The sequence below is a fragment of the Triticum aestivum genome, chromosome 6A (assembly GCF_018294505.1).
Source record: "Triticum aestivum cultivar Chinese Spring chromosome 6A, IWGSC CS RefSeq v2.1, whole genome shotgun sequence".
NCBI lineage: Eukaryota > Viridiplantae > Streptophyta > Magnoliopsida > Poales > Poaceae > Triticum > Triticum aestivum.
In genome coordinates, this window is record NC_057809.1 from 442,377,466 (window position 1) to 442,449,554 (window position 72,089).

The window sequence follows — 72,089 nt, forward strand, 5'->3', positions numbered from 1 at the left end:
ATATTTGAATTTGGGCATTTAAAATAATATAAAATATTTAAATGCTCAAATATCTCCAAACTAAAATGTTTCATGTTGGAAATAATCCAACTATGGGCCAGGAATAGTTTGGTGATTTTTGAAGTTGCCTAGGTATTTTATTTAATTCAACAAAGTTGCAGATATATTAAATAAAAACAGAAACAGAAAATAAGGGGAAAGACCTACCTGGCGCCACCGCAGGCCCACCAGCCAGCCCACCTGGCCGGCCCAGCCCGGCCACCGCTCCAGCGAGCTGCTTGGCTCGCCAGGCAGGCAGCCAAGGTGCTCGGCGGCGGCACCGCAGCTCGCCACGCAGCTGCTCGCCGCCTCGCCGCCTCCCTCGCCCGGCTAACGCCGTGGATCGGCCTCTCTCTCTCCCCCGAACCCCCAGACACCCCCTCTCCTCTCCAGCTCCTCCCCCTCGCACGCCCCAGCCATGGCCGACGCCATCGCCGCCACCCCCTCGCCGTAGCCACGCCCTCCGACCACCCCACGCCGTCTCACCGTGTCCAGGAGCTCCGCCGCCGTCCACTTCATCGAGCAGCCGAGCCCCGAGCGCTCGCAACGCCCGAGACCACCGCACCGACCTCGCCTGAGCTCACCGTCGCCGGAGATCCCCTTCAACGCCATCGTCGCTCCGGTCCATCTCCGGCCGCACCAGGGACTCCGTCGCACTCACTGTGAGCTTAGCCATCTTCCCCTCCCTTCCGTTCTTGCTCCCGAGCCGTGTAGCAACCTCCCGGAGCTCAACCGCACCCACCGCCGTGGACCTCGTCGCCGACGTGCTCCTGGTCATCCTCCGGCCACAAGATGGTGTCCATCTTGCTCACCGCGTCCCACAGCACCTAGCTAGCCACTCCACGAGCCTCACCGAACCCTCTAGCACCAAGTTCACCTCCGACCGAACCTCGGTGGCCGCCAAAGTCGTCGCCGGCGTCGACTCCGGCCACCCCGACCCCAACGGACTCCGCCAAGAGCTGCGGGTTGCCCTCAGCTCCACTCCGGTGGTCTCCGCCGTCCATTTGGTTGCCGAAATGACCAAAACCACTTCCACCGCCGCGTCGGGCTCGCCGGCGACTAAACGCCGGCAGCCGACATTGACTTTGACCACGGGTGGGCCCTGGTTGACTCCCCTGAGTCAATGACAGGTGGGGCCCAGCCCTGTTAATTAAACAGGATTAGTTTTAATTAAGTTTTAATTAAAATAATCACCCTGACATGCGGGACCCACTGTCAGGTTTGACCCAGACCTGTTCTGTTGACCTGCTGACGTCACACTGACGTCAGGCTGACGCAGTAATCGATTTTCTGGATTTAAATTAAATCAGGAAATTCCAGAATATTATTTAAACTTCAAAAATTCATAACTTTTATTCTGTAACTCCAAATTGGACAAATTATATATGAAAAATGATCAGAAAAATCCAATCTATCCATCTGCACTATTTTCATGCATGATCAAAACAAGTTAAATTGATGTTTTAAGCAGAACAAGGAAAAGCACTTTAAAAGGCCATATTTGAATTTGAAATTTGAATCCTTGATTCAAATTTGTTCAAACTCTTCTGGTCTTAGTTGCATTAGCCCAACACACTCATATTGCCATGTTTCATGCATGCATCATATTGTTGCACATTGTTTGGTGATGCTTGTGTACCGATGTCCTTTGCGACAGGTTCTGTCTCCGAGGAGTACCGTGATTACCCTAACGAAGAATCATATCCGAGCATCGAACCATCAGGCAAGCAACCAACCATTTGATCATATCGATACAATCCCATGTTCTCGCTCCTGCTCTCTTTTACTGCATTAAGACAACGCGATTCAAACTGCTGTGTGCTACGGTAGTTGAACCCATTTCCTCTGCATGACCTGTCATTGCCACAGTAACTAGATGAAACCCACTAGCATGTGTAGGAGTTGATTGAGCCATATGTATGTGTTGTTCCTACCTTGCTATGCCTGCTATGCTTAGAGTCGTGTCAGGTCTGGTTCATCTGGGTGATGGCTAGAGTGAAATGATTATGTCGGTAATAAGAGTGGTGTGGTGAACACGATTTGGTAAAGGTATCGATGAGAGGCCATGTAGGAGTACATGGTGGGTTGTTTCATTGAAGCCGACCTTAAGCACTGAGATCTGTATGTGTGATTTAAGATTCAGCTACTACCATGCATTGGGCCCTGAAATATGACCCCGCTCGACTTCTTATTCACCCTAGCTCTCTGTCCAGGAGTTGCAAGTAGTTTCTGGTGTTTGTAGCCTACTGGAGGCCGTGGACAGCGCTGACCGTAGGGGTGGGCTGTGATGCGGTAGGTACGTGGCACGGTGTACTGAATACCCGTTAGGTATCTCGGGAACCCTGTTCACATCGTTCGGGGCCGTATGGGAAACCTCGGCCGGACTCCCTGCGGATGGAACCTGAATAGGCGATAAACCTGGACTAGAGGCTTAAGTGTTTAGGTAGGTCGTGGTCTACACCCACGTCGGCTTTCGCTTGAAGTCTGCCGAGCACATGTCGTGTGCAGACGCTAAGTGGTGGAAACATGTATGAAGAAGTACACCCCTGCAGGGTTAACATGATCTATTCGAATAGCCGCGTCCGCGGTAAAGGACTACTTGGTTGCCTATACAGTTCATAGACAAGTAAATGGAAACTACTAAAAGCCTCAAGATAAGTGTGAGTGCCGAGGATGGCTCTTCCGTAGGAAGACGGAGGTGGATCCTCGGTAGTGTATTGAAGTGGTGAGTAGTGGACTCGTGTGCGCAAAACATTTCAAATTGGAGTATCGTAGGATAGTCTAGCCAAGAGTCAAAGCTGGCTTGCTGCAATAACTCCACCAACCCTTCTTGATACTATGCATGTATGTAGGATCTGATGTAAGTCTTGCTGAGTACCTTTGTACTCATGTTGCTATAATTTACATTTTTACAGAAGACGCTGCAACCCCTTCTGATGGGTTCTATGTAGATGTTGACATCAACGAGTAGGCTAAAGACCCAGGTGGTGACCCTGAGCTTGTGATGGACCACGTAGTATAGCCAGGCTTTCCAAGCCTCTTTTATTTTACTAGTTGTCTGTACTCAGACAAGTTACTTCCGCTGTTGGCTTGTATGACTGTATGACTTGTATGTTGGGTCTTGAGACCCGTACCTTTGTGTATGATATGTATGGCTCCCTGAGCCTTAAATAAAGTACTTGTGTCATAGAGTCATGTTGTGATGCTTCGTTGTATTTGCACATATCGAGCATATTGTGTGTATGATTGAAATGCTTGGTATGTGTGGGATCTGACCATCTAGTTGTTTATCTTTAGTAGCCTCTCTTACTGGGAAATGTCTCCTAGTGTTACCGCTGAGCCATGGTAGCTTGCTACTGCTCTGGAACACTTAGGCTGGCCGGCATGTGTCCTTCTTCGTTCCTGTGTCTGTCCCTTCGGGGAAATGTCACGCTTTGAGTACCGGAGTCCTGTTAGCCCGCTACAGCCCGGTTTACCGGAGTCCTGCTAGCCCAGTGCTACAGCCCGGACCCACTTGCTGATGACCGACACGTTCGAAGCTGGGTCATGGATGCCTGTCCCTGTAAGTCTGTGCCACTTTGGGTTTACGACTAGTCATGTCAGCCCGGGCTCTTTATCATATGGATGCTAGCGACACTATCATATACGTGAGCCAAAAGGCGCAAACGGTCCCGGGAAAAGGTAAGACGACACCCGTGGGGATACCGTGCGTGAGGCCGCAAAGTGATATGAGGTGTTACCAGCTAGATCGATGTGACATCGAGTCGGGGTCTTGACACGAGGGGGTGGCTCTGGCGTCGTCTACGGCGAACGGCGGCGAGGAACGCGCTCGGGCATCGCGGAAGAGAGTTAGGGAGATGAGGGGGAGAGTGAGCGAGGATGAGAGGGGGGACGTGGGGGTCGCGTGGCATCCCTGGACGTCTCCAGGACGTCGGCAGAAGCAGGAGGTGGCCGGCGTGTGGCCGCGGGCGCCGGCCACGCGCTCCGCGTCCTTCTGGCGCGAGGAGGACGACGACTGGCAGCCAGTAGGCTGGGCCGAGCCAGGTGGGCTGGGCCAGCACAGGTAAGGCCCAGGTAGCTTCCCTCTCTCTCTTTTTTTCTAATTGTTTCTGTTTTTCTATTAACTGCAACTGTTGGGCTTTAATTAAAATACTAAAACGTTTCCAAAAATCTTGAAAATAAATGTGGGCTCTGTTTAGAATATTTCCAACAGCAAACATTTATTTGCAGAATTATTTGAGCATTTAAATTATTTTATAGCATTTAAATGCCCAAATTCAAATACTTATGATTTAACTCAATGACCTTCTGTTGACCTAGGAAAATGTGCACCAATTTTGCTAGAGGTTTTAACCCAAGACAAAGAGGGTGAACTTTTTAGAAGGGCATTTCAGGTTCATTGAAAATAATTTTAGTAAACCCTAGTTGTTTCCAGGGGGGTGTTGGGGGTTTCTGCCTTCCCCATTTCAAATTTAAGAGAAATTTAAACATGATGCACACTCTAATGCTTGAACTAGCTAGGGTGTGACAACTCACCCCCACTCAAAAGAATCTCGTCCTGAGATTTAGGATCCTCCGGGAAGAAGGTGGGGTACTCGAGTCGAAGATGATCCTCCCTTTCCCAAGTGGCTTCTTTCTCGGAATGGTGTGACCATTGAACCTTGAGAAACTTGATATTATGACATCGAGTGGTACGCTCGGCTTGATCAAGGATACGAATGGGATATTCCCGATAGGAGAGGTTATCTTGTAGATCAAGCATTTCGTGGTCCACTCCACGGATAGGATCCGCGAAGCAACGCCTGAGTTGTGAAACGTGGAAGACATCGTGAACTCTGGAAATATGCGGAGGTAGTTCCAATTGGTAGGCAACTTCTCCTCGTTTGGCAAGAATGCAAAAGGGTCCAATGTAACGAGGGGCCAATTTGCCTTTGATACCGAAACGATGGGTTCCCTTTAACGGAGTAACCCGAAGGTAAGCCTTCTCGTCGACTTCATAAGTCATAGGCTTATGTTTATGATCATATTGACTCTTTTGACGAGATTGGGCTGTTTTCAATTTCTCATGAATAACACGAACCTGCTCTTCTGCTTCCTGAATCATATCCGGGCCAAAGAGTTGTCTTTCCCCGGTTTCTGACCAGTTAAGAGGCGTTCGACATTTTCGTCCATAGAGAACTTCGAAAGGAGCCTTGCCTAAGCTGGCTTGATAACTATTGTTATAAGCAAACTCCGCAAATGGAAGGCATTTCTCCCAACTCATTCCGAACGAGATGACAGAAGCTCGGAGCATATCTTCCAGAATTTGATTGACTCGTTCTACCTGACCACTTGATTGAGGATGGAAGGCGGTGCTAAAGGAGAGACGAGTTCCCATAGCATTTTGGAAACTTTCCCAAAATCGAGAGGTGAAGAGACTTCCACGGTCTGAGTTAATTTCCAATGGAACACCATGAAGAGACACTATTCGGGAGATGTATAAATCAGCTAGCTGGCTAGCGATGATACTCTCACGAACAGGTAGGAAATGGGCTACTTTGGAAAGACGGTCGATCACGATGAAGATGGCATTATTCCCTCTCTTGGTCCTAGGAAACCCAGTGATGAAATCCATACTGATTTTATCCCATTTCCACTCAGGAATAGCCAAAGGTTAGGGTGCCAGCAGGCCGTTGATGCTCTTCTTTAACACGACGACAAACGTCGCAATTAGCAATGTATTGCGTGATTTCTCTCTTCATCCTAGTCCACCAAAACCTCTGGCGTAGGTCTTGATACATTTTAGTACTACCGGGATGAATGGTGAGAGGGGATTCATGAGCTTCCTTAAGGATCAGCCGCCTCAGGTTTCGTGCCTTTGGAACCACTAGGTGATTCCCAAAGTATACGACACCTTGATCATCAATGGAGAAACAATTCGCGACTCCTTTCTTAATGTTTCTCTTAATACGGGAGATTCCCGGATCTACCTCCTGTGCCTTGATGATCTAATCCGTAAGGGTAGGTTTCGCCACCAGGGTGGATAGAATCCTCGAGGAACAATGTGAAGATTTAGCTTACGAAATTCCTCATGGAGAAATGGTTGACTTTGTTGTAACATCAGGTTGTTACAATAGGACTTACGGCTTAGCGCATCAGCCATGACATTGGCTTTGCCCGGGGTGTAAGTTATTCCTAAGTCGTAATCCGAGATCAACTCAACCCAACATCTTTGCCTGAGATTCAAATCTGGTTGGGTGAAGATATATTTCAAACTTTGGTGATCGGTGAAGATCTCGCAATGATTACCGAGAAGGTAATGTCGCCAAGTTTTAAGTGCATGGACTACAGCTGCAAGCTCTAGATCATGTGTGGGATAATTTTCCTCATGTGGGTGTAATTGCCGTGAAGCATAGGCAATTACCCGACGATCTTGCATGAGTATGCAACCTAGTCCTTGTCGCGAGGCATCGCAATAGATAATAAAGTCCTTGGAGAAATCTGGTGGTACAAGTACGGGAGCAGATGTCAGGCGTCTTTTTAGTTCCTAAAAACTGAACTCGCATTGTGGAGTCCACTCGAACTTTTTATCTTTCTTGAGGAGTTCAGTCAGAGGTTTAGCAACCTTGGAGAAATTCTCGATGAAGCGGCGGCAATAGATCGCTAAGCCAAGGAAGCTCCGAACTTGCTTAACCGTCTCAGGTGGAGTCCAATCAAGGACGGCTTGAACTCACTCGGGATTGATAGCAATACCCTTACCAGAGATTACATGGCCTAGATAGGTCACTTCTGGCAACCAAAATTCACACTTGGAGAATTTGGCGTAAAGGCGATGCTCTCGAAGTTTCATCAATACCAGCCTTAGATGTTCGGCATGTTCCTCTTCATTCTCGGAGTAGATGAGTATGTCATCGAGGTATACTACGACAAATTTGTCCAAGTACTCCATGAAAACCGAGTTCATTAACCGGGAAAAGGTGGCTCGGGCATTGGTTAAACCGAAGGACATCACGGTGTACTCGTATTGTCCATAATGAGTAACAAAGGCCGTTTTGGGAATGTCCCCGTTTCTGATTTTGATTTGATGGTAGCCCAACCTCAAATCCATCTTGGAAAAGACTGAGGATCCAGCGAGCTGATCATACAGATCGTTGATCCTGGGAAGCGGATATTTGTTCTTGATGGTGACCAAGTTGACAGGTCGGTAATCCACAACCATTCGATCCGTTCCATCCTTCTTCTTAACAAAGAGGACAGGGCAAGCCTAAGGAGAGGAACTAGGACGGATGAAACCCTTTTTCAAGGACTCATCGAGTTGGTTCTTAAGCTCGGCTAGTTCTAAGGGTGCCATCTTGTAGGGTCTTCTAGAAATTGGAACGGTTCCTGGAACAAGGTCTATCACAAACTCAACATCCCTGTCAGGTGGAACACCTGGCAGTTCTTCTGGAAAGACATCCGGAAAGTCTCAGACTACCGGAACATCCCCAAGGTCTGGAAGGGGGTTGGTATTTAAGGAGTAAAACTGGCGCTTGGCCACTCGAGTTAAGACATTGACTGTCTTGCCCGATGGGTGAGTAAGCTGAACGGTTCTAGTGGCACAATCAATCTTAGCGTAATGAGCTAACATCTAGTCCATACCCAAGATGATGTTTATGTCCGTGGACTTGAGAGCTATCAAGGATGCAAGGAAGACAAGTCTATCGACAAGAATTTTGTTCCCATGACTTACTCTAGAAGTTTGCCATTTGGAACCCGGAGTTTGAATTACCATGGAAGTGGGCATGTCACAGAATGTCGTGTTATGCAATCGAGCATAGCTATCGGATATGAATGAATGAGATGCTCCAGTATCGAAAAGAACAGATGCCGGATGGCAGTTAACAAGGAGCGTACCAAGGATGACGTTGGGATCCTCATGAGCCTCCTCGGCTGAAACATAGTTGACATGGCCACGTGCAGTGGTGGCCGGCTTGGCGTAGAATGTTTTTCCCGTGGGCTTACCACGGCCAACAGACGTTCCAGTTTGATTGGGGTTGTTGTTCTGGGGACACTCTCGGCTATAGTGACCCGGCTCTCCACACTTAAAGCATGTCACCACATTGGAGCGTGGAGCAGCATTAGCAGCAGGGCCACCATAGGGCTTGGGCGGTGCAAATTGCTGGTTGGGACGAGGCGCCTCAAAGGATGGCCTCGGGATGAACCTGGGTGGCAGTGCCGTGCTTGGGATCCACACCCGGCGCTTCTGAGCTCCAAAGCCGGATGAAGAGCCAAAGTCACGGGAGTGCTTGCGTGAAGCGTCATAATCAGTCTGGCCTGTCTCAGCACTGATGGCTTTATTGACCAACTTCTAAAAGGAGGTGCACTCGTGCAGATGAAGATCACGGCGAAGCTCAGGGCTAAGTCCCTTGCGGAACCTTGCTTGCTTCTTAGCGTCAGTAGATACCTCTTCGGGAGCATAGCGTGCCAGAATTCCAAATTCACGACTATAAGCATCCACAGTCAGTCTTCCTTGGGTGAAGTTGCAGAACTCCTCCCTCTTGCGATCCATGAGACCTTCCGGAATGTGATGCTCGCGGAAAGCCTCACTGAACTCAGCCCAAGTAGTAACTTGGCCGACCGGGCGCATAGCTTCGAAGTTTTCCCACCAAAGGCTAGCAGGGCCTTCGAGGTGATAGGCAGCATAGGTAACCTTGTCGGCTTCGGCTACGTTGGCAGAACGTAGCTTGTGAGTGATGCTGCGAAGCCAGTCATCCGCGTCGAGGGGTTCGACGGAATGGTTAAACTTTGGTGGGTACAGCTTGATAAAGTCATTGATCGACACCAAGTCATTTCGTGGGTGGCGTGCAGTGTTCTTCTCAATCTGCTCTAGCAGGCGGTTAGTCTCATGCTTGTTTCTTTCCGCCTCCAGCATTACTTCGGCCAGAGAAGGCGGGTGAGGCAGATTTTCACCTCTAGCTGCACTGGTTCCCCCTGCTCCGAGGCAGCAGGTTTGCTGCGGGTGTTGACCATCCTAGGAGAAAACAAGACAATGGTTTAGATAAGGATGGCTCAAACTTAGCAAGGAAGTGCAGTATGTAATGGATAACACGGAATGCAAAGATGTTCATCCGTATGTCATGGTAATATAAAACTGCCATATATATACCAACGGTCATACACATCATACATAGTTTAGTACAAGCCTAGGCTACAGTACAACTATGATGAAAGACATTACATCTCATCGGAGGCATTCCAAGCTCCTATACATTATTTGTCTACACCTCCGAAATTGACTACACAGTAAGTCGTATTCCATAAGTCACGCAGGACAGTGGAGATACAACTACTACAATACTAGTGGTACTACTACTAACTCAGATAGCTCCGTAGTAGTCCTCATAGAAGTCACCTCCGTAGCCTGGAAGTTCAACATGACCATCCGGGAACAGACGGTCCTGAGGAGCCTGTGGACCATAGGGGCTAGGATGAGGTCTTGGACCAACAAACGATGGCCTGCGGGGACCACGGGGTGGGGTGATGCCTCCCACATCACGCGAATCCACCATGTCTGGCAGAGCTGATCTCACAGGATACAGATCCCTTGTATCCATACATCCAGCTTGCACCGCAGGTGCAAACCGAGTCAATGTGGCCCAATGATCAGCACGGGTATTGAAAAGCTCCAGCCTCAAGGCCCAATTCTCTCGGTCCTTATCTTCGAGCATCTCAGCAGTGGTACGAGTTAATGAGTCCTCCTGAGTGGAGTCAGCATAGATAGCCTGAAGATACCCTTGCGCTCCCGGAAGTGAAGCTGGCATGTAACGGAAGTCGGTGTTCCGAAGCAGGCCAGTCCAGATCGCAAGATGGTCATCATGGAATAGGCAGCATCCTGCACAGCCATCTCAACAGTAACCCCGAGTCCATAGGAACAGTGAAGGGGCTCGGTAGATCCAGGATAAGAAGGAAATATCCTGACGGTGCAGAGATATTGGCTTTGATTAAAATCGCGGAACTGCTCTTCGACGGTGTATTCGGGATACCAACGGTAGCCCGTCTCGATCATTACCCGGACTAACATAGCAGTATGACCGGGCACGTCGAGGCACCGGGTCAGGCAAACCACTTGGTTTTGAACATGGTTGGCCATCTGAAAGCACAACCACAATGCAAAGACATCAGAATTTCTAGGAAAAATTGGACAGCATAACAGCTGTAAATGCTCAGAAAAAGATTTGAGACATCCACAACAGTTCACAATACCACTCAACAACATCATATCAAGATTTTGATCCAATTAGCAACATACTAAAATAGTAGAAACTGAACTGGGGCTTGTAGCATCAATCCTATAAGCTACTACGGATTAGTAACACGTGAACCTGATAGAAGGAGAGAGCCTAGTCCTTAACCCACGTTGAATGAGAAGAGAATGACTCAGATCAGAGGCATAGGGTAAAGGAGTAAAAGAGACTTACGTTCCCTCCCACAATCAATTCCCCTACATATAACTAAAGCATTTCTAGACTCGACATCGACCAGTTTGGCTCAACGAACCTACAGGCAGTCCAGCTCTGATGCCAACGCTGTCAGGACCCCGATTCCAAGTCACATCGATCTAGCCGGTAACACCTCATATCACTTTGCGGCCTCACGCACGGTATCCCACGGGTGTCGCCTTACCATGGCCCGGGACCGTTTGCGCCTTTTGGCTCACGTATATGATAGTGTCGCTAGCATCCATATGACAGAGAACCCGGGCCGACATGGCTAGTCATGAACCCAAAGCGGCACAGACCTATGGAGACAGGCATACATGAATCATATCGAGCATGTCGGTCATCAGCGATTGATTCCGGGCTGTAGCACTGGGCTAACAGGACTCCGCGGAACCCGGGTTGTAGCAGGCTAGGCAGGACTCCGGAAGTCACAGCGTGACATTTCCCCGAAGGGACAGACATAGGAATGAAGTGAAACACATGCCGGCCAGTCAAGTGTCCTGAACAGTAGTGCTAGGCTAGCAGGACTCCGGTGAACCGGGCTGTTGCGGACTACTATGGCTCGAGGAACACTGGACTACATTTCCATAAGAAAGGCTGCCAAGGATAAACAACTAGATTGTTGGATCCCACTCATACCAAGCATTTCAATCATACACACAATATGCCCGATATGAGTACATACAACATGGCATCACAACAAAACTCTACAACTCAAGTACTTTATTTAAAGGCTCCGGGGAGCCATACATAATATGTTCATACAGATAGGGTCACATGACCCGACACTCAAGTCATACAATCATACAAGCACATGCGGAAGCAACTAGTCTGAGTACAGACTCTAGAAAGAAAGAAGGCTTCTCGAAGCCTGTCTATCTACATAGGGCCCTCCATGGCCAGGATCACCACCTGGGTGGCTAGTCACTCGTCGACGTCAAGGTCTACGTAGAACCCATCGGAGGGGGCGGTGTTGTCGTCTGAAAACAGTAATTAAGCAAACATGAGTACAATGGTACTCAGCAATTCTTACATCAGAACCTACTAAACATGCTTATTCTCAAGAAGGTGGTGGGGTTAATGCAGCAAGCCAGCTTTGACTCTTGGCTAAGCTATCCTACGGAACTTCACTAGTAAAATAGTTTTCGCACACGAGTCCACTACTCACCAACACAATACTCCACCCGGGATCCTCCCTCATCATCCTACGAGACGGCCATCCTCGGTACTCACACTTATCTTGAGTCTTTTAGTAGTATCCATTAACTTGGCTATGAACTGTATAGGCAACCAAGTAGTCCTTTACCGCGGACGCGGCTATTCGAATAGTTTCATACCCTCCAGGGGTGTACTTCTTCATACACGCTTTCACCACTTACCGCCGTTTACACGACATGTACTCGGCAACCTTCAAGCGGAAGCCCAGCGAGGGTGTCGGCCACGGCCTACCTAAACACTTAAGTCTCTAGTCCAGGTTTATCGCCTATCCAGGTTCCATCCGCAGGGAGTCCGGCCGAGGTTTCCACATACGGCCCCGAACGATGTGAACAGGGATCCCGAGACACCAAACGGGTGACTCGGTACACCGTGCCACGGTGTATCTACCGCAACATAGCCCACCCCTAGGGTCAGCGCTACGCACGGCCACCAACACATAACCTACAAACACCAGAAACTATTTGCAACTCCTGGACAGAGTACTAGGGTGATTAAGAAGCCGAGAGGGTCCATTGGTTTCGGGCCCAATGTATGGTAGTAACTGCATCTTAAATCACACATACAGATCTCAGTTCTTAGGGACGGTCTCAATGAAACAACCCACCATGTACTCCTACATGGCCTCTCATCGATACCTTTACCAAAACATGTTCAACACATCCCTCACATTACTGACATAAGAATTTCACTCTAGCCCATCACCCAGATGAACCAGACCTGACACAACTCTAAGCATAGCAGGCATAGCAAGGTAGGAATCACATACATGGCTCAATCAACTCCTACACATGCTAGTGGGTTTCATCTAGTTACTGTGGCTATGACAGGTCATGCAGAGGATAAGGGTTCAACTACCGTAGCACACAGCAGATTGAAACGCGTTGTCTTAATGCAGTAAACAAGAGCAGAAGCAAGAACATGGGTTGTATCGGAATGATCAATGGTTTCTTACCTGATGGAGTGGTAGTGGGATACTGCCCTTCAGTTGGATACTCGTGAATATCCTCGGAGGCAGAACCTACCACGAAGAACACATCGGAACACAATCAACACCTGACGATATGCAACAATATGATGCATGCTATGACATGGCAATATGAATGTGTCTTGGCCTAATGCAAGCTATAACAGAAAGGAATGAACTCATTTGAATCAAAGATTCAAATATTAGCTCATTAAACATGGCCTTAATAGTGCATTTCCTTATTCTGCTTAAACAGTAAGGTAAACTTGTTTTGTCAGGCATGAAACCATTACAGATGGATAGATTGAATTTTTCTGATCATTTTACATATATAAATCTTTGCATTTGGAGCTATGGTTGATTTTCTATGATTTTTAGAAGTTTTAACTATTTTCTGGAAATTCCTGAATAAAAATAAATCCGGAAAATGCATTACTGCGTCAGCATTGCATCATGCTGACCTCAGCAGGTCAAAGGCGCCAGCCCAGGTCAAACCTGACTGGTGGGCCCCTTCTGTCAGCCTCTCAGCTAATTAACAGGATTAGATTAACACTAATTAGCTGTCAGTGGGGCTTGGGCCCACATGTCAGTGACTGATTTAATTAAAATTAATTAAAACTAATCCTAAATTAGTTAGCAGACCGGCCCCACCTGTCATAGACTCAGGGGGTCTACCTGGGCCCACCCAGGAGTCAAACTGGGTCAAACTCGCCGGCGACTCGACGCCGGCGAGGCCCGAGACGGTGGCGCAGCTCAGAAAACGCCCACAGGGCACGGGCGAGGCCGTTCTTGGGCTCGTTGGAGAGCTCTTGCAGTCACGCATCTAGTGGTGGTGGAGGCCGGGCCTACGGTGGCCAGAGACGATGATGGCGAGCTCCAAGGCGGCGGCCGGAGTTCGGCCATGTGTGGGGAGTGGGCTGCGGCATGCAAACACGGAAACTGAAGCGCTAGCGAGGCATTACGCGATGCGGCAAGCACGTTGCATAGCACGGGAGGACCAAATGGTTGCCGGAGCGACGTCGACGACGAGCTCGAGCGGAGACAAGCTTCGGCCATGGTGGAACTATGGCCTAGAGGGTGCAAACGCGTGGGAAAGAAGAGGGGAAAGGCGGCGGAGCTCACAGGGAGGTCGATGAGCAGCTTAGTGGGCTCGGGGGCGACCGGAGCGAGGCGAATCGATGAACGGCGTCCGACGGGTACCGAGGTTGAAGACGGCGCTATAGCGGCGATGCAGGGCCTCCAGCGAAGCGTGGCTCGGTGGGAAGGGCGAGGGCGTCGTGGCAGAGCGATTTGGCTTGTCGGAGGGGCGAGGGGGTGGCTCTGGCGTCGTCTACGGCGAACAGCAGCGAGGAACGCGCTCGGGCATCGCGGGAGAGAGTGAGGGAGACGAGGGGGAGAGTGAGCGAGGATGAGAGGGGGGACGTGGGGGTCGCGTGGCATCCCTGGACGTCTCCAGGACGTCGGCAGAAGCAGGAGGTGGCCGGCGTGTGGCCGCGGGCACCGGCCACGCGCTCCGCGTCCTTCTGGCGCGAGGAGGATGATGACTGGCAGCCAGTCGGCTGGGCCGAGCCAGGTGGGCTGGGCCAGCACAGGTAAGGCCCAGGTAGCTTCCCTCTCTCTCTCTCTCTCTCTCTCTTTTTCTAATTGTTTCTGTTTTTCTATTAACTGCAACTGTTGGGCTTTAATTAAAATACTAAAACGTTTCCAAAAATCTTGAAAATAAATGTGGGCTCTGTTTAGAATATTTCCAACAGCAAACATTTATTTGCAGAATTATTTGAGCATTTAAATTATTTTATAGCATTTAAATGCCCAAATTCAAATACTTATGATTTAACTCAATGACCTTCTGTTGACCTAGGAAAATGTGCACCAATTTTGCCAGAGGTTTTAACCCAAGACAAAGAGGGTGAACTTTTTAGAAGGGCATTTCAGGTTCATTGAAAATAATTTTAGTAAACCCTAGTTGTTTCCAGGGGGTGTTGGGGGTTTCTGCCTGCCCCATTTCAAATTTAAGAGAAATTTAAACATGATGCACACTCTAATGCTTGAACTAGCTAGGGTGTGACAAATTGGATACAAAAGATGAACTAGGGTTTGAGAGGAGATGGTGCTGGTGAAGATGTTGATGGAGATTGACCCCCTCCCGGTGAGAGGATCGTTGGTGATGACGATGGCGATGATTTCCCCCTCTCGGGGGGAAGTTTCCCTGGCAGAATAGCTCTGCCAGAGCCCTAGATTGGTTCCTCCAAGGTTCCGCCTCGTGGCGGCGGAGTCTCGTCCGGAAACATGGCTTATGATTTTTTCCTCATCAAAAGACTCCATATAGCAGAAGATGGACATCGGAGGGCCACCAGGGGGCCCATGAGGCAGGGGGCACGCCCAGGGGGGTAGGGCGCGCCCCCCACCCTCGTGGGCTGGGTGTGCCCCCCTGTTAAACTTCTTGCGCTCAGTATTTTTTATATATTCTGAAAATGACTTCCGTGAAGTTTCAGGACTTTTGGAGCTGTGCAGAATAGGTCTCTAAACTTAGCTCCTTTTCCAGCCCAGAATCCCAGCTGCCGGCATTCTCCCTCTTTATGTAAACCTTGTAAAATAAGAGAGAATAGGCATAAGTATTGTGACATAATGTGTAATAACAGCCCATAATGCAATAAATATCGATATAAAAGCATGATGCAAAATGGACGTATCACAACCTTGCCACCAAGAATGCATTTGTCACTCATGAAACCTGTCGGCGGTCGTGGAAGAGTCTGACATTGCTAAGCTCTGAAGATGATCTCCAACAAGATGGCTTCACTGAGAGATTCAAGTTTGATTCCACTCCTCCCAGCAATGCTCACCTGCATCGGACTCCCTCACTTGAAGACTCTAACCACTCATCCTCACCTGCAACTGTCAATGCCAGAGTTATTGATGATGAAGTTGATGCTACTTCCCCAACCTCAACTTCGCCTCAAATCGACACTACACCAAGTTCTTCTGCACCACCAGACCTCAACATCGACCCTGCTGCTTCGCCTACTCCTCATGGGAACGAGTAGAAAGCTCTATGTCTTCAAACCTTTTTGGTCCTCACTGACAAAAGGGGGAGAATCATATGGGTTGATAGTCTTCAAGCGGGTCCATAAGGGTGGTTGCTATACTTTTGCCAAGTGCTTACAACTCTCGCTTTTGATACATTTGGTTCTTTTGAGTTGTAACACTTAAACTTGATGGTCGTCTGCTACCTTTTCTGTCAACTATGTGATGTGATGATAAATTCCGCATGTCCGACGATAAATTCCGCATGAATTCATTTTGCAGACGTCCATTTATCATTATGCATGTCATTATCTTTGTTATATTTTTTCATGCATGATGAATTGTCTTCATAAGTTGAAGAGGATCTCCACAAGTACAACCTGCCATGTGCATTTGCATTCAAACGCAAATTACTTATATATGCACATCTTCAAGGGGAGCCTTTTGCTGCTTATGAAGACAATGCCTTAATCCTTTACAATTTCACATACTTTTATCCCCGATGAAAACTTCAACTAGTTTGTCATCAATCACCAAAAAGGGGGAGATTGTAAGTGCATCTAGTGCCACCCCTAGTTGGTTTTGGAGTATTGACGACAAACCTGGTTGAGGGACTAATGTGTTTGTGAGAATTGCAGGATAACACAGGTAGTAGTCCCTCACTTATTTGGTTTACCTACCGGAGATGATCCCTAAAAATGTGTGAAGACATTGAAGATAATGGTGGTATGTGAAGATATTCACATTGAAGACTATGACATGAGAAGACATCGCATGAAGTCTTTGGAGTGCGAAGACATAGTTGTTTTGTAGTTTCATTTTCTTCTTTGTTGAGTCATAGGAACCACTGTACTGTTAAGTGGGGACCAAGTGAACAAAGTCAGAGTGACTAAAGTGATGCTCAACCAAATCCTATGTCTTCAAGCGAAGACAATGAGAGCAAATTTTATCCAGAGCTGGATGAGTCAGCTTTACTTGTAGCCCAAGTCAAGCTGCCGCATGTGTTTGAAATCTGACCATTGGAACACGTGTTAGTTCCTTAGTGACCCCAGGTCAGTTTCCTAGTGGCTATAAATAGCCCACCCCTACACCATAAATTGGTGACTGCTCAGAGTTAGTACACGGCTTTTGTCGTTTGAGAGCAACCCACCTCGAAGCCTTTGAGAGAGAAATCCTTGCGAGGACAAAGCCCTAAACACCCAGAGCCAAAGAGTGTTAGGCATCACTGAAGTCCTTCTGTCTGCATGATCTGAAGACTTGTTACACTTGAGGACTGTGAATCCTCCAACCGGTTAGGCGTCGCGTTCTGAGCATCCAAGAGTCATTGTGGATCGCCAGTGAACAAAGTCTGAAGGTTTGGAAGTCTACCTTGAAGACTTACCAGAGTGATTGGGCGAGGACTGTGTGTCCTTAGCTCAAGGGGAATAAGGTGAAGACGTGGTCTTCTGAGTTGAATCTTAGCCTCCCTAACTAGACATACAGTTGTCACAGCAACTAGAACTGGTCCAACAAATACTTGTCCTCACCCAGCAACTGGTTCTATCCTTACCTCTCTCTTTACTTACAGTTTGTCTTCGTGAAGTCATTGCCTGCTTGCATGATATGATTGACTTCACTATGTGAAGACTGTTGTTGATTGGTTTAATACTTTCTTCCATCTTGATCCATACTACCTAGCTGTTGATAGTCTTCGCGCTTTCACTTCATTACTTACTTGACTATGGCATGTCTAGTGTAGTCTACCTTTCGCTGCATATCAATAGGTTCATTTCTACTGTTTGTCTTCAAATCCCCTATGTTTTGAAGACTTTCATAAAAATCGCCTATTCACCCCCCTCTAGTCGATAAGTAGGACTTTCAGAATCACTGGAACTGATTTCTGTGATGAACTACTTTCCAATTCGGGAGAAGGTACAATTACCTTATCAAGTTCTACTTTCCTCCCACTCACTTCTTTCGAGATAAACTCCTTCTCTAGAAAGGATCCATTCTCAGCAACAAAATATCTTGCCTTCGGATCTGTGATAGAAGGTGTAACCAATAGTTTCTTTTTGGGTATCCTATGAAGACGCACTACTCCGATTTGGGTTCGAGCTTATCAGTTTGAAACTTTTTCACATAAGCATCGCAACCCCAAACTTTAAGAAATGACAGCTTTGGTTTCTTGCCAAACCATAGTTCATACGGTGTCAACTCAACGGATTTAGATGGTGCCCTATTTAACGTGAATGCAGCTGTCTCTAATGCATAACCCCAAAACGATAGCGGTAAATCAGTAAGAGACATCATAGATCACACCATATCTATTAAAGTGCGATTACGACATTCGGACACACCATTATGCTATGGGTTTCCAGGTGGCGTGAGTTGCGAAACTATTCTGCATTGTTTCAAATGAAGACCAAACTCGTAACTCAAATATTCTTCTCCAAGATCAGATCGTAGAAACTTTACTTTCTTGTTATGATGATTTTCCACTTCACTCTAAAATTCTTTGAACTTTTCAAATGTTTCAGACTTATTTTTCATCAAGTAGATATACCCATATCTGCTCAAATCATCTCTGAAGGTCAGAAAATAATGATACCCGCCACGAGCCTCAACACTCATCGGACCGCATACATCAATATGTATTATTTCCAATAAGTCAGTTGCTCGCTCCATTATTCCGGAGAACGGAGTCTTAGTCATATTGCCCATGAGGCATGGTTCGCAAACATCAAGTGATTCCAAAAGCCCATCAACATTGAGTTTCTTCATGCACTTAACACCAATATGACCTAAACGGCAATGCCACATATAAATTGTACTATCATTATTAACTTTGCATATTTTGGTTTCAATATTATGAATATGTGTATTACTACAATCGAGATTCAATAAACCATTAACCTTGGGTGTATGACCTTAGAAGGTTTTATTCATGTAAACAAAATAACAATTATCCTTGACTTAAATGAATAACCGTATTGAAATAAACATTATCCAATCATATTATGCTCAACGCAAACACCAAATAACATTTATTTTAGGTTCAAAATTAATCCCGAAGGTAAAGGGAGTGTGCGATGGTTATCTTATCAACCTTGGAATTACTTCCAACACACATCGTCACCTCGCCCTCAACTAGTCTTTGTTTATTTTTCAACTCCCGTTTCGAGTTACTACCTTTAGCAACTGAACCAGTATCAAATACCGAGGGGTTTGCTATAAACACTAGTAAAGTACAAGTTATATGCTCCGTGGCATTCAAAAACATTTTTGATGTCCCGGTTCTAAGCCATAAAGCATGGTGCACTAAACTATCAAGTAGTCATCATACCGAGCTTTGTCAAACGTTCATAACGTCTGTATCTGCTCCTGCAATAGGTCCGTCACCTAGCGGTGCATCAAGGACATAATACTTCTGTGCAGCAATGAGGATAACCCTCAGATCACGAAGCTAGTCTGCATCATTGCTACTAACATCTTTCAACTTATTTTTCTCTAGGAACATATCAAAAATAAACAGGGAGCTACATCGCAAGCTATTAATCTACAACATAGATATGCAAATACTATCAGGACTAAGTTCATGATAAATTAAAGTTCAATTAATCATATTACTTAAGAACTCCCACTTAGACATCCCTCTAATCATCTAAGTGATCACGTGATCCAAATCAACTAAACCATGTCCGATCATCACATGAGATGGAGTAGTTTTCAATGGTGAACATCACTATGCTGATCATATCTACTATATGATTCACGCTCGACCTTTCGGTCTCCAGTGTTCACAGGCCATATCTGCATATGCTAGGCTCGTCAAGTTTAACCCGAGTATTTTGCGTGTGCAAAACTGACTTGCACCCATTGTATGTGAACATAGAGCTTATCACACCCGATCATCACGTGGTGTCTCAGCATGAAGAACTGTCGCAATGGTGCATACTCAGGTAGAACACTTATACCTCGAAATTTAGTGAGAGATCATCTTATAATGCTACCACCGAACTAAGCAAAATAAGATGCATAAAGGATAAACATCACATGCAATCAATATAAGTGATATGATATGGCCATCAGCATCTTGTGCCTGTGATCTCCATCTCCAAAGCACCGTCATGATCACCATCGTCACCGGCTTGACACCTTGATCTCCATCGAAGCATCGTTGTCGTCACGCCAACTATTGCCTCCATGACTATCGCTGTCGCTTAGTGATAAAGTAAATCAATTACATGGCGATTGCTTTCATACAATAAAGCAACAACCATATGGCTCCTGCCAGTTGCCGATAACTGTGTTACAAAACATGATCATCTCATACAATAAAATTTAGCATCATGTCTTAACCATATCACATCACAACATGCCCTACAAAAACAAGTTAGATGTCCTCTACTTTGTTGTTGCAAGTTTTACGTGGCTGCTATCGGCCGGACTGTTGGACTATGAAGATACAAGATTGAAGACTTCGTCCCGTGTCCGGATGGGACTCTACTTGGCGTGGAAAGCAAGCTAGGCAATACGGATATGTATATCTCCTCCTTTGTAACCGACCTTGTGTAACCCTAGCCCCCTCCGGTGTCTATATAAACCGGAGGGTTTTAGTCCGTAGGACCACATACAATCATACCATAGGCTAGCTTCTAGGGTTTAGCCTCTCCGATCTCATGGTAGATCAACTCTTGTACTACCCATATTATCAAGAAAAATCAAGAAGGACGTAGGGTTTTACCTCCATCAAGAGGGCCCGAACCTGGGTAAAACATCGTGTCCCCTGCCTCCTGTTACCATCTGCCTTAGACGCACAGCTCGGGACCCCCTACCTAAGTTCCGCCGGTTTTGACACCGACATTGGTGCTTTCATTGAGAGTTCCTCTGTGTCGTCGCCGTTAGGCTTGATGGCTCCTACGATCATCGATAGCGGTGCAGTCCAGGACGAGACTTTTCTCCCCGGACAGATCTTTGTATTCGGCGGCTCCGCACTGCGGGCCAACTCACTTGGCCATCTGGAGTAGATCGAGAGTTACACCCCTGACCGTCAGGTCGGGTTTGGAAGCTTAAACTACACGGCAGATATCCGTGGAGACTTGATCTCCGACGGATTTGAGCCTTTGCCTAGTGCACCACACAGTCATGATGGGCGTGATTTAGCTCTGCCATCGGACAGTGTCCAGGAGATCGCGCCGGCAACCACTCCGACCCTCAACCCGGAGCCAGCTGCGCCATCCATGGGCGGGTGGATAGACCCTGCCACGGAGGCCGTGTCCTCAGCGGCGATCGAGCCGAATATCGGCCTTACCCTTCACAAGAGCCGTATGATGCCGAACTACCGGATTCTTCCCCGGCCAAGGACTCCGAACCGCCTGCGCCTGTGCCTATCGAATCCGATTGGGCGCCGATCATGGAGTTTACCTCCGCAGATATCTTTCAGCACTCGCCCTGCGGCGACATACTGAAATCATTAAGGTCTCTCTCCTTGTCAGAAGAGTCCTGGCCGAACCATGTCTGGCAGGATTGGGGTACAGATGACGAAGAAATTCACCGCGCACCCACCACCCACTTAGTAGCCACTGTCGATGATTTGACCGACATGCTCGACCTCGACTCCGAAGACATCGACCGTATGGACGACGATGCAGGAAACGAACAGGAATCACCACCCACAGGGCACTGGACGGCCACCTCATCATATGATGTATACATGGTGGACACACCCAAAGAAAATGACGACGAGGAACGGAAGGATGCAACGAAGGGAAGCAGTCAAAGACCCAGCGACGTAAGTGCCGCTCCAAATCCCGCCTCACTAGAAACAACGGTCACATAGACCCAGCGATAGAGCAGGGTGAACCATCACCCGACCAGGGCAACACGGATAATCAAACCGAACAACTCGACTCCGTCGAAGATAACAGTCCGGACGATATCACACCGGACAGGCGCCCGGAGCAACAGAATGCCCATCAAAGGCTTGTAGCCACTGCAAGGAGTCTGAAAAAGCAGAAGCAAAGGCTCAGGACTGCGCAAGACACACTCAGAATCAGATGGAGTGAAGTACTCAACACTGCAGTGAAGTACGGCGGTAATCGCCACACCAAGAGCTACCCGAAGCGAAAGTTGCTACCTGAATTCGACAAGGAGGCCTTAGATCCCCCGCAATATGAAAATAAAATGGCCATCCGGTCGGATAGACGACCTCGCGGCCAATATAGAGCGGCAAACAACACCGCACATAAGGCAGTACGCGATCCACGCGACGGCTCGCATCAAAAGGACGGCGCAACCAGATCCATATACGGGCCACGCAAGCGCGCTACAGTATGCAATACAACACAACAAACATCCGAACACCACGGTACACCCAAATACAGGAGTGCCGCACACCCCCTATGTTTCACCAATGAGGTGCCGGACCATGAATTTCCAGAGGGATTCAAACCCGTAAACATAGAGGCGTACGACGGAACAACAGACCCTGGGGTCTGGATTGAGGACTATATCCTCCATATCCACATGGCTCGAGGAGACGATCTCCACGCCATCAAGTACTTACCCCTCAAGCTCAAAGGGCCAGCTCGGCACTGGCTTAAAAGCCTCCCCGAAAAATCCATTGGAAGCTGGGAAGAGCTCGAAGACGCCTTTCGGGCAAATTTTCTGGGGACCTATGTCCGACCACCGGATGCAGACGATTTAAGTCATATAACTCAACAGCCCGGAGAGTCAGCCTGAAAGCTCTGGAACAGGTTCCTCACTAAGAAGAACCAAATAGTAGACTGTCCAGACACCGAAGCCTTAGCAGCTTTCAAGCACAGCGTTCGAGACGAATGGCTTGCGAGACACCTCGACTAAGAAAAGCCAAGAACAATGGCAGCATTAACAAGCCTCATGACCCGCTTTTGCGCGGGCGAGGATAGCAGGTTAGCCCGATGCAGCACCAGTGACCCAAGTACATCCGAAGTCAGGGACGGAAACGGGAAATCACGACGCACCAAAAACAAGCGCCGGAATAAAGAAGACAGCCTGAAGAGCATGGCGGTAAACGTCAGATTCAGAAGCTCTCGTCCAGGTTAGCAAGAGCCGCCCCCCAAAGGCAACAGAGACGAACTGTCCAGCCTAAACAAAATTCTGGACCAAATATGTCAGATCCATAGTACCCCCGGCAAACCTGCAAATCATACCCATAGAGAATGTTGGGTCTTCAAGCAGTCCGACAAGCTCAACGCCGAACATAAGGGGCAGGATACACCAAGCGAAGATGAGGACGAGCCTCGCAAGCAAAGCACTGGGGAATAGAAGAAATTCCCACCAGAAGTCAAAACAGTCAATGTGTTATACTTGATAAAGGGGAAAAACAAAGCGACACTCCCAGAGACACATGCCCCAGGGCCTATCACCGCGGAGTTCTGCCATTGGTCACCCCAACCGATCACTTTTGACCATCAGGGTTACTCAGCAAGTGTCCGGCGTGCAGGATGGGCTGCCTTGGTATTAGACCCAATAATTGACGGATACCACTTCACACGAGTCCTGATGGACGGCGGCAACAGTTTAAACCTGATATATCAGGACACAGTCCGCAACATGGGGATAGACCCAGCAAAAATCAGCCATAGCAACACTACCTTTAAAGGAGTAATGCTAGGCCTAGAAGCCCATTGCACGGGCTCCCTGCTACTAGAGGTTATATTCGGCTTCCCCAATAACTTCCGCAGTGAAAAATTAACCTTCCACATCGCTCCGTTCCAAAGCGGCTATCAAGCACTACTCGAACGCGAAGCTTTCACTCACTTTAATGCAATACCGCATTACGTATCACTCATGCTTAAGATGCCCAGTCCACGCGACATCATTACAGTAAATGGAAATATTGAGCGCTCCTTGCACGCGGAAGACTGTGTGACTGCCTCGGTAGCCGCACACTAAACGGCCTCACAAACTAAAGCACCTGACAGGTCGTTAAGACCACGGACACGGTTGGACAAGTCCGGCGCAGTTACATGTAATTGCTACAGGTTTGATGGCTATACCCCTATTACAATACAAGGGGCTCAACGCGCGCAAACAAGTGGCAATTAGGCTCAACTTCACTCATCTTGAACTGTACATATTTTCTTTCGTACAACCTACCTTTTTGCACGACAAATTTTCAAATAAAGTTCCTCTCTTTTGCAGATGACCATCGTGCTACGCCCGTCCAGGATATAGCACAACGGAGACACAGGCGTAGACGTGCAGCAGGGACCCGGTCCAAGGATTCTTTTTAGATTAAGACCCTGCGTAAACCTTTTTCACTGTCTCTTGTTGATACACATCCCCCGGATTCTCAGTACAATGGATAAGGATGCTGACGTATTGGCATGTGGCCACGTCAGAATATTGCACGTACCTGGACACCAGGGGCTTATTACAAAGGGCACTGTTTAGGCCCGGTTTACACCATAAAGGCTAAATACCTTAGGGAGTGTTCGGCATCGCGAGTTTGGCCTTATATGCATCAGCTCCGAATCATGTCTTTGTCAAATGTTGGGTTTGCCCGGCTCCTGTGTTTTGCTGCCTTACGTTCCGCTATATCGGCTAAGGCAGCACCAGGAGAACTACTGCGATTGCTCCCTGGTTCATCCGAACGGGCACCTCAGTAGAGAAAGCCGAAAACTGATTGTCATGATATAGCGTGAGATTGGTCAACCACTCAATGACCTACCGGAATCTTCGGGATTCCTCCGCCTTAACGAAGGGCCGTTTCCCAGCCAGGCATGTACGCACCCTGAATTCGGAGGAGTGCAGAGCCACCAGGAGCTATATAGTAGCCCCACTGTCAAACTCCTCTGGCTAAGTGAAAGTGTTAAAGCATCATAGTCCGGTTGCCTAGTTTGCTGCGCTATCACCTCCTTAATGGACCAAGACGTTGGATCAAGTGTGAACATGCGTTTTCTGCGAACACCCCCGCATTATATGTGTGGGGGCTGAAGCCGACGACTGCAATCTTTTAGGTTATATACATATATACATAAACGACCGCACAGGAGGCATCATAATACTTTTGGGCAAAAGTATAAATACAGCCTTGATAAACTTAATAAAACATTGTTTTGACAATGGGAATACATGTCATTCAAACATAATATTGTTCGAGCACTGGGCCTCTATTGAACGGGCGCCTTCAAGAACTTCAAAATAGTGCTCGGCAGCCACTCGGCCTATGGCCGAACCCTGTGCCGCAACTATGGTGGCGTCCATCTTTGCCCAATATGTTTTGACACGGGCAAGGGCCATCCGCGAGCCTTCTATGCACGCCGACCTCTTCATCGCATTAATGCGCGGCACCGCATCAAGGAACTGCTGCACCAAACTAAAATAGTTGTTCGGCTTTGGCCTTTTCGGCCACAAATGATCCACAACAGACCTTATGGTGAGTCCGGACAATCTGTTCAGCTCGGCCCATTCGGCAAGCCGATCAGTCAATGGAAGCGGACGCTCTGGAATGTTAAATTGTGACCAGAATAGCTTGTCCACTTCACAATCTGTTTGATCTCGGAAGTATTCGGCCGCATCAACATCACTCGCCGCCAAATCCAGATATGTGTCTGCCGAACTCCACACCCGATCCAGAGGGGAATACTGAGGATCTCCAAACTTCCTCCGTAGCATGAAGGGTTTCCCAGCCGCGATATCCCCGGCTTGACGCAGCTCCTCCTTCTTCGCTCTCATCGCAGAGCAGGTGTCTTTGGTCGCTATCGTGGCCTTTTCCAGGTCCGTCGCCTTCGCCCGGTTTTCTTCTTCAAGAAGCTGGCAACGGTCGGCAGTGTCTTTTAACTTTATGGCCATCTTGGCCATTTTCTCTTTGCTCTCGCAATGCGTGGCCTTTTCGGCTCTTAACTCTTCGGCTGCCTTTAAAGCGGCCACATTACTACTCCTTTCTTGCTCCTTGGCTCTGGCAAGCTCCGCCCGAAGGGTCTCCACGCTAGCCGCTCCATCTGCAGTCACAACATATTAAAGATACTGGCATCATGCTGCTCTTATTATGTGACGCTCACCAGAAAGGCCACTTACCCTGTGCCTCGTCAAGCCGCTCGTTGACAAGCACGATGTCGGCATCTGCTGCATCCAGCTGCCACTTTATTTCGGCATACCCAATAGTCCGGCTAGCCACCGGAGCCTCCATCACCTGCACATAAAGGCAGTTTGGTTATTACCTGGGACTACGATCCTCTGTTTGCCGCCGTTTTCGACGACAACCAGAGTCTCAGGGGCTACTATCTACACAGGGCACATCTAAAAATGTGTGGTACTTTTAAAAAATATACATCATTTCACGTACCTCAAAACCCATCAGTAGACTCATAAAGGCTTCATGCAGCCCGCTTTCGGCAAACGAAATCCTTTCAATCACCGTACCCATCAATGAGTGGTGCTCTTCTGAGATAACCGCCTTCTCCAGCAGATCCCTCCGTACATCCGACCGCGCACCAGTCGGTGCCGGACTCTTTTGGTTGCTCTCTTCAAGAGCCGGATACTGGGAACTTTGGGTGGCCATAGGATTATCTTCTGGCCTCGCCGGATCTGGAGAGACCCTCCACGATGACACTTCAAGGTCACCCGCTTCTTGAGCCAGGGAGTCCGTGGGAGGCGTTTCGCTCTCCATCATCCCCAGAAGAAGATCCCCCGAAGACGAGCTCAGCTGAGAAGGGCTATGATCTGAACTACAAGATAAATACTTCGGTTATTTTCCTCGGAAGTAAGGTAGGGTATCTTCATTATTAAATACATTTTGATTACTTATAGCTCGTTAGAGGGCTGATCCCCGCACACGGACATTGTGCGGCAAGAACACCCTCCGAGGCAGGACCCTCTGGCGGAGATTTCTTCTCTCGTTTGGAAACCTTGATTGCCGGATCTTCAGAGGTGGTCCTTTTCCTTCCCTGAGGAGAGAGAATGTCAGACTCTTGCTCTCGGTTATCCTCCCTCACGGAGGCGCTCATTCCCTTGGTTGGAACAGGTAGCGATGGAGGCCCGCTTTCGCCCTCTTTATTCCCCCCTTCATCTTCCTTCAAGGGCACCGGACAAGGCGCTGGCTCGAGCATCTTTTCCAGCATCGGATTTTCCAAGCCTTCAGGAAGGGGGGCCGAACACGGATCATCTTCTCCATTGTTATCCAGTCCTGGTCAAAGAGCAATTTTTTAGGATGACGTCATGATAAATAAAAGGACGGTGTGTTCGACCATGGGATTACTTACTTGGGCAGCGATGCGGTTGCTGCTTAGGCCCACATCCTCGGTGGTGTCCGGACACTCTATTTGGGGTCCAAAGAATGATTTGTACATCTCCTCATGCGTCAGGCCGAGGAAATTCTGAATAGTGCGCGGTCCTTCCGGGTTGAATTCCCACATACGTAGGGGCCGACGTTTGCAAGGCTGGACTCGACGAACCAGCATGACTTGCATTACCATAACCAGACCTAAATCTCCCTCGAAGAGATCTCGGATGCGGCTCTACAGTATGGGCACGTCCTTGGCTGGGCCCTAGCTCAGCCCCCTGCTGATCCATGACATCAGTTGCGGTGGAGGGCCCGAGCGAAAGGTGGGGGCAGCTACCCACTTGGCACTTCGGGGAGCTGTGATGTAAAACCACTCCCGTTGCCAGAATCCAGACACCTCTGGAAAGGAACCCTTTGTCCATGGAGCATTGGCAATTTTGCTTATTAAAGCACCTCTGCATGCTGCGTACTGTCCCTCGACCGTCTTCGGCTTCACATCGAAGGTCTTGAGCCACAAGCCGAAGTGAGGGGTAATGCGGAGGAAGGCCTCATAGACGACAATAAATGGCGAGATGTGGAGAAGGGAGTCCGGGGCCAGATCATGAAATCCAGCCCGTAATAGAACATGAGACCCCTGACAAAGGGATCCAGAGCGAGGCCTAGTCCTCGGAGGAAGTAGGAGACGAACACAACGCTCTCATTGGGTTCGGGAGTAGGGATGACCTGCCCTCTGGCGGGCAGCCTATGCGAAATTTCGGCGGTCAGGTATCTGGCCTCCCTCAACTTCTTGATATCCTCCTCCGTGACGGAGGAAGGCATCCACTTGCCTTGAAGGCTGGATCCGGACATGATTGATGGTCCGAAGCACCTAACCTGGGCTTTTGGTGTTAGAACTCGAGGCGGGGGAAGGATTCGATTAAGCATAGGAGGGAAGAAGTAAATGCCTTGTCCCTTTATAAAGAGGGTGAATATCAAGCATCCTCCTCGTGGCCGTTTGGGACTTGCCTAAAATCTAGGAGTCCTAGCCGCGGTTGGGTTACCCACGTCTGTATTGATGAGAATCCCATAATAAGGGGAACATGATCTCTGCTTTGACAAGACGTGTCAAGAAACCGCCTCGCGTTATGTGCGGGGGCTGGTTGAAGAAAAATGGTTCACATAATTACCGGGCCGTGGCGTGATGCCATGCTGCCAAAACGTGTCAGCAGATTGGATTTGTGGAAATATTACTCTCTCTCTCTATGGTGGTATGTGGAACTTATTTTGCAGGGTCGGACACTGTCCTTGTATTCAAACTCTTTTGTGGTGTATTCGGAGGAGGAACCCGCCTTGCAATGCCGAAGACAACACTGCGCGTCGAACTCATCGTCATTGAAGCCTAGTTCAGGGGCTACTGAGGGAGTCCTGGATTAGGGGGTCTCTGGACAGCCGGACTATATCCTTTGGTTGGACTGTTGGACTATGAAGATACAAGATTGAAGACTTCGTCCCGTGTCCGGATGGGACTCTACTTGCCGTGGAAAGCAAGCTAGGCAATACGGATATGTATATCTCCTCCTTTGTAACCGACCTTGTGTAACCCTAGCCCCCTCCGGTGTCTATATAAACCAGAGGGTTTTAGTCCGTAGGACAACATACAATCATATCATAGGCTAGCTTCTAGGGTTTAGCCTCTCCGATCTCGTGGTAGATCAACTCTTGTACTACCCATATTATCAAGAATAATCAAGCAGGACGTAGGGTTTTACCTCCATCAAGAGGGCCCGAACCTGGGTAAAACATCGTGTGCCCTTCCTCCTGTTACCATCCGCCTTAGACGCACAGTTCGGGGCCCCCTACCCGAGATCCGCCAGTTTTGACACCGACAACCGCTCTTACCTACGCAAAAAAAACCACAACATGGTATAGTGATTACTTTTTGATCTTTAGAAAGAACCATGTTCATTGAATCCGATTCAACTAAAGCTGGAGAAATAGACACACACTAGCCACCTGTGTGCGAAGCACGTTAGTAGAACCAGTCTCGCATAAGCGTACGCGTAATGTCGGTCTGGGCCGCTTCATCCAACAATGTCGTTGAATCAAGAATCAACTAGTGACGACAAGCAATATGTATATACCCACGCCCACAACTCCTTTGTGTTCTACTCGTGCATATGACATCTACGCATAAACCTGGCTCGGATGCCACTGTTGGGGAACGCTGTAATTTCAAAAAAAATCCTACGCACACGCAAGATCGTGGTGATGCATAGCAACGAGAGGGGAGAGTATTGTCTACGTACCCTCGTAGACCGTAAGCGGAAGCGTTATGAGAACGCGGTTGATGTAGTCGTACGTCTTCACGATCCGACCGATCCAAGTACCGAACGTAAGGCACCTCCGAGTTCACTACACGTTCAGCTCGGTGACATCCCATGAACTCCGATCCAGCAGGGCTTTGAGGGAGAGTTCTGCCAGCACGACGGCGTGATGATGGTGATGATGATGCTACCGACGCAGGGCTTCACCTATGCACCGCTACGATATGACCGAGGTGGATTATGGTGGAGGGGGGCACCGCACACGGCTAAAAAATCAACTGATCAACTTGTGTGTCTCCATGGGGTGCCCCCTCCCCTGTATATAAAGGAGTGGAGGAGGGGAAGGGTCGGCTGTCGGTGTCAAAACCTGCGGATCTCGGGTAGGGGGTCCCGAACTGTGCGTCTATGATCGATGGTAATAGGAGACGGGGGACACGATGTTTACCCAGGTTCGGGCCCTCTCTATGGAGGTAATACCCTACTTCCTGCTTGATTGATCTTGATGAATATGAGTAATACAAGAGTTGATCTACCACGAGATCGTAATGGCTAAACCCTAGAAGTCTAGCCTATGTGGGTATGGTAATGAGTATATGTGATGTCCTTTCCGGACTATCCCCTTCGGTTTATATAGACACCGAGGGGATCTAGGGTTTACATGGAGTCGGTTACATAAGAAGGAATCTTCAGTCGCCAAGCTTGCCTTCCACGCCAAGTAGAGTCCAATATGGACACGGTGCAGTCTTCGGCCTTCATGTCTTCACAGCCCATTAGTCCAGCCCATGGATAACAGGCCGGACGCCCGAGGACCCCTTAGTCCAGGACTCCCTCAGTAGCCCCCGAACCAGTCTTCAATAGCGTGGTGCTCGGCACATATATTGTCTTCGGCATTGCAAGGCGGTTTCCCCCCTCAATGATCTCCAAGTAATGTATTCGACCATTGATCCAATGTCGCCCCTTGGCTTTTGTGCGTTGAATAATCTTTGTCCTCCACGTGTCGAGTGAATGTGGAAAGTCAGGGTATTTTTGTGAATAACACCCCATCCATGCGAGGAAGAGCGCCTACTTAAAGAGATTGGATCCCAGATCCATTCAGTGCTACGCAGAAGAAATCCCCAGAGACTGCTTAGGAGAAACCATTCCAGCATGGCTAGTTCTCCCAGCTCTTCCGCTCGTCCCGGCCTAGAGAAAGGCGAGTGGGAGAGGTGTTCCGTGTCTCATAGCCGATTGACGAAGTTGCAAACGCGGGGATTCCTTCTCCATGCAGATCTAGTCCCTGTTCGATTGGGGCTAGCTTTCTTCAATGAGGAGACTTAGGCAGAGGACTTCCCCAATCCATCCGGGGGAGAGCGAGTGTGTTTTGTCCCCCACCTGCTAAGAGGCGTTGGATTTCCAATCCATCTGTTCCTCCGAGGGCTTCTGGAATACTACAGCCTCCAGCTGCACAACTTCACTCCGGCCTCTATTCTGCACATTCCGGGTTACGTCGCTTTATGTGAACTTTTCCTGGGCGTCGAGGTTCATTTCGAATTGTGGAGGAAGTTGTTCTGTCTCGTCCCGCGCAATCACGAAGGGTCAATATTTGAAGTAGGCGGAGCCGAAGTATGGCGTGTCGCCGATACCGGATATCCATCCAGCACACCAAGGCACCCGATGAATTGCCCTCTGAATGGTTTTATATAGAGGACATTGCGCTTCCTGGCCCGATTCGAAAGGGTCTTCCTGACGCGCGTCCCGCTGAAGAAACACCATAGTTGGCATCCCCGGAATCTTGAAGAGGAAGATGGCGCGGAGGTTCGTCAACTGATGAGCAGGATAAAAGAGCTCACTCAGTACGGACTCACAGTAATCGAGGTTATGGTGATTTCCATAGCGCGAGGGGTTCAGCCGCTCCAATACAGAGGGCTTCCAATGTGGCACTACAATGGGGAGGACGACGCATATCGCTGTGGCCGGAAAGGTCCGGATACCCCTGCCGATTTGGCTAAGATATTAGCTGAACTGTTCAAAGGGGAGGAAAAGAAATTTCTCCGCGTCAAATTTAGAGACAGGTACTCCATGTATAACCCTCCCAGCTGGGTAAGCCTCGAACCCTCTATTTTTTACTTCTTCCCTCAACGAATTGCCTTTCATAAACTTCTAGCTTGTTTGCTTATGACAGCACTAGCGAAAGATCACCGAGGGATTTTATAGTCCCACCCCACAGCCGAAGGACCACAATCGGGAGCTCGATCCCGGGTTCGAAGAGGATCTGGATATATTTGTGGTGCTTGCAGAGGGGGTGTTTTACCAGGCGAGCTACGATGGCACAGAAGTGGCCATTATCGCCGACTACCCCGGTCTTCTTCCAGCTTCACACGTAAGTGATCCGAACACACCTTATTCAAAAGAGATCTCTCCTTCCCTCTTACCCACCACACTATCTTGTGCTCAAAAGGGGAAGGGTTCGGCACGCCGTACTATTCCAAGGGTACTGATACGTCTGCAACATATCTATAATTTTTGATTGTTCCATGCTATCATATTATCAACCTTGGATGTTTTATATGCATTTATATGCTATTTTATATGATTTTTGAGACTAACCTATTAACCTAGAGCCCAGTGCTAGTTTTTGTTTTTTCCTTGTTTTAGACTATCGCAGAAAAGGAAAATCAAACGGAGTCCAATTGACCTGAAACTTCACAGAACTTATTTTTGGACCAGAAGAAGCCCACGGAGTATCGGAGTTGTACCAGGAGAGTCCCGGGCTGCCCACTGAAAGTGCGTTATATCGACTAGAGGGGGGGTGAATAGGCGATTTTTATGAAAGTCTTCAGAACATAGAGGTTTTGAAGACAAACGATAAAATTAAACTTATTACCATGCAGCGGAAGGTAGACTACACTAGGCAAACCATAGTCAAGTATTCAATGAAGTGAAAGCACAAAGACTAATAGCAGCTAGGTAGTAAGGATCAGGTAGGAAGATATTGTGAAGCCAAACAGAACACGCAGTCACTCAGTGAAGACAAATGATAGTGCAAACATACAATGACTTCACAAGGAGTAACAGTATGTAAAGGGAAGTGAAGATGAAACCAGTGACTCGTTGAAGACAATGATTTGTTGGACCAGTTCCAGTTGCTGTGACAACTGTACGTCTGGTTGGAGCGGCTAGGTATTTAAACCTTAGGACACACAGTCCCGGACACCCAGTCCTGAACACGCAGCTCAGGACACCCAGTCCTCACCGTATTCTCCTTGAGCTAAGGTCACATAGACCTCGCCCAATCACTCTGGTAAGTCTTCAAGGTAGACTCCCAAACCTTCACAGACTTCATTCACCGGCAATCCACAATGTCTCTTGGATGCTCAGAACGCGACGCCTAACAGGCTGGAGGATGCACGGTCCTCAAGTGTAATAAGTCTTCAGATCACACAGAAGAGAAGACTTAAGTGATGCCCAATTCTCTCTGGCTCTAGTGATTAGGGCTTTATCCTCGCAAGGAATTCTCTCTCAAAGGCTTCGAGGTGGGTTGCTCTCAAACGACAAAAGCCGTACTTTCATTCTGAGCAGCCAACCGTTTATGGTTGTAGGGGGTGGGCTATTTATAGCCACTTGGCAACCCGACCTAATTTGTCCGAAATGACCCTGGGTCACTAAGGAACTGACACGTGTTCCAATGGTCAGATTTCAAACTCACACGACAACTTTACTTGGGCTACAAGCAAAGCTGACTTGTCCGACTCTGGACAAGATTCGCTCTCATAGTCTTCACTCGAAGACATAGGTTTTTTGGTTTAGGCATCACTTCAGTCATTCTGACTGGTTCTCTTGGACCCCACTTAACAGTACGGTGGTTCCTATGACTCAACACAAAAGAAAAAGAACTACGAAAGATCTAAGTCTTCGAGCTCCATAGGCTTCATATAGTGTCTTCTCTTGTCATAGTCTTCAATGTGAATATCTTCATATACCACCTTTGACTTCAATGTCTTCATACATTTTTAGGGGTCATCTCTGGTAGTAAAACCGAATCAATGAGGGACTTCTACCTGTGTTATCCTGCAATTCTCACAAACACATTAGTCCCTCAACTAGGTTTGTCGTCAATACTCCAAAACCAACCAGGGGTGGCACTAGATGCACTTACAATCTCCCCCTTTTTTGTGATTGATGACAAACTAGTTGAAGTTTTAAACGGGGAATATAATCTGTGCAATTGTAAAGGATAAGGAATTGTCTTCATAAGTTGCAAGGGCTCCCCCTGAAGATGTGCATATAAGTTAATTTGCTTTTGGAATCGAAACGCACATGGCAGGTTGTACTTGTGGAGATCCACTTCAACTTATGATGACAATCCACTATGCATGTGAAAGTATATGACGATAATGACATGCATAACGGAAAATGGACGTCTGTAGAATGAGCTAAGTGCGGAATTTATTGTCGCACATGCGGAATTTATCTTCGCAAAACAAGGTGGAAAATAAGTAGCAGACGACCATCTAGTTTAAGTGTTACAACTCATAAGAACCAAATGTAGCAAAAACGAGAGTTGTAAGCATGAAGCAAAATATAGAGCACCCGACCATATGGACCCGCTTGAAGACTATCAATCTCATATGCTTCTCCCCCTTTTGTCAGTAATGACCAAAAAGGTTTGAAGACATAGAGCCTCTACTCGTTCCCATGAGGAGTAGGTGAAGTAGCAGGGTTGTTGGTGTTGTTTGGCGGTGTAGAAGAGCTTGGATGTGCTGAAGGAGGTGGCGATGAAGTAGCATCGTCTTCTTCCTCAATAATTCTGGCAGTCACTGTGGCAGCAGAGGAAGAGAACTCAGAGTCTTCAAGTGATGGAGTTCCTAGCAGCACAGCCCTTCGAGGAGGTGTGGAGTCAAACTTGAATCTCTCAGTGAAGCCATCCTCTTGAAGATCAGCTTCAGAACACATCATCATGAGCCCTTTCCATGTGCGGCGACAGGTTTCATGGGCAACGAAAGCATTCTTGGTGGCAAGATTTCGAGTGTGATTAACATTCACCAAGAGGCTTTTCATCTGACGCTTCAACCAGTCATGATGCCTATCCTGTTTCTGATGTAGAGCCACAAGAAGCTCTTGGTCGTTGAGAACACGAGTGCGCTTCTTGGGTCTTGGAGCAGTGGCACTGTCAGTGGCTTCAGTGGAAGCAGGGTGTGGTGCACGTGTAGTGCCAGCCAAAGGATACACCCGACAAACTGCTTCAACTCCTTCAACGTTTTGAGTAAAACTCTGATGTTCTGCATTCTGAAGACTTAGAGGTTGCTTGGCAGGCTCAGAATAAATGGCTTCAGCAGACATGTCCACGTCAGGCAAGAAGATCCGATGGTTGCGGGCTGAGGGTTGATACGAGATGGCAGAGTGTAGCTTGATCAGCTGCATGACCCAAGGGGCGTAGAACTTCAAACCAAACAGATCAATGCCTGATGCAGCAAGTTGGCGTATGAAGAAGTCATGTGCATTGAAGCATTTGCCATGAAGTATATAGAAGACCAAAGTCTTCATTGCACCCTGAAGCTTGGCATTTGGAGAGTGCCCTTTGATAGGCCAGAGAGTTCGCCTGATGATGTGATAAATGGTTCTTGGCAGGTACTCAAGGTCTTCAACGAAGAACTCTGTGGGATAAGAAGCATCTTGGGGCAATAGCTTCATCATGCTGAGCATCTGACTCATATCAGGTTCTGACGCTGAAAGATGCTCTCAATAGCTTCAGCATGTAGCTGACAGCCTTGCTCGAAGAGATCGCCAGGAGTGGGTAATCCAGTGAGCTCAATGATGTCAAATGCATTGGCTTCGTGATGAACGTTGCCAGTCATCCACTCCAGGACCCAAGTCTTCGAATCTCTGCTGTACTCTCTGATGTGAAGTGTGGCATAGAATTGAAGTAGCAGCTCTTCATTCCAATGCTCTTCGTCAGTAATGAACGGCAGCAGTCCAACTTCCTTGAAGCAATCTAAAGCTTCTTCCAGACAGGGCAGACCAGCTATAGCTTCAACGTCAAGGCGCTTGTGTGGGAAGATGCGACCTTGATTGTAAAGAATGCAAGAGTAATAGCTTCGCTGAGGATAGCTCCAGAACCGATCAGATGATATCCTTTCCCTTGAGTAGGGGTTCCTGGAGCTATTGAAGAACGTGTTGTCTGCCCTGAAGCCATTGATGTTGAAGGAGCCAGGTGCTGATGCAGGACCTGGAAACCTTGGCAGTCTTGGGATTGGCTTCTGGACCTGAGGCCTGTGCTCAACATGATAGTTGAATTGGGGACCGGCAGCAGACTCAGGAACAGAAGTGGCGGGATCAGTGGCTTCGCTGTCTTCTAAAGCTTTTGCTGGGGAGGGCTCCACATTAGCTTCATTGGTGGTTGTGGCAGCCTCACGATTTTCATCCTCCACTTGACTAGCTGGAGGGTCCGTCACAAGCACATTCTCCTAGAGAACTGCTTCTTGGTGGGACAGGGGAGTGGGATGTTGTGGGACTCCTTCTTCTGTGGCTGATGTAGCCGGAATGTCTTCAGCAGAGACTTGAGGCCTTGGACCTTTACGAAGCATGCGGAACGCAGACGACGCCTATGGAGTTGGAGTGGGCTGGGCCTCATAGTCTTCTTCCTCTTGTGGGCGATCCGCCCATGAAGCATCCTATGCAATTGGCGTCAGTGGACGACTAATGCTGATGAGTTCACTATTTTCATGCTGAGGAAGCATTGCATCATCTTCTACATTGTCATGTTGACCAATGTCTTCAGCAGCGATGGGATCAGCTGCTGGAATGTCTTCAGCTTCATGAGCCTCTGTGGAAGCAGGCTCATGAATTGTCAGTTGTCGTTCCGCTTCAGGATAGACCATAGAAATGGGTTCAACTACCAAGGGCTCTGTGGAAGCAGCCCGAGCTTTCTTGGTCTTCCTCTTCTTCTTGGAGGGGGCAGTAGGAGAGGCTTCAGAGTGTTTCCTCTTCCTGGCTTCAGCCTCAGCAGTCCTTGTCTTCTTGAGCTCTGAAGCTGTTGACCGGCTTTTCGAGCCAGCCAGTCTAGTTGGGAAGACAATTGGAACTGCTTCTTGCCTTGGTGCATCAGGTTCAGCCGTAGCAGGCTTCTTCTTCTTCTTTGCGGCCATCCTGGGGTCGATGCCAGGACGCCCAAGTGCCTTGCGCTTTTCAGCCTCATTATAGGCTTGCACACATCTGTCAGCCAGAGTCTTCATGCGCTCACGCGAACCCTGAGTTTCTGCACGCTTCTTCACAAAGGCTTCCTTGAGCTCGTGCATCATTGTCTTGAAGTTCTTCACTTCTTGCACGCTGAGCTTGGTCATATGCTTCTTGAACTGAGCCTTTTCATAGTCAATCTTCTGCTTCAGTTCAACAATGCACTGGGCAATAGCAAGTTCTAAAGCAATGGCGCCTTGGAAGGCGACACTGAGGCCAATGGGTAGCTGCAGATCTTCAAAGCTGATGTTTGGCGTGTCAAACCACTCGTCAATGAAGTTGTGGATGATGGTGACATCAAAGAGAGGCAAATCATTGAAAATTTCTGCTTCTTCTTTGCTCTTGATGAGTTGCTCAAGAGCGTCATCTGCAAGATCTTCATCACTTGACAGATCAATGTCATCATTGCGCAGAATGGCAGCAGCTGTTAGCTCTTTGCCGGTGTGAGACAGAGGCATCTTGGCCTTCTGGGGCTTGGAGACGCGTGATAAATCTTCAGACTGCACTCTGTCTTCAGGAGGTGCAGTTGCCAATGGCTTCGCCCTTGAGATTTTTGGTGAAGGGGACGGCTTTGAAGCTTTTGGCTTCTTCAACTGCTTTGGCTTCGGCACTACAGGCGCGTCATCAGACTCAATGTCAGTTGCAGGCTCATTCACTGTAGTCCCTTGAACCAAGATGTAGGTGATGAGGCCTTCAAGGTTGGCGAAAGGGCCGATGACATTGGGTTCTGCATGTCGTGTGCCATCTGCCCTTGGAGATGAGGGACCAGGGTTGAAGTCTAACCCAAAAGTCTTCTTGTTCTGCTTCGCTGAGTTCTGAGCAAACTAGAAGTTGCGCTTGAACAGATTGTCGTCACGACACCATAGCAGTGACGACGAGTGTGCATCAGCAGGTTGTGGTCCACGGACCATGCATGGATAGAAGCCTTGAGCAATGGCTTCATCTCTGGACATGGGTAGAATATTCTTGAATAGGATGTCTCCCCACAGTCTTTTGATGGTGTTTTTCTCAGCATACTCCTGGGTCACAAATCTGTATTTGAACCATTGTTCTGCCCAATATCTTCGAATCCATTGGATTCGGATCTTGCGCTGACTGTAATCCTCTTCAGGATCTGTCTTGTACATTTCTGAGAGTTCATCTGGCAGATCTCTGGAGGTCTCACCACGACGCTTTCTGCCACCCTTCCTTGCTGCTTTATCTGAAGCCATAAACTTTAACTTGAAAGGCTTCAAGATGTTCAAAGGCTTCAAAGGTTTTCGTTTGCTGGACCAACAGGAACTGGCTTCGGGAGAATTTATGTGATGCTGTAAGAATTCTGCAAATGAATGCAGACTATGAGAACCAAAGGATTCTCCCACGGACATGTACCTATGACAGCATTAAGGTGCGAGGGAAGGGGAAGAGGTCATATGCATTCTCAGAAGATTTTGAAGATAAATCAGTTTAGAAGACATTGACCTCATCGTGCGAAGACATTCACTCATAGATAAGAAGTTGGTTCCAGATTTGTACGAATCCACAGATCAGTACAAGTGAGGAATCTAACTACTTTGTGAAGCACAAGTGAATATACTAGGCATGTTATGAGATGCAGTATGAGAGAGATCTAGCTTGTGTGAACAGAAACTGCTTGTGGTAGAACGTGACAAATCCATAGGATCAATGGTGCTGTAAAAAGAGGAAGTTTTATTTACCACACTAAGAACTGCTAGACGGAGTGTAAGATGAGGCCGAGCAGTTCGATCTTCCGTGCCCTAACTTGGCGATGGAGGACACCTATGGCGACGGCGGAGAGGACGATGTCCGCGGTCGGCGTGAAGACGGTGTCGGAGAGGTTGCGGCAGCGAAGCGCTTCGTCGCCGGCGTCATCGAGGGATAGTGGTGGCGCTAGGGTTCGTGCGAGGGTGGAAGAAGAGATAATGACCGCTGTGAGTGTGTATTTATAGGTACAAGGGCGGCACTGTGCTATTCTCAGGTGCCCCTGGCTATTCGCATCTGAGGAACACGTGGCCATTATGCGGAATTTTGGGGTTTGTTCCACGTCCCACGCATGCCTGGATTGTCGGGTGGTCATTCCTACTTCTCCGGATTTCATGTGGAGGAATGAGCATTGAAAACGGACTTAATGGTTGTCTCTGTATCTTCTGCTGACAAGGACGCAGAGAAGACATTCGACAGTTTCAATAGAATGCATATGACTTGGGGAGATAGAGTTTGAGATAGAAAGCATAGAGAGGTTAGGGTCCGATCACATTCACTTAGTTCAAAAGATTCAACACGAAGACATAGCTATAAGTGAATGCTGTAGAGGATAGAACACTAGCATATATATATATATATATATATATATATATATACATATATATATATATGTATATAATCAACATAGTGAAGATAATCATGAAAATATGTCGAGATCGAAGCCAAACCAAATGTGAAGATATTGCAAAGTAACGCCATGAGTGAAACACTTCAAAATAGAACGTTTGGTGGTGGCGTTACCCACCGTATAGGAAGTATTAGACCCAGACACGGCGCACAATTATCGTGGCGCTCCGAAGTCAAATTCCACATTAATGTATTCACACTTAGAATGTATGTCTTCATTGATTGAAGATATACTTTACTTCGTGTGTTGCACATCTAAGTCATCAATATGCATAAGGGTTAGGATGTGTGCCTGATCATAGGACATTTGAGGATTCTAGGATATTTAGCTCACACCGTAACTTGCAAAACCTCTTCTCATCCAAGGGCTTGGTGAAGATATCTGCCAATTTCTCTTCAGTGTTGACGTGTATGATATCAATGTCTTCCTTCACAACATGATCTCTGAGAAAGTGATGACGAATTTCAATGTGCTTGGTCTTCGAGTGCTGAACTGGGTTGTTGGCAATCTTGATGGCGCTTTCGTTGTCGCAGTAAAGTGGCACTTGCTTCAGATGAATGCCATAGTCCTTGAGTGTTTGCTTCATCCACAGAAGCTGAGCGTAGCAAGATCCAGCAGCAATGTATTCAGATTCAGCAGTGGAGAGAGATACACAGTTCTGCTTCTTTGAAGACCAACATACAAGTGATCGTCCCAGAAAGTGACATGTGCCTGATGTAGACTTGCGATCAACTTTGTCACCAGCATAATCAGCATCCGAGAATCCAACCAGATCAAACTCTGAGCCCTTTGGATACCATAATCCTAGAGTTGGGGTGTGAGCCAAATATCGAAGAATTCGCTTCACAGCTAAGTGATGCGACTCCTTTGGTGCCGCTTGAAATCGAGCACACATGCAAACACTAAGCATAATATCTGGCCTAGATGCACATAGATAAAGTAAAGAACCAATCATGGAGCGGTATACCTTTTGATCGAACTCTTTACCATTGTCGTCAGGACCCAGATGATGTTTGGCTGGCATTGGTGTTGTGAAGCCTTTGCAGTCTTGCATACTGAACTTCTTCAAGCAATCTTTGAGATACTTCTCTTGAGATATGAAGATGCCATTGCGTTGTTGTCGTATTTGAAGACCGAGGAAGAACTTCAGCTCCCCCATCATGGACATCTGATATTGCTCTTGCATCATATATCCAAACTCTTCACTGTACTTCTGATTGGTGCAGCCGAAGATAATGTCATCCACATATATTTGGCACACAAACATTTCACCATCATATGTCTTCGTGAAAAGAGTGGGATCTAGGGAACCAAGTATGAAGCCTTTGCTCTTCAGGAAGTATTTGAGTGTGTCATACCATGCCCGAGGGGCTTGTTTGAGGCCATACAGTGCCTTGTTGAGCTTGTATACCATGTCAGGATGTTTTGGATCTTCCAAGCCAGGTGGTTGTGCAACATACACTTCTTCTTCAATCTTGCCATTGAGAAAGGCACTCTTCACATCCATTTGATATAGAAGTATGTTATGATGATTTGCATAGGCCAGCAGTATGCGTATGGCTTCAAGTCTAGCCATAGGAGCAAATGTTTCATCGAAGTCAATGCCTTCCACTTGAGTATATCCTTGAGCAACGAGACGAGCTTGGTTTCTGACAACTTGACCATGCTCATCTTGCTTGTTGCGGTATATCCATCTGGTGCCTATTATATTGTGCTTCCGTGGATCAGGACGCTTAACCAGTTCCCATACATTATTCAGCTCAAACTGTTGAAGCTCTTCTTGCATAGCTTGAATCCATTCAGGTTCCATGAAGGCTTCTTCAACTTTCTTGGGTTCTGATATTGAGACGAATGCGAAGTGCCCACAGAAATTTGCTAGCTGAGTTGCCCTTGAACGAGTGAGTGGACCAGGTGCATTGATGCTATCAATTATTCTTTCAATCTGCACTTCATTGGCAACGCGAGGATGTACAGGGCGAAGACTTTGCTCTTCTTGTTCATTGTCGTTGTTGGAAGGAATGTCTTCAGGCTGAGCATTGTCTTCATGTTGATCAGGTGCTGAAATGATAAGTTCTTCTTCAGGATGAGCTTCAGAAGGTATAATTTCTCCAGTTCCCATTAGCTTGATTGATTCACTGGATGGAACTTCATTTATCACACTTGGCAGCTGCTCTCTTTGTGAACCGTTGGTCTCATCAAACCGCACATCCACTGTTTCAACCACTTTGTAATGAAAGAGATTGAAGACTCTGTAGGAGTGCGAATCCTTTCCATATCCAAGCATAAAACCCTCATGTGCTTTTGGTGCAGATTTTGAGGTGTGATGTGGGTCCTTGATCCAGCACCTTGCGCCAAGTACTCTGAAGTAACTGACATTTGGCTTCTTGCCAGTAAGGAGCTCATAAGATGTCTTGTTCAGTAGCTTGTGAAGATAAACACGATTGATTGTATGGCATGCAGTATCAATGGCTTCGGGCCAGAATTTTCTTGGGGTTTTGTATTCATCTAGCATCGTTCTGGCCATCCCAATTAGTGTTCTGTTCTTGCGTTCGACGACGCCATTCTGCTGTGGCATGTACGGGGCTGAGAATTCATGTGTGATGCCCAAGGTATCAAGATATGTATCAAGGCCAGTGTTCTTGAATTCAGTGCCATTGTCACTTCTGATGTGTTTTATCTTGGCGCCAAAATTGTTCATAGCTCGATTGGCGAAGCGTCTGAAGACATCCTGCACTTCAGTCTTGTAAAGGATTATGTGCACCCAAGTATATCTAGAATAATCATCAACAATAATGAAGCCATAGAGGCAAGCAGTAGTAGTTAGAGTTGAGTAATGAGTGGGACCGAAAAGATCCATGTGAATCAGTTCGAAGGGTTGAGTAGTAGTCATGATTGTCTTCGAGGGATGTTTGGCCCTCGTCATCTTCCCTGCTTCACAGGCACCGCATAAGTGGTCTTTCTTGAACTTGACGCCCTCGATGCCTATGACATGCTTCTTCTTCGCAAGAGTGTGGAGGTTCCTCATGCCAGCATGTCCAAGCCTCCGATGCCAGAGCCAGCATTCTGAAGCCTTTGCTAAAAGACATACTGCAAGTTGTGGCCCTGCTGAGAAATCTACCACGTACAAATCATCTTTTCGATACCCTTCAAACACTAGAGACTTGTCAGATTCCATTAGTGCAAGGCAACGATATTTTCCAAACATTACGATCATGTTCAAATCGCAAAGCATTGAGACAGACATTAAGTTGAAGCCAATGGATTCAACAAGCATGACTTTATCCATGTGTTGATCCCTTGAGATTGCAACTCTACCTAGACCCAATACCTTACTTTTACCAGTGTCAACAAATGTGATGTGGCTCTTGTCGGATGGACGTAAGGTTGAGTCCATAAGAAGACTTCTTTTGCCAGTCATGTGATTTGTACACCCACTGTCAATAATCCATTCTGAAGACGCTGGTGTCGTACCCTACGGTGCAGTTAGGGGGATAGGCTTCACCAAGAGCATTGTGAAGCAAAAACATTTGACGAACCAGTGGGTTATGAAAGCTTAGGTCCAGGTTAGGACTAATAGGGAGAGTAGCAAGCGATTCAGGTACAAAGTACATAGTAAGACCATTTGGGCATTTGATCTTGTGCCCTACAAGATGTTTAAGGTCCCCAGCAATAGCGTCAGACGATTTTGGTTTTCTGCTGGAGACCTTTCCCTGCAAAAGAGAGTTAAGCCTTCTTAACCACCCACATCTTCAAGGGTGGCTTAGAAGCAATAAGTCTAAGTGCGGCATCTGAGAATTTTGGCTTTGAAGCCTTAGCAAACAGTCTTGCAGGCGGACAATAGTACTCATAAGAATAAGCAGAATAGTTCTTGGTCTTATGAACATGGCGGTTTGATGAACCGCTCTCATATTCATATGCCTGAGTATGATTTCCCTGCAAAACATTTGCGTTAGTGCGACTCAGGTGAGTCCTCTGTCTGTATGAAGCCTTTGGACCGTATGAAGCCTTTGGTCTGAGGTTTGTCTTCTTCATGTGAGGTGTCATGATGACATTCACAGGAAGACTCTCCAGATACCTTTTCAGAACCCAGATTTTCTTCATAGGCGGTCCATTCCTGCAGTTAGTACCAATGTACCTGGCAAACACTTCACCATTCTGATTCTTAAACAGTATATAGTTTGCATCAAAAGATTCATCAATGATAATGGGGTTAGCAGAAGTGAAGCCAGATAGATTGGATGGATCTGCTGAAGGTTCCTTTGCAGCAACCCACATGGTTTTGGGGTACTGCTCAGGTTTCCAGTAAGAGCCATCTGCATTCATTTTCCTTACGAACCCTACACCCTCTTTCCTAGGGTTTCGGTTCAGAATCTGCTTTTTCAGGACATCACATAGCGTCTGATGCCCTTTAAGACTTTTGTACATCCCTGTTTCAAGCAATGTCTTCAACCTAGCATTCTCATCAGCAATAGCGGTGGTATCCTCAGCAGAGGGGTTAGTTACCACATCAACAGTTGAAGATATTGCAACAGCAGTAGCAGTAGAACATTCAGCAACAGAAGTAGCATTATCACGCTCAATGCATTTAAGGCATGGTGGTTCAAATCCTTCCTGAGCGGGACTGATCTGTTTGGCGCGAAGTGACTCGTTTTCCGTTTGAAGATCTTCATGAACCGCTCTCAATTTCTCAAGATCTTGCTTCCTTTGAAGATAATCATAGGAAAGCTTTTCATGAGTTGTTGAGAGAGTTTCATGACGACTTTCAAGTTACTGATACTTAACGTGAAGATTTTTTATGTCTTCAATTAAGGATTCAGATCGAGTCATTTCAGCACCTAACAGATCATCGCTTCTGTCTAACAGTTTTTGAATATGTTCCATAGCTTTCTGTTATTCAGTTGCAGTTTTAGCAAGTGTTTTGTAGCTAGGTTTTGAACCACAATCAGAGTCATCGTCGCTAGATGTTTGATAGTGAGTAGTGCGTGTGTTTACCTTGGCACCACGTGCCATGAAGCAGTAGGTAGAAGCGGAGTAGTCCTTGTCATTTGCATCGGTGTCGGTGATGAAGTCATTGTCTTCAGTGTTGAAGATGGACTTGGCAACGTATGCTGTAGCTAGACTTGCGACGCCTAAGTCGGATTCCTCCTCAGACTCCACCTCCGCCTCCTCAGAAGCAGACTCCTCCTATGAATCCATTTCCTTGCCAACAAATGCACGTGCCTTGCCAGATGAGCTCTTCTTGTGTGATGAAGACTTTGAGGAAGACTTGGAAGAAGACTTTCAGTATTTCGTCTTCTTCTTCTTCTTGTCATCACAGTCATATTCCTTGCTCTTCTTCTTCTTTTTGTTCTCATTGTCCCACTGTGGACACTAAGAGATGAAGTGGACAAGTTTCTTGCACTTGTGACATGTTTTCTTCTTGTAGTCATGAGCAGGAGCTTCATCATTCCTTGAACTTGATCGGGAAGACTTTCTGAAGCCTTTCTTCTTGGTGAATTTTTGGAACTTCTTGACAAGCATAGCAAGTTCCCTTCCAATGTCTTCAGGATCATCAGAACTACTGTCAGATTCTTCTTCAGATGAGGAGACAACTTTTGCCTTCAAGGCACGAGTTCGCCCATAGTTTGGACCGTAGATATCTCTTTTATCTGAAAGCTGAAACTCATGTGTGTTGAGCCTCTCAAGTATGTCAGACGGATCGAGTGTCTTGAAATCAAGACATTCTTGAATCATCAGGGCTAGGATGTCAAACGAACTATCAAGTGATCTCAGCAGCGTCTTGACGATTTCGTGTTTGGTAATCTCAGTGGCGCCGAGGGCTTGAAGCTCATTTGTGATGTCAGTGAGTCGGTCAAATGTGTGCTGGACATTCTCATTGTCATTTCGCTTGAAGCGGTTGAAGAGGTTGTGAAGGACACTGATTCTCTGATCTCTCTGGGTTGAGATGCCTTCATTGACCTTGGAGAGCCAGTCCCAGACCAACTTGGATGTCTTCAAAGCACTCACACGGCCATACTGTCCTTTGGTCAGATGACCACAGATGATATTCTTGGCAGTAGAGTCCAGTTGAACGAATTTCTTGACATCAGCAGAAGTGACACCTTCTCCAGCCTTGGGAACGCCGTTCTCGATGACATACCATAGGTCGACGTCAATGGCTTCAAGATGCATGCGCATCTTATTCTTCCAGTAGGGATATTCAGTTCCATCGAAGACGGGGCACGCAGCGGAGACTTTAATTATCCCTGCAGTCGACATAGCTAAAACTCCAGGTGGTTAAACCGAATCACACAGAACAAGGGAGCACCTTGCTCTGATAACAATTGAAAGTGTGTTATATCGACTAGAGGGGGGTGAATAGGCGATTTTTATGAAAGTCTTCAGAACATAGAGGTTTTGAAGACAAACGATAAAATTAAACCTATTACCATACAGTGGAAGGTAGACTACACTAGGCAAACCATAGTCAAGTATTCAATGAAGTGAAAGCACAAAGACTAATAGCAGCTAGGTAGTAAGGATCAGGTAGGAAGATATTGTGAAGCCAAACAGAACACGCAGTCACTCAGTGAAGACAAATGATAGTGCAAACATACAATGACTTCACAAGGAGTAACAGTAAGTAAAGGGAAGTTAAGATGAAACCAGTGACTCGTTGAAGACAATGATTTGTTGGACCAGTTCCAGTTGTTGTGACAATTGTACGTCTGGTTGGAGCGGCTAGGTATTTAAACCTTAGGACACACAGTCCCGGACACCCAGTCCTGAACACGTGGCTCAGGACACCCAGTCCTCACCGTATTCTCCTTGAGCTAAGGTCACATAGACCTCGCCCAATCACTCTGGTAAGTCTTCAAGGTAGACTCCCAAACCTTCACAGACTTTGTTCACCGGCAATCCACAATGTCTCTTGGATGCTCAGAACGCGACGCCTAACCGGCTGGAGGATGCACAGTCCTCAAGAGTAATAAGTCTTCAGATCACACAGACAAGAAGACTTAAGTGATGCCCAATTCTCTCTGGCTCTGGTGGTTAGGGCTTTATCCTCGCAAGGAATTCTCTCTCAAAGGCTTCGAGGTGGGTTGCTCTCAAATGACAAAAGCCGTACTTTCAATCTGAGCAGCCAACCATTTATGGTTGTAGGGGGTGGGCTATTTATAGCCACTTGGCAAGCCGACCTGATTTGTCCGAAATAACCCTGGGTCACTAAGGAACTGACATGTGTTCCAACGGTCAGATTTCAAACTCACACGGCAACTTTACTTGGGCTACAAGCAAAGCTGACTTGTCCGACTCTGGACAAGATTCACTCTCATAGTCTTCACTCGAAGACATAGGTTTTTTGGTTTAGGCATCACTTCAGTCATTCTGACTGGTTCTCTTGGACCCCACTTAACAGTACGGTGGTTCCTATGACTCAACACAAAAGAAAAAGAACTACGAAAGATCTAATCTTCGAGCTCCATAGGCTTCATATAGTGTCTTCTCTTGTCATAGTCTTCAATGTGAATATCTTCATATACCACCTTTGACTTCAATGTCTTCATACATTTTTAGGGGTCATCTCTGGTAGTAAAACCGAATCAACGAGGGACTTCTACCTGTGTTATCCTGCAATTCTCACAAACACATTAGTCCCTCAACTAGGTTTGTCGTCAATACTCCAAAACCAACTAGGGGTGGCACTAGATACACTTACACCCACGAGGGTGGGGGGGCGCCCACCCCCCTTGGGCGCGCCCCCTGCATCGTGGACAGCCCGGAGGTCCACCGACATACTTCTTCCTCCCATATATAACCATATACCCTAAAAACTTCGGGGAGCACAATAGATCGGGAGTTCCGCCGCTAGAAGCCTCCGTAGCCACCGAAAACCAATCTAGACCCGTTCCGGCACCCTGCCGGAGGGGGAATCCCTCTCTGGTGGCCATCTTCATCATCCCGACGCTCTCCATTACAAGGAGGGGTAGTTCTCCATCGGGGATGACGGTATGTACCAGTAGCTATGTGTTTGATCTCTCTCTCTCTCGTGTTCTTGAGGTGATACGATCTTGATGTATCGCGAGCTTTGCTATTATAGTTGGATCTTATGATGTTTCTCCCCCTCTACTCTCTTGTAATGGATTGAGTTTTCCCTTTGAAGTTATCTTATCGGATTAAGTCTTTAAGGATTTGAGAACACTTGATGTATGTCTTGCGTGGGATACCCGTGGTGACAATGGGGTACTCTATTGATCCACTTGATGTATGTTTCAGTGATCAACTTGCGGGTTCCGCCCATGAACCTATGCATAGGGGTTGGCACATGTTTTCGTCTTGACTCTCCGGTAGGAACTTTGGGGCACTCTTTGAAGTTCTTTGTGTTGGTTGAATAGATGAATCTGAGATTGTGTGATGCATATCGTATAATCATACCCACGGATACTTGAGGTGACATTGGAGTATCTAGGTGACATTAGGGTTTTGGTTGATTTGTGTCTTAAGCTGTTATTCTAGTACGAACTCTAGGGCTGTTTGTGACACTTATAGGAATAGCCCAACGGATTGATTGGAAAGAATAACTTTGAGGTGGTTTCGTACCCTACCATAATCTCTTCGTTTGTTCTCCGCTATTAGTGACTTTGGAGTTGACTCTTTGTTGCATGTTGAGGGATAGTTATATGATCCAATTATGTTATTATTGTTGAGGGAACTTGCACTAGTGAAAGTATGAATCCTAGGCCTTGTTTCAACGCCTTGCAATACCGTTTGTGCTCACTTTTACCATTAGTTACCTTGCTGTTTTTATATTTTCATATTACAAAAACCTTTATCTACCATCCATATACCACTTGTATCACCATCTCTTCGCCGAACTAGTGCACCTATACAATTTACCATTGTATTGGGTGTGTTGGGGGACACAAGAGACTCTTTGTTATTTGGTTGCAGGGTTGCTTGAGAGAGACCATCTTCATCCTACGCCTCCCATGGATTGATAAACCTTAGGTCATCCACTTGAGGGGAATTTGCTACAGTCCAACAAACCTGTGCACTTGGAGGCCCAACAACGTCTACAAGAAGGTTGTGTTAAAAAGATCCAACAATTCCTCCCCATTTGCCTTATACGCTGTCCTTATAAGCTGATCACAAAGGTGTTGGATAACCATGTAGCTATCTATGCGGATAAGCTGATCAGCCGTCACCAAAATGCCTTCATTAAAAACAAAAACATCATGGATGGAATTCTGTCTTTGCATGAGGTGCTACATCATGCCCACAATAAGAGGAAAATTGGAGTGGTCCTAAAGCTTGATTTCAAAAAAGCTTATGACAAAATCAACTGGGATTTCCTTTTGGAATGTCATAGGATGAGGGGTTTTAATGATAAATGGTGCGGATGGATTAAAAATATCCTGAATAACGGCACAATGAGCATTAAGTTTAATAATGAGACTGGGCCTTACTTTGTGAGCCGCAAAGGGGTTCGCCAGGGCGATGCACACTCACCTTTCTTGTTTAGCCTAGCAGTTGAGTGCCTCTCGAAGATGATTTTCAATGCTCAAAAAGAAAAATTGATTACTGGCTTAGCCCCTGACCTTATTGAGGGGGGTGTTGACGTGTTACAATACGTAGATGATACGGTGTTATGCTTTGAACATGACACCTCTTATGCAGTAAACCTCAAATTGCTCCTTTATATGTTTGAGCTTATGTCAGGTCTGAAAATAAACTATCTAAAAAGTGAAATCCTTTGTGGGGGGGGGGGGTGACAACAGTATTCTTAGTTACTATGCGGAGCTCTTTACCTGCCAAATTGGTCATTTTCCTATGCGTCACTTAGGAGTGCCAGTCAGTTTTTCCTCTCTTAGATGCCTTGAGTGGATCTTTGTTGATGAGAAATTTGGCAAATGCTTTGAAGCCTGGATAGGCAACGCTGCTTCATCGGGTGGCAAGCTTACGCTGCTGAATTCCTCCTTGTCTAGTATAGTCTTTTACTATATGGCTATGTTCCTTCTCCCTAAAACCTTCATCGAAAAACTGGACAAGAGGAGACGTCGGTTTTTCTGGCAAAGTTGGGAGGGACGAAAAAGATATGACTTGGTTTGTTGGAGCAGAGTGTGCCGCTCCAAGGACAAGGGTGTTCTAGGTGTGAAAGACTTACGTAAACAAAATATCAGCCTCCTGGTAAAATGGTGGTGGAAACTTGATACTCAAGAAGGGCTTTTGCAAGATATCATTAGGGACAAATACTTGAAAAGGGATACGGTTGCCACAGTGAAAAGTGTCACACCCTAGCTAGTTCAAGCATTAGCGTGTGCATCATGTTTAAATTTCTCTTAAATTTGAAATGGGGAAGGCAGAAACCCCCAACACCCCCCTGGAAACAACTAGGGTTTACTAAAATTATTTTCAATGAACCTAAAATACCCTTCTAAAAAGTTCACCCTCTTTGTCTTGGGTTAAAACCTCTGGCAAAATTGGTGCACATTTTCCTAGGTCAACAGAAGGTCATTGAGTTAAATCATAAGTATTTGAATTTGGGCATTTAAATGCTATAAAATAATTTAAATGCTCAAATAATTCGGCAAATAAATGTTTGCTGTTGGAAATATTCTAAACAGAGCCACATTTATTTTCAAGATTTTTGGAAACGTTTTAGTATTTTAGTTAAAGCCCAACAGTTGCAGTTAATAGAAAAACAGAAACAATTAGAAAAAAAAGAGAGAGGGAAGCTACCTGGGCCTTACCTGTGCTGGCCCAGCCCACCTGGCTCGGCCCAGCCGACTGGCTGCCAGTCGTTGTCCTCCTCGCGCCAGAAGGACGCGGAGCGCGTGGCCGGCGCCCGCGGCCACACGCCGGCCACCTCCTGCTTCTGCCGACGTCCTGGAACGTCCAGGGATGCCACGCGACCCCCACGTCCCCCCTCTCATCCTCGCTCACTCTACCCCTCGTCTCCCTCACTCTCTCCCATGATGCCCGAGTGCGTTCCTCGCCGCCATTCGCCGTAGACGATGCCAGAGCCACCCCCTCGCCCCTCCGACAAGCCAAATCGCTCCACCACGACGCCCTCGCCCTCCCCACCGAGCCACGCTTCGCCGGAGGCCCTGCATCGCTGCTATTGCGCCGTCTTCAACCTCGGTACCCGCCGGACGCCGTTCATCGATTCGCCTCGCTCCGGTCGCCCCCGAGCCCACTGAGCTGCTCATCGACCTCCCTGTGAGCTCCGCCGCCTTTCCCCTCTTCTTTCCCACGCGTTTGCACCCTCTAGGCCATAGTTCCACCATGGCCGAAGCTCGTCTCCGCTCGAGCTCATTGCCGGCGTCGCTCCGGCGACCATTTGGTCCTCCCGTGCTATGCAACGTGCTTGCCGCATCGCGTAGTGCCTCGCTAGCGCTTCAGTTTCCGTGTTTGCACGCTGCAGCCCACTCCCCACACATGGCCAAACTCCAGCCGCCGCCTTGGAGCTGGCCGTCGTCGTCTTCGGCCACCGTAGGCCCGGCCTCCACCACCACTAGATGCGCGACTGCAAGAGCTCTCCAACGAGCCCAAGAATGGCCTCGCCCGTGCCCTATGGGCGTTTTTCGAGCTGCGCTACCGTCTCGGGCCTCGCCGGCGTCGAGTCGGCGGCGAGTTTGACCCTGTTTGACTCCTGGGTGGGCCCAGGTAGACCCCCCTGAGTCTATGACAGGTGGGGCCGGTCTGCTAACTAATTTAGGATTAGTTTTAATTAATTTTAATTAAATCAGTCACTAACATGTGGGCCCAGGCCCCACTGACAGCTAATTAGTGTTAATCTAATCCTGTTAATTAGCTGAGAGGCTGATAGAAGGGGCCCACCAGTCAGGTTTGACCTGGGCTGGCGCCTTTGACCTGCTGAGGTCAGCATGACGCAATGCTGACGCAGTAATGCATTTTCTGGATTTATTTTTATTCAGGAATTTCTAGAAAATAGTTAAAACTTCTAAAAATCATAGAAAATCAACCATAGCTCCAAATGCAAAGATTTATATATGAAAAATGATCAAAAAAATTCAATCTATCCATCTGTAATGGTTTCATGCATGACAAAACAAGTTTACCTTACTGTTTAAGCAGAACAAGGAAATGCACTATTAAGGCCATGTTTAATGAGCTAATATTTGAATCTTTGATTCAAATGAGTTCATTCCTTTCTGTTATAGCTTGCATTAGGCCAAGACACATTCATATTGCCATGTCATAGCATGCATCATATTGTTGCATATCGTCATGTGTTGATTGTGTTCCGATGTGTTCTTCGTGGTAGGTTCTGCCTCCGAGGATATTCACGAGTATCCAACTAAAGGGCAGTATCCCACTACCACTCCATCAGGCAAGCAACCATTGATCATTCCGATACAACCCATGTTCTCGCTTCTGCTCTTGTTTACTTCATTAACACAACACGTTTCAATCTGTTGTGTGCTACGGTAGTTGAACCCTTATCCTCTGCATGACCTGTCATTGCCACAGTAACTAGATGAAACCCACTAGCATGTGTAGGAGTTGATTGAGCCATGTATGTGATTCCTACCTTGCTATGCCTGCTATGCTTAGAGTTGTGTCAGGTCTGGTTCATCTGGGTGATGGGCTAGAGTGAAATGCTTATGTCGGTAATGTGAGGGATGTGTTGAACATGTTTTGGTAAAGGTATCGATGAGAGGCCATGTAGAAGTACATGGTGGGTTGTTTCATTGAGGCCGTCCCTAAGAACTGAGATCTGTATGTGTGATTTAAGATGCAGTTACTACCGTACATTGGGCCCAAAACCAATGGACCCTCTCAGCTTCTTAATCACCCTAGTACTCTGTCCAGGAGTTGCAAATAGTTTCTGGTGTTTGTAGGTTATGTGTTGGCGGCCGTGCGTAGCGCTGACCCTAGGGGTGGGCTATGTTGCTGTAGATACACCATGGCACGGTGTACCGAGTCACCCGTTTGGTGTCTCGGGATCCCTGTTCACATCGTTCGGGGCCATTGTAGGATCGAAAGTATGTCTAGAGGGGGGGTGATTAGACTACTTGACCAAATAAAAACTTAACCTTTTCCCAATTTTAGTTCTTGGCAGATTTTAGCTATTTTAGGACAAGTCAAGCAATCATCACATAATTCAAGCAAGCATGCAAAGAGTATATGGGCAGCGGAAAGTAAAGCATGCAACTTGCAAGCATATAAAGGGAAGGATTTGGAGAATTCAAACGCAATTGGAGACACGGATGTTTTTCCCGTGGTTCGGATAAGTGGTGCTATCCTACATCCACGTTGATGGAGACTTCAACCCACGAAGGGTAACAGTTGAGCGAGTCCACACAGGGCTCCACCCAAGGGCAACAGTTGCGCGAGTCCACGAAGTGCTCCACCCACGAAGGGTCCACGAAGAAGCAACCACCCACAAAGGGTCCACGAAGAAGCAACCTTGTCTATCCCACCATGGCCATCGCCCACGAAGGACTTGCCTCACTAGCGGTAGATCTTCACGAAGTAGGCGATCTCCTTGCCCTTACAAACTCCTTGGTTCAACTCCACAATCTTGTCAGAGGCTCCCAAGTGACACCTAGCCAATCTAGGAGACACCACTTTCCAAGAAGTAACAAATGGTGTGTAGGTAATGAACTCCTTGCTCTTGTGCTTCAAATGATAGTCTCCCCAACACTCAACTCTCTCTCATAGGATTTGGATTTGGTGGGAAGAAGATTTGAGTGGAAAGCAACTTGGGAAGGCTAGAGATCAAGATTCATATGGTAGGAATGGAATGTCTTGATCTCAACACATGAGTAGGTGGTTTTCTCTCAGAACATATGAGTAGGAATGGTGTGTGTGTTCTGATGGCTCTCTCATCGAATGAGAAGGAGGTGGAGGGGTATATATAGCCTCCACACAAAATCCAACCGTTACACACAATTTACCAATCTCGGTGGGACCGAATCAGAAAACTCGGTCTGACCGAAGTAGTAAACCTAGTGACTGTTAGGAATTTCGGTGGGACTGACAGCAACTCGGTAGGACCGATTCGGTTAGGGTTTGGGCATAACATAATCTCGGTGAGACCGATTACACAAACTCGGTGAGACCGAATTTGGTAATTAGCTAAGCAGAGAGTTGGTCAGGCAAACTCGGTGGGACCGATTTGCTCTTTCGGTGAGACCGAGTGGAACTCGGTGAGACCGAAAGTTACAAAGGGGAAACACTGAGTTTACATTGCAACCTCGGTGGGACCGATTCGCTCTTTCAGTGGGACCGAAAAGTTACGAAAGGGAAACAGAGAGTTTGCAACCCCATCTCGGTGGGACCGAGATCCTTATCGGTAGGACCGAATTGCTAGGGTTTGGCAGTGGCTAATGACAAGTGAAACTCGGTGGCGCCGGATAGGAAAAATCGGTAGGACCGAGTTTGGCTTGGAGTTTAGGTCATATGTGGATATGGGAAAGTAGTTGAGGGTTTTGGAGCATATCATTAAGCACATGAAGCAAGAGGCTCATTAAGCAACACCTCATCCCTCCTTGATAGTATTGGCTTTTCCTAAAGACTCAATGTGATCTTGGATCACTAAAATATAAAATGAAGAGTCTTGAGCTTTTGAGCTTGAGCCAATCCTTTGTCCTTAGCATTTTGAGGGTTCCACTTTCACATCCATGCCATGCCAATCATTGAGCTTTCCTGAAATAATCATCTTGGAATAGCATTAGCTCAATGAGCTATATGTTGTTATGAATTACCAAAACCACCTAGCGATAGTTGCACTTTCAATCTCCCCCTTTTTGGTAATTGATGACAACATATAGATCAAAGCTTCGACAAATGATAATAAGCATGAAGTATATCGTCGCTTTGAGAAGTATGTGATAAGTAAGAGCTCCCCCTAAATTTGTGCATATTTAAAATTTGCTTTGGACTGCAAATGCACAAAGAGTTAGAGTCATGGGTTACTTTTCCATGTCACATACATCTTGGTGGAGCGCTCAAAATGATAAGAATGAAATACATGCACTCATCACCAAGAATAGTGAATGATCACAAACGATAGATAGAATGATAATATTTAAGCAAGCATTAAGCAAACATTAAGTGTAGCTTATGATCAAACACATGATCATCGATGTCTCACAAATAATGATGTAGTATCAAGCACTCAAAAGCAGAAAAGGTTCGAAAAACCACCAAATAAAGCAAGAGAGAAAAGCAACACACTCTCTCTCGAAGCCTATGATCTATACATCTTCTCCCCCTTTGGCAACAAGTTACCAAAAAGTTCCTAGAAAATGCATAGCACTAGATCGACGCTCAGGCTTGATCTTCAGGTGGTGGTGGAGTCCGGATCACTCCAAGGACGAAGGCTTCTGTAGATGTTGAAGTAGTCGCTGGAGTTTGAGCTGAGGTAGACGCTGGAGCTGAGGCCGTAGCTGGTGCTGAAGTGGTGGCTCTGGTGTCAGCAACTGGCAGTGCAGACGACCTTGGACCTCGTGGCACCCTCGCAAACGCATGAGTCGTGGTCCTGCCTCTCCTCTCATTCATGTCCTCCTGGAGCTGCTCCAGTGCAGACTGAACTTCTGTTACCTTGATGTCCAAGTCATAGAACCTCTGTTCCATGATCCTCTCTAAACTCGCCTGGTTCTGAGTCAGGGTAGCTATACTCTACTCAATCCGCAGGGTGGAAGCAATCAAGTAACCAAGCTGCTCTTGTTTGGTCTTCAAGAAGTATTCAGATGCCTCTGCTTGAGTAGGCATCCTGGCAGCTTTCTCCTTCCTCGCCTTCTCCTTCTTTGCATATGCTTGTGCAGACGATGGCTCATTCTCTGTCATCACAACTTCATTGTTTTAAAAATCTGGACGGATGGGCAGGTGTTCCTTATCCAACAAATATACGCCCGTGCCCATCTTGGAGTTGATGAGCTCCTGAATCTGAGGGGCATATCCATAGCTCCTCTTCTGATCTGCCGCAGTCCTTTTGATCGTTTCAACTATGAGGCTCATCACCTTGAACTTCTGAGGCACATCAAACACATGTAGCAAGTTGATAGCATGGCCTCTGATCATCTTGTGATCTCCAGACTTGGGCAGAAGGGTGTGCCTTAGTATCCAATTGATCGTCGGCAATCCTGACAGAAGGTAATGTACTGAGCCAAACTTGAAGGTATCAAGTGCTTCATTTGGGATCTCCTTGTACATATTTGACATTGAGTTGTGGTCCATCTTCTTCTTGGCATGGATATCCAAGTCCTCATCTTGCTCTTCTGGGGCATTGATGATCTGTGCCCACTCAGCCACTGTAGATTGGTACCTTGTACCCTCAGACATCCATGTAATCCTCCCATCTGGATAAAAGTGAGCTGTGGAGTAGAACTGCATGATGAGTTCCTCGTTCCACTTTGTGAGCTTCTGCCCAACAAAGTCCTCCACTCCACACGCTCTGAAGCTGTCCTGAACTCCTGGGTAGTGCTCTTCATTGTCCTTGATATAGGTCCAGTCGACCCATCTCATGTCACATACGATTGGCTTCTTGTCAAGTAGCACTGTTTCATAGAAATCTTGCTACTCCTTTGTATGAAATCTATAGTCCACTGCAGTCCTTCTCCTAGAAGCATACGGATCTGCTTCTCTCCATTTCCTGAGCCCTGAGTCTCTCCTGAGCTTCATATCCTTAGCCACAGGATGATCATCGTTGTGGTCTGGGATCTTGGCTTAAGCTTCCTAACGACACTCTCTTCCTCTTCTTCGATAGCTTCAGGCACTGGGGCGTTGTTCTTTTCTGCAGCTGGGATGCTTCGTGTGTTTCTCTTTGGTGCACTCTTAGGCTTAGATGCAGCCTTAGGTGCTTCCTTGGGCTTGGATGCAGCTGTTCCTGACCTTATAGCATCTCCCATGAGTTTGGCTGCCTTGGGCGCTGGTGCAGCTGCCTCTTCTTCCTCATCCAATTCTACCATGATGGAGGCCTTGCCAAGTACTCTAGCAACAGTCTTCTTCACTCTTTCTTTCCTTTTCTTGCCCTCAGCTGCAACGGGCTCAATGGGAGCAGGCTTCTCAGTTGAGGCTCTAGCCTTTGACATGGGCTGCCTGCCTGCTGGCCTCTTGATTTTCAGGCCTGGCTTTGAGCCTTGAGCTAGCTCAACTCTCTTGGAGGTGGCCTCTTCCTCTCCCACATAGTCTTCATCCTCAGAATCAGACGTTCTCTTCTTCCTTTGACGTGTGGCAGCCTTAGGCAGATTGCTGGGGGTGCTCCTGCTGCCATCATCAGAAGAACTTGAGGGGCTAGTGCCCTCACTCATCACAACTTGCTGCTCAGACACATTCTGGCTGTCACTTTGATCAGACATGTTGCAAACAGACTGCTGACCCTGTGAATAGATTATGGATAAGATAGAGTGGATGAGCATCACAAAAAGCAGAGATTTTTGCAAAAGATTAATTCAAAAACTTAGTTTTAGTTTTCCACAGAAAGCATCTCGGATCTACCGATTTTCAAACTCGGTGACACTGAAGCAGTTTTGGCACCAGAACTGGTGAACTCGGTCAGACCGAGTCACAGTTTGATGGCACCGAGACTGCTAGGGTTTCACAGAATTCCAAAAACGGTCGCACCGATAAGTTATTCTCGGTCAGACCGAGTTTCACTTGTGCAATGGCAAAAGCCAGATCGATGGGACCGAGTTTTTCAACTCGGTGGGTCCGAGATGGTTTCGGCGGAAACCTAACCCTAAAATTTTCGAATTAAGCCTAATCTACGAGTTCATTGACTGGATAGGAGTGCTTCAATCGTGGCAAGAATCACGATGATCACAATGTGCTAGGAATCGGAGTGGAGAATAGCACAAAGATCGAGTCCATACCCTAGTTCGGCGGAGACTCGCTACGGCGGCAACGGCGGGGCAGATTTCCCGTTGACGACGGCGGAGTCCAGTGACAGGAGGCTGCTGGCGGCGAGAAGACGATCCGGAGACCACGAAGGCAGAGCAGGCTATCGCGCGGGCGAGGAGGTTTCGGAGAAATTTCCAAAATTTTGCCCGTCACGATATATAGCCCGACCCTGTCGGTGTGACCGAGTGGAACAACTCGGTGGCACCGAGATGCAAAACTGAAACTGTGTGCAGTTATTGCAACTCGGTGTGACCAAAAGTTCAAATCGGTTGCACCGAGATCAAAAACCTAGATCAACTTAATGAACTCGGTAGGACCAAAAATGGAGTATCGGTCAGACCGAGATTCATAAAGAGGTTTTGGAACTTTAAGTCTATGACGAATCGGGGACTCCGAGCGCTCCTCACACAGAGTGGTTCGAATCTGACTTGATCAAGTTTTGTGATGCAGCATGAATAGAGTTTGAGACGAGAAAAGCATAGATAGCTAGAGAAGGTTCTTAGGCATTCTTGTCCATCCACTTGGCTAAAACAAAAAGGAAACCATTCAATCAAAACAACAAGTGGATGTTCTCGAATGAGAAAATTATGCAACCAACATGCTCACACAATAAAATGACAAATGAAATATGTGGCAAAGCATGCACAAACAATTCTAGCATCTATCAAGCAATTGGCGATGACTAGGCATTCTTGTCCATCCACTTGGCAAAAGAAGATAAAGCCAAACAATCAAAACAACAAGTGGATGTCCTTGAATGAGTAAAATATGCAATCAGCATGCTCACACAATAAGATGGCAAATGAAATATGTGGCAAGGCATGCACAACCAATTCTAGCATCTATCAAGCAATTTGCGATGACTAGGTCATCTATATATGAGTATATTGACTTAGGACTCAAGTGAGAACACTTGATCGTAGGTCATACTCATTGTTTAAGCTCAACTGGGGTTACCACTTTTACATAAAGCACTGTTTTGTTCACATCTTTAGAGTTGCTTTAGCTCAAGTCTTAGAGTAAAGCTCCCCCTAGATGTGATATCCCCCCTAAGAGGGATGAACTAACCTTGGGTTTTGTCGATGATGACTTCATGTAGATATTGAAGATGTGGATGCTCAATGTTGATGTAGATCTCTTGGAGCTATCCATTTGAGTGAATTGCACTTTCAATACCTACATGGGTTAGTCCCACAAGGAACAAACAAGGATATCCATTGACATAGAGTGATGCACACAAAAGATGATGTCCATGAAAACTTTTAGGTTACCTTGTCCCTTGTCTTACCAACAAGAGGGTTTGTGACTCCTTGAACTAGTGCAAGATGTGGAAGTTGATTGCACTTGTTCTTGCCAAAATGATAAGAGTGAAGTATGTTGGCGGAGTCACCCTCAAGAACTCTCTAGTTCTTCTTCTTTTGGATCCACATCATCTTGATGGGAATCCTTGGAGTTGTAGTCGTACTTGATGAAGTGGAACTTGAAGTAGTCTTGGGAATCCATTTGACTAAGGTCTTTGGAGCTTCTTCAAATGCACCAATTTCCTCTTGAAGCTTGTCCTTGCCTTTTTGCTCGTAGTCTTGTGGTGGAAGATCATCTTGAGCTTGTGTCCCCTTGAAAGAAGTATACTTCTCTTGTTGAGGGACAAACTTCGTCTTGGGGTATTGATCTTCTTCCCATTCAACTCCATTGGCATTGAACTTTCGTTCAAAACCAACACCTTGATTCTTCCGGTGCATTCCTTGCTTGCGCACAATTTCGTCGAATTGCTTACTCCCGGCAAGGCTCTTGTACACTCCTTTCTCTATAATTCCCTTCAATAAGCTATTTTCTTGCTCAAGTGTAACTTGGCTAAGAGAATCATTAGTGAAATCAAGAGAACTACTAGAAGCAACAATATTGGATTTAGCATGATCATTGTTACTACTAGAGGAAGAATCTTTCTTGTTACTAGACTTGACTTGAGGCATGTAAGTGGATAAGAGTAAACGCTTGGCAATGTAAGAAGAACTTTTCTTGCGGAGATCATCATTGATTGCCTTTAAGAACTCATGCTCTTGCTCAAGATTGTGCTTTTCAAAGCATAGTTTCTCATGAGCTCTTAAAAGTTCTCGGTGATCTTCGAAGATAGTGTCATGAGCTAACTTAAGAGTTTTTAGTTCTTTAGTTAGAGCCTTAATCTTCTCCTTATCATTGCCACTCGTTTTATCTTGATTAGCATGATTAATTGGTCTTTTATCATAGTATTCATCACTAGAGTTGTCACCAAGCAAATCATCACCTAACAAGTCATCTTCATCACTATTGAAATCAACATACTCGGGGTGTGTTACCTTAGGACCTTTGGCCATGAAGCATCTTCCAATTCCTTCATTTGGTGAGTCAAATATGTCGTAGGAGTTGGTTGACACGAGTGCTAGACCGGCAACACCTTCATCTTGAGTATCTTCGGAGTCGGAGTGATAACTTCTCTCGGAGTGGCTGTCGGAGTCGGAGCCGGATACCCATTCACCAACATGAGCTTGATGTCTTCGTCTTATATAGCTCCTTGATGATTTTTCCTTCCTTTCCGAATCCTTGCTTCTCCGTGAGTATCTTCGTTCATAATGATCATCTCTACTCCTTCTCTCTCTTGGTGGTGATCCTTTGCTTCTTCTTTTTGGAGAATCTTCTCTCCTCTTGTAGGGAGCCGTACACTCATTGGAATAGTGTCCGGGTCTTCCACAATTGTAACAGTTTCGCTCTCGACTAGAAGATCTTTTGTCATTGTAGGACCTTGACTTGGAGCTTCTATCTTTGCTTCTACTCTTGTAGAACTTGTTGAAGTTCTTCACCATTAAGCTCAATTCTTCATTGAAGTTTTGTTTCTCACTTGATGATGTAGGAGCTTCACATGAGGCTTTATAGGCACCACTTGATTTGTTGTGAAGTTCCTCTTTATCCTTAAGTGACATCTCATGAGCAACAATTCTTCCAATCACTTCCGTTGGCTTGAGATCTTTGTAATTTGGCATCATTTGGATCAATGTGCATACGGTATCATATTTTCCATCCAAGGCTCTTAGGATCTTCTTGATGATGAATTTATCGGTCATCTCTTCACTTCCTAAGCCGGCAATCTCATTTGTGATGAGAGCAAGCCTAGAGTACATTTCAGCGACACCTTCACCATCCTTCATCTTGAACTTGTCAAGTTGGCTTTGAAGCACATCCAACTTGGATTCCTTGACGGAGTCGGTACCTTCGTGCATATCAATCAAAGTGTCCCAAATTTCCTTTGCATTCTCAAGGCGGCTGATTTTGTTGAATTCTTCGGGGCACAATCCGTTGAAGAGAATATCACAAGCTTGAGCATTGTATTGCAACATCTTCAACTCATCTGCGGTAGCTTCACGGTTTGGTTCTTTCCCATCAAAGAAGTCACCTTGCAAACCAACACACACAATAGCCCAAACGGCGGGGTTATGTCCAAGAATATGCATTTTCATCTTATGCTTCCAACTAGCAAAATTAGTACCATCAAAGTAAGGACCTCTACGGTGATAATTTCCCTCGCTAGACGCCATACTCTCCTAGGTTGTGAAACCAAGGCTATGACCACCAAAAGCTATGGAGATCAAGCAAATGGAGACCAAAGCTCTGATACCACTTGTAGGATCGAAAGTATGTCTAGAGGGGGGGTGATTAGACTACTTGACCAAATAAAAACTTAACCTTTTCCCAATTTTAGTTCTTGGCAGATTTTAGCTATTTTAGGACAAGTCAAGCAATCATCACATAATTCAAGCAAGCATGCAAAGAGTATATGGGCAGCGGAAAGTAAAGCATGCAACTTGCAAGAATATAAAGGGAAGGGTTTGGAGAATTCAAACACTATTGGAGACACGGATGTTTTTCCCATGGTTCGGATAGGTGGTGCTATCCTACATCCACGTTGATGGAGACTTCAACCCACGAAGGGTAACGGTTGCGCGAGTCCACACAGGGCTCCACCCGAGGGAAACGGTTGCGCGAGTCCATGAAGGGCTCCACCCACGAAGGGTCCACGAAGAAGCAACCACCCACAAAGGGTCCACGAAGAAGCAACCTTGTCTATCCCACCATGGCCATCGCCCACGAAGGACTTGCCTCACTAGCGGTAGATCTTCACGAAGTAGGCGATCTCCTTGCCCTTACAAACTCCTTGGTTCAACTCCACGATCTTGTTGGAGGCTCCCAAGTGACACCTAGCCAATCTAGGAGACACCACTCTCCAAGAAGTAACAAATGGTGTGTAGGTAATGAACTCCTTGCTCTTGTGCTTCAAATGATAGTCTCCCCAACACTCAACTCTCTCTCATAGGATTTGGATTTGGTGGAAAGAAGATTTGAGTGGAAAGCAACTTGGGAAGGCTAGAGATCAAGATTCATATGGTAGGAATGGAATGTCTTGATCTCAACACATGAGTAGGTGGTTTTCTCTCAGAACATATGAGTAGGAATGGTGTGTGTGTTCTGATGGCTCTCTCATCGAATGAGAAGGAGGTGGAGGGGTATATATAGCCTCCACACAAAATCCAACCATTACACACAATTTACCAATCTCGGTGGGACCGAATCAGAAAACTCGGTCTGACCGAAGTAGTAAACCTAGTGACTATTAGGAATTTCGGTGGGACTGACAGCAACTCGGTAGGACCGATTCGGTTAGGGTTTGGGCATAACGTAATCTCGGTGAGACCAATTACACAAACTCGGTGAGACCGAATTTGGTAATTAGCTAAGCAGAGAGTTGGTCAGGCAAACTCGGTGGGACCGATTTGCTCTTTCGGTGAGACCGAGTGGAACTCGGTGAGACCGAAAGTTACAAAGGGGAAACACTGAGTTTACATTGCAATCTCGGTGGGACCGATTCGCTCTTTCGGTGGGACCGAAAAGTTACGAAAGGGAAACAGAGAGTTTGCAACCCCATCTCGGTGGGACCGAAATCCTTATCGGTAGGACCGAATTGCTAGGGTTTGGCAGTGGCTAATGACAAGTGAAACTCGGTGGCGCCGGATAGGAAAAATCGGTAGGACCGAGTTTGGCTTGGAGTTTAGGTCATATGTGGATATGGGAAAGTAGTTGAGGGTTTTGGAGCATATCATTAAGCACATGAAGCAAGAGGCTCATTAAGCAACACCTCATCCCTCCTTGATAGTATTGGCTTTTCCTAAAGACTCAATGTGATCTTGGATCACTAAAATATAAAATGAGGAGTCTTGAGCTTTTGAGCTTGAGCCAATCCTTTGTCCTTAGCATTTTGAGGGTTCCACTTTCACATCCATGCCATGCCAATCATTGAGCTTTCCTGAAATAATCATCTTGGAATAGCATTAGCTCAATGAGCTATATGTTGTTATGAATTACCAAAACCACCTAGGGATAGTTGCACTTTCAGCCGTATGTGGAAACCTCGGCCGGACTCCTTGTGGATGGAACCTGGATAGGCGATAAACCTGGACTAGAGACTTAAGTGTTCAGGTAGGCCGTGGACGACACCCTCGCTGGGCTTCCGCTTGAAGGTTGCCGAGTACATGTCGTGTAAACGGCGGTAAGTGGTGAAAGCGTGTATGAAGAAGTACACCCCTGCAGGGTATGAAACTATTCGAATAGCTGCGTCTGCGGTAAAGGACTACTTGGTTGCCTATACAGTTCATAGCCAAGTTAATGGATACTACTAAAAGACTCAAGATAAGTGTGAGTACCGAGGATGGCCCTCTCGTAGGATGACGAGGGAGGACCCCAGGTGGAGTATTGTGTTGGTGAGTAGTGGACTCGTGTGCGAAAACTATTTTACTAGTGAAGTTCCGTAGGATAGCTTAGCCAAGAGTCAAAGCTGGCTTGCTGCATTAACCCCACCACCTTCTTGAGAATAAGCATGTTTAGTAGGTTCTGATGTAAGACTTGCTGAGTACCATTGTACTCATGTTTGCTTAATTACTGTTTTCAGACGACAACACCGCCCCCTCCGATGGGTTCTACGTAGACCTTGACATCGACGAGTGACTAGCCACCCAGGTGGTGTTCCTGGCCATGGAGGGCCCTATGTAGATAGACAGGCTTCGAGAAGCCTTCTTTCTTTCTAGAGTCTGTACTCAGACTAGTTGCTTCCGCATGTGCTTGTATGATTGTATGACTTGAGTGTCGGGTCATGTGACCCTATCTGTATGAACTTGTTATGTATGGCTCCCCGGAGCCTTTAAATAAAGTACTTGAGTTGTAGAGTTTTGTTGCGATGCCATGTTGTATGTACTCATATCGGGCATATTGTGTGTATGATTGAAATGCTTGGTATGAGTGGGATCCGACAATCTAGTTGTTTATCCTTGGCAGGCTTTCTTATGGGGAAATGTAGTCTAGTGTTCCTCGAGCCATAGTAGTCCGCTACAGCCCGGTTCACCGGAGTCCTGCTAGCCTAGCACTACTGTTCAGGACACTTGACTGGCCGGCATGTGTTTCACTTCGTTCCTATGTCTGTCCCTTCGGGGAAATGTCACGTTGCGACTTCCGGAGTCCTGCCTAGCCTGCTACAGCCCGGGTTCCCCGGAGTCCTGTTAGCCCAGGGCTACAGCCCGGAATCAATCGCTGATGACCAACATGCTCGATATGATTCATGTATGCCTGTCTCCATGTCGGCCCGGGTTCTCTGTCATATGGATGCTAGCGACACTATCATATACGTGAGCCAAAAGGCGCAAACGGTCCCAGGCCATGGTAAGGCGACACCCGTGGGATACCATGCGTGAGGCTGCAAAGTGATATGAGGTGTTACCGGCTAGATCGATGTGACTTGGAATTGGGGTCCTGACAGCGTTGGCATCAGAGCTGGACTGCCTGTAGGTTCGTTTAGCCAAACTGGTCGATGTCGAGTCTAGAAATGCTTTAGTTATATGTAGGGGAATTGATTGTGGGAGGGAACATAAGGCTCTTTTACTCCTTTACCCTATGCCTTTGATCTGAGTCATTCTCTTCTCATTCAACGTGGGTTAAGGACTAGGCTCTCTCCTTCTATCAGGTTCACGTGTTACTAATCCGTAGTAGCTTATAGGATTGATGCTACAAGCCCCAGTTCAGTTTCTTCTATTTTAGTATGTTATTAATTGGATCAGAATCTTGATATGATGTTGTTGAGTGGTATTGCGAACTATTGTGGATGTCTCAAATCTTTTTCTGAGCATTTACAGCTGTTATGCTGTCCAATTTTTCCTAGAAATTCTGATGTCTTTGCATTGTGGTTGTGCTTTCAGATGGCCAACCGTGTTCAAAACCAAGTGGTTCGCCTGACCCGGTGCCTCGACATGCCCGGTCATACTGCTATGTTAGTCCGGGTAATGATCGAGACGGGCTACCGTTGGTATCCCGAATACACCGTCGAAGAGCAGTTCCGCGACTTTAATCAAAGCCAATATCTCTGCACCGTCAGGATATTTCCTTCTTATCCTGGATCTACCGAGCCCCTTCACTGTTCCTATGGACTCGGGGTTACTGTTGAGATGGCTGTGCAGGATGCTGCCTATTCCATGATGACCATCTTGCGAGTCCGGACTGGCCTGCTTCGGAACACCGACTTCCGTTACATGCCGGCTTCACTTCCGGGAGCGCAAGGGTATCTTCAGGCTATCTATGCTGACTCCACTCAGGAGGACTCATTAACTCGTACCACTGCTGAGATGCTCGGAGATAAGGTCCGAGAGAATCGGGCCTTGAGGCTGGAGCTTTTCAATACCCATGCTGATCATTGGGCCACATTGACTCGGTTTGCACCTGCGGTGCAAGCTGGATGTATGGATACAAGGGATCTGTATCCTGTGAGATCAGCTCTGCCAGACATGGTGGATTGGCGTGATGTGGGAGGCATCACCCCACCCCGTGGTCCCCGCAGGCCATCGTTTATTGGTCCAAGACCTCATCCTAGCCCCTATGGTCCACAGGCTCCTCAGGACCGTCTGTTCGCGGATGGTCACATTGAACTTCCAGGCTACGGAGGTGACTTCTATGAGGACTACTACGGAGCTGTCTGAGTTAGTAGTAGTACGACTAGTATTGTAGTAGTTGTATCTCCACTGTCCTGCGTGACTTGTGGAATACGACTTAGTGTGTAGTCAATTTCGGAGGTGTAGACAAATAATGTATAGGAGCTTGGAATGCCTCCGATGACATGTAACGTCTTTCATCATAGTTGTACTGTAGCCTGGGCTTGTACTAAACTATGTATGATGTGTATGACCGTTAGTATATATATGGCAGTTTTATATTACCATGACATACGGATGAACATCTCTGCATTCCGTGTTATCCATTACATACTGCACTTCCTTGCTAAGTTTGAGCCATCCTTATCTAAACCATTGTCTTGTTTTCTCCTAGAATGGTCAACACCCACAGCAACCCTGCTGCCTCGGAGCAGGGGGAACCAGTGCAGCTAGAGGTGAAAATCTGCCTCACCCGCCTTCTCTGGCCGAAGTAATGCTGGAGGCGGAAAGAAACAAGCGTGAGACTAACCGCCTGCTAGAGCGGATTGAGTAGAACACTGCATGCCACCCACGAAATGACTTGGTGTCGATCAATGACTTTATCAAGCTGTACCCACCAAAGTTTAACCATTCCGTCGAACCCCTCGACGCGGATGACTGGCTTCGCAGCATCACTCACAAGCTACGTTCTGCCAACATAGCCGAAGCCGACAAGGTTACCTATGCTGCCTATCACCTCGAAGGCCCTGCTAGCCTTTGGTGGGAAAACTTCGAAGCTATGCGCCTGGTCGGCCAAGTTACTACTTGGGCTGAGTTCAGTGAGGCTTTCCGCGAGCATCACATTCCGGAAGGTCTCATGGATCGCAAGAGGGAGGAGTTCTGCAACTTCACCCAAGGAAGATTGACTGTGGATGCTTATAGTCGTGAATTTGGAAATCTGGCACGCTATGCTCCCGAAGAGGTATCTACTGACGCTAAGAAGCAAGCAAGGTTCCGCAAGGGACTTAGCCCTGAGCTTCGCCGCGATCTTCGTCTGCACGAGTGCACCTCCTTTCAGAAGTTGGTCAATAAAGCCATCAGTGCTGAGACAGGCTAGATTGATTATGACGCTTCACGCAAGCACTCCCGTGACTTTGGCTCTTCATCCGGCTCTGGAGCTCAGAAGCGCCGGGTGTGGATCCCAAGCACGGCACTGCCACCCAGGTTCATCCCGAGGCCATCCTTTGAGGCGCCTCGTCCCAACCAGCAATTTGCACCGCCCAAGCCCTATGGTGGCCCTGCTGCTAATGCTGCTCCACGCCCCAATGTGGTGACATGCTTTAAGTGTGGAGAGCCGGGTCACTATAGCCGAGAGTGTCCCTAGAACAACAACCCCAATCAAACTGGAAAGTCCGTTGGCCATGGTAAGCCCGCGGGAAAAACATTCTATGCCAAGCCGGCCACCACTGCACGTGGCCATGTCAACTATGTTTCAGCCGAGGAGGCTCATGAGGATCCCAACGTCGTCCTTGGTACGCTCCTTGTTAACTGCCATCCGGCATCTGTTCTTTTCGATACTGGAGCATCTCATTCATTCATATCCGAGAGCTATGCTCGATTGCATAACACGACATTCTGTGACATGCCCACTTCCATGGTAATTCAAACTCCAGGTTCCAAATGGCAAACTTCTAGAGTAAGTCATGGGAATGAAATTCTTGTCGATAGACTTGTCTTCCTTACATCCTTGATAGCTCTCAAGTCCACGGACATAAACATCATCTTGGGTATGGACTGGATGTCAGCTCATTACGCTAAGATTGATTGTGCCACTAGAACCGTTCAGCTTACTCACCCATCGGGCAAGACAATCAATGTCTTAACTCGAGTGGCCAAGCGCCAGTTTTACTCCTTAAATGCTAACCCCCTTCCAGACCTTGGGGATGTTCCGGTAGTCCGAGACTTTCCGGATGTCTTTCCAGAAGAACTGCCAGGTGTTCCACCTGACAGGGATGTTGAGTTTGTGATAGACCTTGTTCCAGGAACCGTTCCAATTTCTAGAAGACCCTACAAGATGGCACCCTTAGAACTAGCCGAGCTTAAGAACCAACTCGATGAATCCTTGAAAAAGGGTTTCATCCGTCCCAGTTCCTCTCCTTGGGCTTGCCCCGTCCTCTTCGTTAAGAAGAAGGATGGAACGGATCGAATGGTTGTGGATTACCGACCTGTCAACTTGGTCACCATCAAGCAAATATCCGCTTCCCAGGATCAATGATCTGTATGACCAGCTCGCTGGATCCTCAATCTTTTCCAAGATGGATTTGAGGTTGGGCTACCATCAAATCAAAATCAGAAACGGGGACATTCCCAAAACGGCCTTTGTTACTCGTTGTGGCCAATACGAGTACACCGTGATGTCCTTCGGTTTAACCAATGCCCCAGCCACCTTTTCCCGGTTAATGAACTCGGTTTTCATGGAGTACTTGGACAAATTTGTCGTAGTATACCTCGATGACATACTCATCTACTCCAAGAATGAAGAGGAACATGTCGAACATCTAAGGCTGGTATTGATGAAACTTCAAGAGCATCTCCTTTACGCCAAATTCTCCAAGTGTGAATTTTGGTTGCCAGAAGTGACCTATCTAAGCCATGTAATCTCTGGTAAGGGTATTTCTGTCAATCCTGAGCGGGTTCAAGCCGTCCTTGATTGGACTCCACCTGAGACGGTTAAGCAAGTTCGGAGCTTCCTTGGCTTAGCGAGCTATTGCCTCCGCTTCGTCGAGAATTTCTCCAAGGTTGCTAAACCTCTGACTGAACTCCTCAAGAAAGATAAAAAGTTCAAGTGGACTCCACAGTGCGAGTTCAGTTTTCAGGAACTGAAAAGACGCCTGACATCTGCTCCCGTACTGGTACCACCAGATTTCTCCAAGGACTTTATTATCTATTGCGACGCCTCGCGACAAGGACTAGGTTGCATACTCATGCAAGACCGTCAGGTAATTGCCTATGCTTCACGGCAATTACACCCACATGAGGAAAATTATCCCACACATGATCTAGAGCTTGCAGTTGTAGTCCATGCACTTAAAACTTGGCGACATTACCTTCTCGATAATCGTTGCGAGATCTTCACCGATCACCAAAGTTTGAAATATATCTTCACCCAACCAGATTTGAATCTCAGGCAAAGACGTTGGGTTGAGTTGATCTCGGATTATGACTTAGGAATAACTTACACCCCGGGTAAAGCCAATGTCACGGCTGATGCGCTAAGCCGTAAGTCCTATTGTAACAACCTGATGTTACAACAAAGTCAACCATTTCTCCATGAGGAATTTCGTAAGCTAAATCTTCACATTGTTCCTCGAGGATTCCTATCCACCCTGGTGGCGAAACCTACCCTTACGGATCAGATCATCAAGGCACAGGCGGTAGATCCGGGAATCTCCCGTATTAAGAGAAACATTAAGAAAGGAGTCGCGAATTGTTTATCCATTGATGATCAAGGTGTCGTATACTTTGGGAATCGCCTAGTGGTTCCAAAGGCACGAAACCTGAGGCGGATGATCCTTAAGGAAGCTCATGAATCCCCTCTCACCATTCATCCCGGTAGTACTAAAATGTATCAAGACCTACGCCAGAGGTTTTGGTGGACTAGGATGAAGAGAGAAATCACACAATACATTGCTAATTGCGACGTTTGTCGTCGTGTTAAAGCAGAGCATCAAGGCCTGCTGGCACCCTTCAACCTTTGGCTATTCCCGAGTGGAAATGGGATAAAATCAGTATGGATTTCATCACTGGGTTTCCCAGGACCAAGAGAGGGAATAATGCCATCTTCGTCGTGATCGACCGTCTTTCCAAAGTAGCCCATTTCCTACCTGTTCGTGAGAGTATCACCGCTAGCCAGCTAGCTGATATATACATCTCCCGAATAGTGTCTCTTCATGGTGTTCCATTGGAAATTAACTCAGACCGTGGAAGTCTCTTCACCTCTTGATTTTGGGTAAGTTTCCAAAATTCTATGGGAACTCGTCTCTCCTTTAGCACCGCCTTCCATCCTCAATCAAGTGGTCAGGTAGAACGAGTCAATCAAATTCTGGAAGATATGCTCCGAGCTTCTGTCATCTCGTTCGGAATGAGTTGGGAGAAATGCCTTCCATTCGCGGAGTTTGCTTATAACAATAGTTATGAAGCCAGCTTAGGCAAGGCTCCTTTCGAAGTTCTCTATGGACGAAAATGTCGAACGCCTCTTAACTGGTCAGAAACCGGGGAAAGACAACTCTTTGGCCCGGATATGATTCAGGAAGTAGAAGAGCAGGTTCGCGTTATTCGTGAGAAATTGAAAACAGCCCAATCTCGTCAAAAGAGTCAATATGATCGTAAACATAAGCCTATGACTTATGAAGTCGGCGAGAAGGCTTACCTTCGGGTTACTCCGTTAAAGGGAACCCATCGTTTCGGTATCAAAGGCAAATTGGCCCCTCGTTACATTGGACCCTTTCGCATTATTGCCAAACGAGGAGAAGTTGCCTACCAATTGGAACTACCTCCGCATCTTTCCAGAGTTCACGATGTCTTCCACGTTTCACAACTCAGGCGTTGCTTCGCGGATCCTATCCGTGGAGTGGACCACGAAATGCTTGATCTACAAGATAACCTGTCCTATCGGGAATATCCCATTCGTATCCTTGATCAAGCCGAGCGTACCACTCGACGTCATAATATCAAGTTTCTCAAGGTTCAATGGTCACACCATTCCGAGAAAGAAGCCACTTGGGAAAGGGAGGATCGTCTTCGACTCGAGTACCCCACCTTCTTCCCGGAGGATCCTAAATCTCGGGACGAGATTCTTTTGAGTGGGGGTGAGTTGTCACACCCTAGCTAGTTCAAGCATTAGAGTGTGCATCATGTTTAAATTTCTCTTAAATTTGAAATGGGGAAGGCAGAAACCCCCAACACCCCCCTGGAAACAACTAGGGTTTACTAAAATTATTTTCAATGAACCTGAAATGCCCTTCTAAAAAGTTCACCCTCTTTGTCTTGGGTTAAAACCTCTGGCAAAATTGGTGCACATTTTCCTAGGTCAACAGAAGGTCATTGAGTTAAATCATAAGTATTTGAATTTGGGCATTTAAATGCTATAAAATAATTTAAATGCTCAAATAATTCTGCAAATAAATGTTTGCTGTTGGAAATATTCTAAACAGAGCCCACATTTATTTTCAAGATTTTTGGAAATGTTTTAGTATTTTAATTAAAGCCCAACAGTTGCAGTTAATAGAAAAACAGAAACAATTAGAAAAAAAGAGAGAGAGGGAAGCTACCTGGGCCTTACCTGTGCTGGCCCAGCCCACCTGGCTCGGCCCAGCCGACTGGCTTCCAGTCGTCGTCCTCCTCGCGCCAGAAGGACGCGGAGCGCGTGGCCGGCGCCCGCGGCCACACGCCGGCCACCTCCTGCTTCTGTCGGCGTCCTGGAGACGTCCAGGGATGCCACGCGACCCCCACGCCCCCCCTCTCATCCTCGCTCACTTTCCCCCTCGTCTCCCTCACTCCCTCCCGTGATGCCCGAGCGCGTTCCTCGCCGCTGTTCGCCGTAGATGACGCCAGAGCCACCCCCTCGCCCCTCCAACAAGCCAAATCACTCCGCCACGACGCCCTCGCCCTCCCCACCGAGCCACGCTTCGCCGGAGGCCCTGCATCGCCGCTATCGCGCCGTCTTCAACCTCGGTACCCGTCGGACGCCATTCAGCGATTCGCCTCGCTCCGGTCGCCCTCGAGCCCACTGAGCTGCTCATCGACCTCCCTGTGAGCTCCGCCGCCTTTCCCCTCTTCTTTCCCACGCGTTTGCACCCTCTAGGCCATAGTTCCACCATGGCTGAAGCTCGTCTCCGCTCGAGCTCGTAACCGGCGTTGCTCCGGGGACCATTTGGTCCTCCCGTTCTATGCAACGAGCTTGCCGCATCACGTAGTGCCTCGCTAGCGCTTCAGTTTTCGTGTTTGTGCGTGCAGCCCACTCCCCACACATGGCCGAACTCCGGCCGCCGCCTTGGAGCTCGCCGTCGTCGTCTCCGGCCACCGTAGGCCCGGCCTCCACCACCACTAGATGCGCGACTGCAAGAGCTCTCCAACGAGCCCCAGAACGGCCTCGCCCGTGCCATGTGTGCATTTTCCGAGCTACGCCACCGTCTCGGGCCTCGCCGGCGTCGAGTCGCCGACGAGTTTGACCCAGTTTGACTCCTGGGTGGGCCCAGGTAGACCCCCTGAGTCTATGACAGGTGGGGCCAGTCTGCTAACTAATTTAGGATTAGTTTTAATTAATTTTAATTAAATCAGTCACTGACATGTGGGCCCAGGCCCCACTGACAGCTAATTAGTGTTAATCTAATCCTGTTAATTAGCTGAGAGGCTGACAGAAGGGGCCCACCAGTCAGGTTTGACCTGGGCTGGCGCCTTTGACCTGCTGAGGTCAGCATGACGCAATGCTGACGCAGTAATGCATTTTCTGGATTTATTTTTATTCAGGAATTTCCAGAAAATAGTTAAAACTTATAAAAATCATAGAAAATCAACCATAGCTCCAAATGCAAAGATTTATATATGAAAAATGATCAGAAAAATTCAATCTATCCATCTATAATGGTTTCATGCATGAAAAAACAAGTTTACCTTACTGTTTAAGCAGAATAAGGAAATGCACTATTAAGGCCATGTTTAATGAGCTAATATTTGAATCTTTGATTCAAATGAGTTCATTCCTTTCTGTTATAGCTTGCATTAGGCCAAGACACATTCATATTGCCATGTCATAGCATGCATCATATTGTTGCATATCGTCATGTGTTGATTGTGTTCCGATGTGTTCTTCATGGTAGGTTCTGCCTCCAAGGATATTCACGAGTATCCAACTGAAGGGCAGTATCCCACTATCACTCCATCAAGCAAGCAACCATTGATCATTCCGATACAACCCATGCTCTCGCTTCTGCTCTTGTTTACTTCATTAACACAACACGTTTCAATCTGCTGTGTGCTACGGTAGTTGAACCCTTATCCTCTGCATGACCTGTCATTGCCACAGTAACTAGATGAAACCCACTAGCATGTGTAGGAGTTGATTGAGCCATGTATGTGATTCCTACCTTGCTATGCCTGCTATGCTTAGAGTTGTGTCAGGTCTGGTTCATCTGGGTGATGGGCTAGAGTGAAATGCTTATGGCAGTAATGTGAGGGATGTGTTGAACATGTTTTGGTAAAGGTATCGATGAGAGGCCATGTAGGAGTACATGGTGGGTTGTTTCAATGAGGCCATCCCTAAGAACTGAGATCTGTATGTGTGATTTAAGATGTAGTGACTACCGTACATTGGGCCCGAAACCAATGGACCCTCTCGGCTTCTTAATCAC